Raw genomic sequence first — 53,120 nt, 5'->3', positions numbered from 1 at the left:
TGAAAAAAGTCTGAATTTTAAAAACTTCAAGAATTTGTGTTAAATAGGAAAATAATAAAAATGTAACTCTGTAATGATGAGTAGGTGGGTAATTTAGCTAGCTTTAATATAAAATATTAATAGATTTGATATCACATTCTAGCGGTATAATCACTTGAATCCATAAAAACGTCGACGTGAACAGTCCCAAAATGTGTATTTTTTAACTTTTCTCCTAAACTATGATAGCTAGAAATTTGGTTGATAACTCATTAAAAATAGATTATCAAGTAGATACTAAATGTGGAATTTAAATTTAAAAAAAAATTATTTGATTTTCATAGATAAAAAGAAGTTATTTTTCACTAGATTTTCATTTAGTGAGGTAGATTTCCGAAACTGGAGAACGGATTTTGTTGTTTGGAATTTTGTTAGATTCAAATTGACTAGGAGAAGTGCAGTGAAGATTTTCAGAACTTTATCTCCAATCGTTAATTCACTACAAATCTGTAAAGCTGAAAAACATCAAAAAACGCCCAATAAAATTTGTTTTAATTTTTTTTTATGTTCTGTAATGAATAAAATATTAAAGATAAAGTTCTAAAAATCTTCAATGCACTTTTCCTAACCAATGTGAATCTAACAAGACCCCAAACAACGAAATCCGCTCTCCGGTTTCGGAGATCTATCTCACTAAATGAAAATGAAAATGATTTTTTGTGGGGCTGTTCACACCGACATTTTTCAGGTTTTAAATTGATGTACCGCTTGGGTGTGGTTATCAGTTAATAATTTTCTAAAAATCAAAAATCAAGAAAGTTTACATGCCGATCTCTGACTTGGCAATCGTTTTTTTTATTATATTACTTATATTTTAAGGAAATATTACATAAAAACCCGACTCCTTATGCTATAGCAGTACACAACTAAGATAATATTAGGTACTTCGAATAAACAATAATCACTATTGATAAATATATTAATTAAATATGGCATAACAATGCAGTTTAGCTCCCAAGCGATGTCACTTAACATTTTTTTTTCGGTAACCTATGTTTTCACCGAGTTAAGAAGGACGATGCAACTAGAATTTGTCGGCCAAACTTAGTTTCAAAGTTATAACCTTTTGATAAGTTATTTCGAGTATTTTACGTCTATATATGAAGATTATTCCACAATACATTTATTAAAAGTATGTAATTATATTTTATAATGCATTTATATTTTATACGTGTACTTACGTTAGGTATACAGATCACAACGGTAAGAGGTGTTTATGATATAATCCAACATGTTAATTGTTTTACCCCCCCCCCTCCACCACACATACACACACACACACACACACATGGACAAATTACGTCACTGTATGTTTTATATTATATTATCATTTATCAACATGTAGAATAATATGCATGTGTAATAATATTACATTTCCCTAAATAAAAAATATATATATTATGAATAATATTGCACGAGGAGTACCGAACAATTTTTTTATCGTTGCCGGTAATACTTAAATAATCCACCAAAAATAATTTTTAATATTTATTATACTGGCTATTATCGTAGGTAAATAAATATTATAAACTAAAAACGAATTAAACATATTTATCTATAGAATACTGTTGAAATAGTGGGTATGTATACCTATATAGTCTGGAATGTTATATCCTTCAACACAACTCATCGTTATCCCTATATCAATTGGTTTTATGTTTTCAATATTTGTAAAAAAAAAATATATTTGTTTTGTGAAAACATGTTATGAGTAGGCACCCTTGTTTTATATAATATTAACTATCTACTTCAAATGATATAAAAACATTTATTTTAAAAATCACAAAGTCAACTGGAAGGATGGACAATGTGTATTTTGTTTTAAAATAATCAGTCAGTATGTCAGTTGGACTAGAAAATCATAGCATAAATAAATAGGTATTCTAGTTTCATTTGACTTTCTTTACGTTGTTATCCAGTTATCCTCACATAAATCGAACAACGTACTCATACATAATTATATGACAATATGCGATGATGTTTTATTTGTCTTCTATTTAAATATATACAATATACATATACCGTTTATTTTATCTATGCAATTATTATGTTCTCTATAAAGTATAAGCTATAATTACTGTTGAGCTTTATTTTGTTAATTAGCTCTTAAGTTTTAATAACTTTTCGTTTTTTAAATTAAACTATTTTTCTAATTTAAAAGTTTAAACGTATCAATTTGTTAATATTTAAAATTGCAATTTTGTGGAAGGTAATGGTTTTTACCAAGTTTACTTAAACAGTAATAATAAAATGTTATGATGACCAAACATCTCAATATTTCAGCGATTTCTATAAAATATACAGAATATTATAAATGACATCAATATTGTATATTATGTTCACAACAAAATAATATAATATTTGTGTGTTATCAAATAATAGCTTACCTATCAACACTGCATATAGTGAGAATATGTGGTACTATATAGCATATTTGATGATAGTAGTTTAAATATTATTAGGCAATTATTATATTATGCGACTGCCGACTGGCACACATCATTCATTGGTCAAAATCGGATGGGCTGTATCTGTCGATCCGGGACAACGGTGGCACGTAGTAGATTACCCGAGTGGTGCTGACAGGCTGCGGCACATCCGGCGATAAGTTGCTGCAAGGCGACAAATCGAACGGCACTATCGTGGGGCTGCAACCCTTAATCGAGTACGTGACGATTGTTTCCGGTAGCTGGGACGCGTCGCTTCGAAGCGCGGTCGTCGCCGCCGCCGATGTTTTTTTCCCGAGATTCCGCCTGAGTTCTCCGACGAAGCGCCACCACCAGCCTAAGGGACGACTACCACTCTCCGTAGCAGACTTCCGGTCCCAATCTCTGTCGGACCAGTAGTTGTCCTTCAGGTACGGCGTACGCGTCGCTGACCTAAAAACAAGACTTCCGGAAAAAATATGATTTTAGTTTACACATTATTAACATATTTTTTGAACTTGTCGTAATTGATATTTTGATTTTATTCTATTACAGTTTTGTTTAGGAAATTTAATATGCTTTAATTTTGTACCAAAACCTCGAGATATTTTCGTAAGACATCAGCAGAGCTGCATTATCAACTGTCAAAAGTTTATAAATTTAATTTTGTTGTTAAAGTATAAGATAAATGTAAATTACTATAATAATCTTATTATTATTTATAATAACAAGAGTTGTGGCTCGGTGTGGCACAGTATTTGCATTCAGTCACAAATGTGCTTCGAGTATACGCACCGGCCGATGTCACTAGTTCCTGGATGGGTGACCACTCGGGATTTTTATTGCCACACATACACACGTGTTCAAACCAACAGTACGCCCTCCCCAAAGTAGCAGGCTAATGACCTCATGACCTAATGATAACTGCAGGTGTTGAAGCCTTAATTTCAAAAAAAAAAAATAACAAGAGCAAACGAACGTATGGCAACGTCGCATACAAAAAATCATGCGGAATCGTGTTTATATCTATCTATAAAATAATATATTTATACATATACCGATATTTTTGGAATCGTTCAATCATGTACTCATCTATATGTTTAAAAAGAGTTGTTAAGATAATCTTCACGATTCCGAAAATTTGAGGAATTGTTTTTTACCGGTATCGACTACTCAGGGATCGTCTTAACAAACAAACGTGACGTTCGACAGGATGTACATTTTTTTTTGGCACTTGAATCGTTTTAAAATTTTAAAACAAAAAAGTTTTTTGGTTATCACATTATGTTCCTATTTAAAAAAGTTTGAAGCATAATATATATATATATAGCCAACTAAAAGTTATTCCGGCTCCCAGCTACACGTATGTGTGTTTTCTTAATACAATTTTTATCTCGTACCTAAAAGTCGAACGATGTCTGTATACTTAAACTTGAAAGTTTTCACATCAAAATATATAATATAATATGTGTATACACGGAGTATCAATATATCATACTAATATATAAGTACCTACTTCAAATAGCCATATTATGTATAGGTTGAGGTAGTATCTATCATAATATAATTATTTTAACATAATATTAATATATTATACAACTATACATTATAATATCAATTATATATATATATATATACGTAACATTAACAATATTGACTCAGTGCGATGTAACCATGTTGGTACACTACTACACTCCGGTACTACATAACATAAGTTTACGATGATATTATACAAACATAATATATTAATATGTCATGGTACACACGTATTAATAGTTATTATACACATATATATACTATTAGACATACACTATATATTATTATTATTATTATTATTTATGAGCACATATCGACCACGGACTATCTCGAGTTTCATCGTCGTGTCGTCTGACTATATAATCGTATTCAGATTGGTATATAGTTGTAGCCATGCGATGGTATAATTCACAAACCATGATCTACCAGGAAATATCCAGAGTTGGGCCGAGCTAAACTTTTAGACACGACACGACATACGACGTAGCTTTAAAAACTCTCAGACTCTCGTTAAAAACGCAAATGACGGACGATAATATTATTATCGTTTTATATAATAATCATGAATATACACAGCCACAATACAATTTTAACTGTAACTTTTCAGTATTGCATACCGCGTATCATCCTCATCCTCATCTTGGCACACAGGAACCCCTTCTTCGACCACGACGCAAGAACTGATCAAATCTTCTGCGGTTGATACCACGCGGCTGCTATGTATCGAGGGCGTCGCAGTTTTCGTTGTAGAATCGACTTTTGCCACTATTAATAGTATTATGCAAATCACCACGATCACAGACATCACGAGTCTAAAAACAAAGAAGATTTTTCGGATTTCAGTACATTTTAAAGCCAAATCGTATTACTAAATCAGAATAATTCAATAATATATTATTATATTTTACTTGTTAGATATAGCTGTGTTACCTAACTTTGCCCTAGTTAAAATGAATCGATCATCTTTCTATCATTTTTCGTTTTGCGCAGTTAAAATTTATTATTTAATACAAGGAATATTACAATGATTCATTTTATGATTTTTAATTCAATATTTTTAATGTAAACACAAAAAACTGGAGACAGATTCAATGACTGCTCAAAAGCCGGCGTAAATCTAATGTCGGAAAATCATAGAAGTAATCATTGTAATATGTATTGTGTTCGTAAGTATATCGAAGGGGCCAAGTCTAATATTGTAACTATTCAGGAGAATCTAAAAACCGTTTTTCAACTATTTTTATTTTACTTAAATGGCTGGTGTAAATTCAATTTAATGATTATACCAACGAGGTTTGCCTTAAATTATAGGCTATACTATTCTCAATAAGATAAATATTTTAGATTCTGAGTGGAACGATGAATGTATTGATTTTACAATGATGTGTGTTCTTTTTTTTGTGTCGGTCATCACGGTTTGGGACAGTAAAACTGCTTCGATTTTCTTCAACAGTATCTTGTTTGATGGGAAAGCGAATCTTGTTCATGCATTTGGAAGGTCAAAATTTAAAATTCCCAACAGTTTTCAAAAGTGCAGGGAAAAACTATCTATCTATAAATATGATTAAAATTTTATTTATTGGGTAAAAAAGCGTGAAAATTGAATGCAAGGCTCCTGATATATTGCTACAATAGCAGTTAAAAAAAATTAAAAATACATAGGCACAATTTTTTTTATAAGTATTCAAAGTTCGAATTTTAACAAAATTTATCAAATTTATAAAATTTTCAACTTTTATAGTTAAGGATTGAAAATTTAAAACAAGGTTCCACGTAAATAAGTTATATATAAATCGCTTTATTCACAATAATATCATCAAATATACTTATTACTGAGTAGTATCATTATAGGCTGACTGACCGTTTTCGCTCAGATTCGTTTTTCTTATACAATGATACATTTATCATTGAATTCAAATTTAACACTATCCATTACAGTGATCCACTTGTAACCTTCTGTACAACAGAGCGACACCAACTTGTCCACCTTTTTTCTTTTAATCATAACTTACCTATAATAATTGTTTATTTTATGATTTAAATTAAATATTTTGGACTAGGATCCATTATTTTGCTCGATCACACAATGACTTTGACCCTATTGATCTCTATGTTAAGTATATAATTTTGCAATATAATTCATGGACTTAAATCATAATTCATAAAACAAAATTGATATTTGTTCTTTTTGTTATTTCCCAATATCTCGGTAAATACACGTCATTGTGTTAAAATGAAGATAGGTAAAATGACGCTCGTCAAAATTTCACATACGAAAAAAATAACCTCAATTTTGATAAAAATGGACTTGGTCCCTTCTGCCTCTCAGGTACAAATTTGATTTTTTTTAAAAAATATATTTGTAAACATTTTTATATACCATATTTTTACTAATAACTATAATAGTGATAAGTGATATAATCTGTACCTAACCAATGGCATCACTTAAAATAAACAAAACATATTTGATTTTGGTGAGCCGAAACATGACTCATGTATGACTGTGTGAGCCACCCTATATCGACCGATATATGGGTTGAAAAACGAAGCTAAAAACCCTCCCAGAGTCTCAAGGAATCTATTGATATAAGTTATATAACTTTTATTTAAAGTGGTCCAGTAGTTTTTGAGTATTCACATAGAGGACGACTGGACGAACAAACAAACAAACAAACATTCATTTTTATATATTAGATTATTAATAATTTATAACTCGTAGATAGGTACCTATTATGCAATAGTAATATTATAATTATTATAAAAATAAATATAATATATTACGCACAATGCACTATATACAGTTTACTCGTAGTTCGTACTCGATAGGTATTAAAGGTACATCGTACATGTGCATACACTTATTACCTATTGTTAATGCGAATAAAGTCATGCGTCATAAGTAGGTGTAGGTTGAAGGTAATTCAGTTATTGTTTTTAAGTATTGTACGCATGCGTATGGTCACAGTTTACCGAATTAGTTCATTCGGTAGACAGTTATCATAAATATGATTTTGCCTTCGGCCTTTCAACCAAAAAATACTTTTGCAAGCCTTTCAATCGTGTCAAATATACATTTTACCAAGCTAATAAGCTTGTAAATATATCTACAATAAAACCAGTAACCAGAAGCAGCAGAGCTGTGGAAGTTATTGATTACCTTTGAACGAAACAGGAGATCTACACGTTAGATTAGACAATTATGAGTTTTAAATTATAATGTTAGAAGTACACGACTAGCAGTCTTACATTTTAGAAATCTTTAATAATTACAAAAATACTTTGATAAATATATAGTGTAACTATTATATTGTGACTGTATATTAGGTTATACATATAGGTATACAATTATAATCTTCTCGTTATCATTACCTATATATTATTAAGTATTTTTTATCCATACAAATATTTTAACCAGGTTAAAATTATTGGGAGGGGTCCTTCATAAATTCTAATTTTAATCATAAAAATTAATAATTTGTATGGACACTTACAGTTATAAAATATTACAATATAAACAAATGTTAGTTTAAAGAAAGAATTTGTACATTTATAATTTATAGCTTAAACAAAAGTAAATACTTACTATAATAGGTCATACATTTTATCACACAAAAAACTACCTAAACTAATTGTTTTATGCGCTTATAATTAATTTATACTATATTAAAATAAAACAAATTGAAGTTCCAACTAATGTACTATCTACTTATTTTCATTGATCGACAGACAAAATACCAGATACCACGTTATCTCGTATTCTCGCTACGATTCAACTAGAATAATCATATTTGTTATTTTTTTTATAAAAAATGAAAATTCTAAAGAATAAAGTAATAAAGTATATTCAAAAGATATAAAACTATAACATTATGTGAAGTCAATTTTATGTGTCATTTATAATACTATAAACTTTAAAAGTTTTTACAAACAAAGAATTAAATATAATTTATGCGATTTTATGATAGTTGGAAAACTCTGTAAACCAAATCTAGTTGAATTCACAAGTTTTATAATTTTGTAAATTATACCCAAATCATACCAAAAATCTAAAAATGTTCTAAAGTTTTCATGGGATTTCACAAAATAATAGAAAATATTCAGTTCAAATTTATTTTAAAGTTTTAACGATCATTAATTACAAACTATGATCATAATACAAATATACATATACCAATAATTTCTAATAACTAACAGTATAATACCTATGCATTAGATAGAGGTGGTCATGGAGTATTATAGCGTTATTCACTTTTCAGTAAATTTATTATAAAATAAAATTGAAATATTTATAATTTTGTACGTAAGTAAGTACATAATATTGATAATTAAATAAAAAAATAATAAAAATTCCATATTGTTCGATAAAAACGTTTCGACAAGACGATGAGAAAAATGTACGATATATCTTTCTTTATTATTTCTTTATTCGTTATTAATTTTAATTATTATTATCACATTATGCTAATATGAATATAATCATTAAGTTCACGTATTAATCCTTTTAATTTATATTTTATAAATTCATACTTAATTTATTTTAAACATTTAATGAATTAAAGATATTAAACACCTATATCTATAATCATACCAAACTAATTTTATCGTGAGTATTGGAGCAAATTATTTTTGAAGTCTTACTAATCTACTAAAAAGGTTAGGTACATTCACTTACTTCATCATTTTGTAACTTAATCCAATCGAATTAAAACGAATATCGACACTGAGAATGTTTACCGAGGTATGTTATGATAGGTACGACACAAAAATTAAAACTGCAGAAAATAATTTAGGTAATAGTATAGGTAAACTGAAACAATAATGAATTAATGATAAAAAAAAAAACCAATTGTATTTTAAATAATCAAACCGGGATGTTAGATAATAATTACAAATTAAATTCCATTACTTCACATTGTTTCTCCGATTAAGAAGAAAATATTCTTTTACATTTCATATTTTTGTCACGAACTATTATGCTGTACGCATTATTAGGCACTGTTTTTATTATAGCTATATAGTAAAATGAACTACATTGAACAGGTTGTTAGGTTATATATACACGTAGTATTCAAATTCTATAATAATAATAATAATAATAATAACAATGGTATATTAATATTATTATTGACCACAAATCTCATTTATTAATATTAAAATAATATAGGGATTATATTCTTACAATAATTCAAAATTTAAAATTTGAATTATTATTGTTTTTATTTCTTTGAACTGTAACTAGACGTAAAAACTTCAACAGTGATTAAAATTGGCTTTTAACGTTATGTTTTATTGCTTTGAAAATAGTTGTTATTAATATTGTAATTTTATAAAGTAACAAAAGTTATATAATACGGGTTCTATCTATTTATGCTACCCTTCTGTATCGTTATTCGTTAAAAATAAATTATAAAGTGAACTATACTTACTGAAAAATTATTTAACTGCAGTTCGAACTAACTATCATGACGTTATAGTTGTATGCAATGATAATAAGTTTTAAGCGATATGAAATAATACTATAATATATGAGTGGCAGGTTAAGGAAATGATCAACACATTTAGATATAATAATTGTGTAGGTTTACTTATGTTTATTAAAAAAAAATTGCTCATACCTTATAACTGCACTATTTAACACCATACTATCTAACCTATAAGCATATTGTCGTGTGTTCGTGGTGTTAATAACAGGAAACATTCGGCTGATAGGTATTAGAAAATGAAAAAACTTTTAATGATTTACTGCTGCTCACAGAACAAATCTGAAAGTGGGAATCCTGCAGCAGGATTAATACCTCCGCCGCCTCCACCGCCACGACCACCAACGTCCGCGAACGACGACTGTAACAAGTCTACACAGCTGAGCGACGGAGGGGAAAGTTCAAACGTTTAATTTTTTTCTCCAAAGTTAATAAATTATTTACGCGCGACTGCTGCTGCAGCCGTACACGATCCGTTCGATAAAGCATTTCACAGGCCGTGAAAAAATTGCATTTTTCTACGATTGAATTTTCAGGTAGTTAAACGTGGTGAATCGCGCACGGCGATATCGAGGAAAGCATAGTCATATATAGGTGTGTAATGTAATATAATATTATTATAATAATTATTGTACAGCAAGGCTGCAGTCGTCGGTTCCGGACGACTCGGGACGCTTGTCCTGGCCCGAGGGGTGGCGGTCGCGGGACAAGAGGCGACAAGCTATATGTACGACCGGACGTCCCGTTCGGGCTGCGACAGCGGGGTGGTGAAGCTAGCGGGGGGGGGGGGGGGGCGTTCAATCTGTCGCTGTAAAACAAAACCATCCAGGCTAAATGTATATGTAAAGGCACCCACGCACACATAGTGTGGGTTTACGCAAAACTCGCGCGTGGGGTGTATCGTCCAGACCTGCAGGTGCAGCAGCAGCAGCAGTGAAGGTGACGGCACCGGACTGTCACGAGAACTTTGGGCGAGTATTATAGTAGGGTGAGGGGGTTGGACCGTATAGAGGGGGTGAAAAGCTCGTGGTATGTATATGCATGTATATACATATATATATATATATATATATGCATGTATATACATATATATATATATATATATATCATGCACATATATACACGCGGTGGTATATTAATAAACTCCGGACCACCGTCTATATCGTCATCCCTTCCGCGAGCCGAGCGTGTCCGACGTGTATATAAGAGCTTTTTAATTGATCGGACCGTCCACCGGCTCTGACCCTATCTCGTCGGCGTCACGACCGAATTCACCCCACCGTATTATTTCGTCGTGTACATCCAGGTTAGGTCTCTGTTTAGCGTCCGGCCCTCGTTTTCGGCCGCCCTACCCCGCGAAACCGAGGCTATGTCGTTATTGTCACTCCCTGTCACGTTTAATATAATACATATAGGTATACTTGTATAATCTGTTCGTCATTCTCCGAGACAACGATACGATACGACAGTAGGCCCGACGAGTATATAAAACGTACAATAAGACGTAGCCACGTAGGTATTATTATTAAGTAGTAGGTATATAATGATGATAGAAAATACACACAGTTGCAGTTAATAGCATAATTTGCTAACGTATATAGTCACTGGGAGTAAATAGTAGACAATAATATTCAGTACCTATATATACGACATACGTATTTAGAGTTGTTGCGGTTCACATTGGATTTATGCAAACACTAAAAACGTCGATATTACACTGTGTCTTGTTCATCTATTGTAAACAATTAAGGTAAGTAGGTGTTCAGAGATTCATCAAATTTTCCTATACATTTTTTCATCTTGTAAAGTTGTGCTCTGTGTGTCCGTAATAATAAAATTCTGTTGACGGAAAATTAAATCAAACTGGGTTAAAAAAAAAAAATTTAAAACTTACAGTAAAATAAAATAATAGTTCCGACCAAATAATGTAAAATATTACAACGCTTTTTTCTTTGCTCATTTAATAATAATTACAATTTATAATGATGACAGTGAATACTTTTTTTTTCCTAAGTCACCTTACCTTCCTATACAATTCAGCCGTCCTGACTTCAGTATTGACCTTGATACTTAATGAGTGACGAGTTAATAGTGACATCATTTAATTTATATTTTGTTAAAATTTCATTATTCAGATGTTCAGGTGCAGTTTTAACTCCCCCACTGGCTACGCCGCTGATTGCGCCTACAATCGCACACCTCACATCAGTACGGGATGCTGTATAGTCATAGAGGCCCGGAGGTCCACGACCGATGTCCTTCGGTTTGACTCGAAGTCCGACGTCTGAGGACCATGAGCACCGGTGTTCCGTTTTCGTTATCGAACCGTAGTCCGTACATAACTTGATTTGGGACGAGAACGCTCATCCTTTCGTCGTCTTGGTTAGACTCCAAGCCTATCCTCGTGTTTCTTCCGGTTTCTAGTTACGGACAACCTCTATATATAGTGCCTATTTATCACGCCCGTGGGCTATAATATGCGAGTTCATCACGACCTACGCGTTTACGCAGAAGAGTGAGCGCCGTCGACAAATCCTGCCGTCTTCGCACATGGATTCGAAACAGGAATAAGCTGCACAATAAACTGTCAATGCTGTTTTGGCGACAGTATTATTGATTATTATTATTGACGTGCAGTGAATAGGTACTGTGTCTCCGAAAAATCCGAAACGCAGACAAACGCGAGCAAAATAATAAAGTTAGACGTTCGCCATAATAACGTCGGCCTTTCATTGGACTGTGATCACAACCGAAGACGACTCGGAGAGAACGCGGAGCTCGTTTATGTGTATAATATAATATATATATATATATATTTATTCACGTTCACGGCTCACTGACCCTATCCCTACGGGCACGCCAGCGCGCGCGCGTGTGTGGTTTTTGCATCAAAACTCGTGTCCACGACAAGTGAGGTCGAAAAGGGTTGACTCTCGACCGGCCGACAAAACTTTTCCAATCCGCATTATTGTAAACTCCGTGACCAGTTAAATCGCATACAATTGCACCGAATTATCTTCGAGTGTACTCCACATTGTATTACAACAATAATGTCGATGATGTAGGTATATATATGTATATGCATATACGTATACATTGACCGATCGTTTGGTTATTAGTTTATAAATATTATCATGTAGATGTATAACATATTATGATGCGATAAATAATACGATTTTAGGCAGTGAGTATTGCATATTAATTTTTACCAACACGACTCAAAAGCAGAAGAAGATAGTAAAATTAAATCGTATTGCTGAGGTACGCTGCAGTTATACACGCCTGGAATGAATAATAATAACAGAGACAATACTGCATGTTGTTCGAATTAATAGTGTTTTCGAAACAACGAGTTCTACTACTTATTTCTTTCTAGAATGTAGCTATATATAGTAAGAGTTGCACTGTATTCAAACTTTAAACAAATAATATGTTAAGTAATAAAACGGTACAGATTCTATTTTTGCACCTATACCTATTATAATAATATTTACGTTTGATTATTTTTGTTTTAAACAGAGTGCACCCCAATATTCTTGAAAGGCCCGTGTACTTGCACAATATGTTGACATATACACTTTTAAAATTTAAATAAATTAAATGCCGAGGTAGATGTGTTTATAATTTTTATATAGGGAAAACATCATAGAAAAAACTCCATCTCATTTGATTTAAAATTATAATAATATAATATAATATACCGTTCCATTAGATGCAATTTATATTAAAAGTATAGATACGTACAAACTATTATAATTTCATTACAGAATAAATTTAATAAAATATCCATTATGTCTTTGCTCGGTAAAATAAATATTTATCGTCTTATGCAAATTATTAATAAAATTGTGTTTTGCGGCTTGCATGAATCTATCGTACCAATCCATATTATTTTAGAGAAACAATTTTAAATCAGTAGGTAATTTTTAGCATGTGCCGTATGACTACTAACAAATCATATTTTTTTAGTTTGTAATAACTCAATTTAGAAACTGCATTAGTTAAAAAAAAAATTAGAATGCCGAATCAGAAACCCGATGGTTATATAATGATTAAACGATAGGTAATTATTTGAAAAATAAAATAATATGCACTTACCTATAACTTTTTTATTATAGGTTGGCGATTTGTATTCAGAATTTTTTTTACGCGAATATCCGAGAAGAATATTGCAATAATAATCAATTGTTTGGGCTTTTCGAATAAACTGTTAAATCCAAAACCATTACCGTTATCTACTATTGAAATACCTAGTTAAATATTTCTCCTCGGACGGGCTTCGGATAAAACCAAACGCTGCAGCCATAATCCTAAACATTTTCAGCGATTCGTAATTTCGTTTCGAAGGGTATTCCCATGAGCAAGTTTTCATCCGAATCACGCGATGCGTCTACCACGACCGAGGTATACTATTGTTGAGCCCAGCGGATATTATTTACCTTTATCTATCCTGCCTAGAGGGCAATTCTGCGGAATGCAACGATATTTATGGGCTTTCCGGGCAAGAGTTTAATATAATACGCCCCTCCACCAAGTGTTCCGACACAAATGACCTACGAGTTTGGATATTTTTCTGGATAACATTATCTCATCTCCATTGTGTCGGTACCCGCGAGCCACCACTACTACACACTGTATAATAATATATATATTTCATTCGTTTTTATATCTTGTAAAACTGACAGAATTTAGACGGAATGACAGTGTCCATAGGCAGTTAATACTCTATAATTACAGGAGGAAGCTGGTTGCGTTGGACGTAACGGGTAATGAGTAATTAATAATTACATACATAGCCCTATATAGGTATATACAGTTTAAAGAGAGGCGCCGACAGAAACCTACGTCATAAATCTAGTTAATAGCAGCAATTAAAGTAAAGAAATAATCACCAATTTTGGAAGTTAATGAAAATAAAGAAAATCTATTGAGTATATTAGGTACCCATTATTATATTACTTACATCGTCGTATAATTGTCCTAAATTTTTCGAAACTTTTCAGGACTTTCCTGAGGTCAACTCTAATCACGAGCATCTGTCTACAAGATTGGGATGAATTACAATTTTAAACTGTCGTATAGAGCTAAAACATAACAATAATTATTGTCAGCTTTCTCTTCTATATAGTATAACTATAATAATATGTACCCTAAAATACTATTGTATATCTGTATAATTTATCTCTATGTCCGTTCAAATAAAATATTACATTCGTTTTAAAATAAACCGTTTAGTAAATTTCTAGTTGTATACAATAAAAATTACTATATAATATCTGTTTCTGTTTGAAATTAAATATCGATTAGTACGAACCAAATAATATGATGGTTCCGGCTTAACTTACACGCTGACACGCTGTGTTTATCAAATTACATGAACACGATTTTAATGAAAAAAAAAAAAAAAACGAAATCAATAATTTTGATCACACCGTAATTGAGTGTTTTTCTGTCGGATATTTATTATCTACATAAAATAATAAATAATAATAATTCAAATAATCAATAAGTCATTTCTACTGAACACTGTCGCGTATAGGTTAAAATGTTAAATAATATGTATTTACCTATATGTGTAAATAAACTATACTGTTATGTGAATGTTATACTATTGGGTAAATAATTTAATAATGCATACATTTTTTCATCAGAAATCAAATTTTAATCAACGATTAACTTATTCCATAACGTGGAGCTATTTTGGTGGAACAAATGAGTTATAAAGAGTTAACAAAATATATAAACAAGCATATTAGTTATATTAACTAAATTTAGTACCTACTATAATAGCTTGACCTTTGTAAGGTACACTATTACATTAGATATTAAATAAATATACCTAACTAAACTAACCATTAATTTAAAAATATATAATATATTTTTTCACCGCGTTTTCTGAATTATTAAATTATATTCACACGGATATTTGAAATTTTATTTGATATTTGTGTATGTATATTTGTTGCGTACACTCATTATTTTACACACCACGCTTGATTTAGTTCCATAGTATTATATTTTAAGCTTTCATTAATGTTGCACGTATATTAGATAATATTATTTTTAATATTTGCTATACCTATGTATCTTGTTATTAAATTGTTATTATCTTTTAAAAATATTAAATAAGCCAAAACTGAAAAGTCGCTCTGCTGTTTAGCAGGTGTTGAGTGTCATACTTCGTTATTGATAATGTCAGAGTAAGTTATGGGTTAAAGTTGAATTCAATGATAAATCATTGTGTACGAAGAAAAACGATTCGAAAGGACATTTATTATTGCGTATTTATATTACACTATATTATACCTATCTATTATGATTTATGAGTAATTCGTTTTTCTATTAGAAAAACACTAGGTTGAACTAATTTTCGTCAAAAACAAATCGCATAATAATATGTTGTATAGTAATTTATTATTATTATATTATTTCATATAATATAACTATAGCTATTATTAACTTATAAGTCAACACCGCAAGTCACTCTGCTCAGAATCTAAAATATATGGCGATGTTACAATAATGCGTATAAAACGTTAGTATACTATTATGTATTAAAAATAGGATAAAAGACAAAAAATCAAAAAACCATTACAAATAAAAGATATTTTCTGGAAATTTAAATAAAATATCTGACTAATAACAGTAATAAAAATTCTACGACCAATTTACATAATACATACATATCAAAAAACCTCTTCTGACAGATATAACTAATGGAGTGTAATCAGATTACACGACGTGAAAATTGAATATTTAAATAATAAAATAACTATGATTAATATAGACAGAAGGCAATTTGTTTACATTTATGTAAATTAAGTTCAAATGTTATAATATTATTATTATATATTTTAAGTTAAATTATTTTTTGGGAATAGTACGGCTGCGTAGTTTACACGCAAACTATATTTGTATACGTTGCCGTTAAATTTATGATACGACGTGAATTACTTTATTTAGTAATTAAAAAAAAAATTGCGAAATACAATTAAATTAAACATGTTTTATAGAAGGAAAGAAATGCGATAAATCAAACAATATTATTAGCAATAATATTAAGCAAGAATATTATTATTATTTTTTTTAATTCACTACAATAACAAAACAATAATACTATAATAATTTACATTATACATATTATAGTATTATTGTTTTGTTGGAGTATTAATATCGTTATTCTGAAAATTTAAATTTAAAAGTGTACAGATTCTACAGCAGCGGTGAAGTCTAGAAAGTTATGGAACACGTCCCAACGACAGCAGAGACGTTTTTCGAAAACAAAAGTATTTACAATGTCAATATTACGACGCTCGTCATTGTTATACTCTATCTGTATTTTGTAACGTTAAATCTATTTTTCTCGTGGTCAGTGTAAGAACGGGATTTCGCTCGTATATATGGTCAGCTATATATATTTGCGATTATAGCTGTCAATAACTCTTGGGGCATTAACACCAATATAATATACAATATAATACATTAATACGATTTCGAGCCCTGGACGTGCGTGTAAGGGTGACTTTGTCAATCTTGCAGTGATAAGTAGGTATATAGGGTTTCGACAGGAACTTGTCAAACGTCGTTTCATCAAGTGCGCCCAATTATAGTCGACAGCTACAAGGAGTTGCAAAAATAAAAACTTTTTATTTATTTATTTATTTTTTTGAATTTATAGCAAAACTCTAAAACGTTGTCGACAGTGTAATAATGCCCTTTCGATACGATATCGCGATAATAAACTATATTATATACAATAAATTACCTATATTATAATATAGATAGTATAGGTACGTATTATTTTAAAGATGGCGTTAAAACGATTTGAATCCGTACGGTTAATATTGGTGCCTTGTCTTATACTGAAAGTTTGAGTTATTTCATTATTTACCGGTAAAATTACACGTATCTGTGGAAATAATGCCATTTCCTTGCAATCGTAATATAATTAAACGTATACTAATTCATATAACATAATAATAATAAATATACATATATGTATGTACTTATTATAGTATTAGTACTTACAATTACGGTACACTTATATCAAAGAAAATGTCACGTTGACGCTTCACGATATTATTATATTATTTGAAGTGGTGATTTATAGTTGAAATTATATTGTTAAAACTATATACAGTCATACACGAAAAATTACTCGTGTTTGATGGAGAATCAGAAGTGTCTGTACTCTGTAGGTAGAACCAATATTTCTATCCCAAAAATATATATTTATCAAATTGTTCAGATGAGCAATTTTAAACTTCAAACTTATATATTTTTTTGCAATGAATAATTTTTAACGATTCTTAAAATATCAAAAAATCAACAAAGTTAAAAAGAAATATTATAATAAGTTCTAATTTGGGTTTGTAAAAAATAAAATTTGACGTAAAAAATTGTACTTAAGGACCAAAAAGTAGGTACTACATATTTTTCATTTAGAACTTTTTTGTTATAAATCAAATGTACATTTCCCTCGAAACACAATTCGGTTAGACAAGAGTAGATGTGGCGTGATGTTAAAACCAAAATAATATGATAGTACTATAACGTTTATAGAGTTTTTTATTTTGTTAATATCAATAATAATTATAATTACCTATAATACAGTACAATACTAGCTTACTAGCTACAGCTATCTCAATGCGTTATGCTATTGCTAGGTTTTTGTGATTTTGTAATCAGTATATTATCAGGTAGGCAATCTACCTGCGGTAGATCGTAGACCCCGCGCAAGTGTAAGTGTATAGTTTAACTCTAGAGTATCAAAAAATGCAAAAATTGGTCCATCGAAAGTCCGAAACCGTGGTTCGAACTCTATACATTCTGACATTCTGTACTAAAATACACACAGGATTATTGCATTAACTAGCTGCCCCGCCCAACGTTATCCAGGCCAAAGATTTGTATTATTAATAAATATATTTGTACAAAATGTATATACCATATTTCTTCTAATTATAATATTAATATAATATGTAACGAATTGCAACCATTTAGTTGCGTAGTTTTTAAGATCTAAGCATACGACAGACAGCGGGACTTTGTTTATTATTATTTTTTTTAATTTGAATATTTTCTATTTGTTTGTGTCCATAGCAACCATCAATAAACAAAAAATGTCCATCGTAAATCTCTAAACTCCTGTTCGAGCACCTCCCAGCGGAGTTCCTCTTCTATATTATGCATGTTATATACATATAAACCTTCCTCTGAAATCACTCTATCAATTAAAAAAAATCGCATCAAAATCCGTTGCGTAGTTTCAAAGATCTAGGCATACAGAGAACAAAATGGACTTTGTTTTATAATATGTTAAGATAATAATAATAATAATAATTATTATTAAAATCAATAGCAACAATTTATAAACAAATCTTATATATAAAAATCCCGTGTCACGTCTTTGTCCGGAATAAACTCCGAAACTACTGGACCGATCTTGATGAAATTTTTACAATGTGTGTAATTTGGCCGAACTTAAAAGATAGGCTAATTTTAAAAGAGAGAGGATCAACCAAAAATGGGTTTTAAAGCTATATAAATATAATAAAAAAATAAATATATATTTGCTTTACTTTTTAAATATAAATTATAATATAATATCTAACTATAAAAATGTGAAATGAAAATCTCTGTACAGGCTAAACTCTGGAACTACTTATCAGATCTTCTTGATTTTTTTTTTTAAACAAAAGAGCATTTCACGGAAAAGGTTTATATGAAAGAACATTTTAGGAAAATCTAGCGGCGTATAATAAATTGGTTGCTATTGGTTAATCATGTTTATTGTTTTGTATTATTATCTTTTGTCTATATATATTATATATACAAGAAAATCTGATAACTAGTTCCAGAGTTTAGTCTGTATAGTTATAGTCTGTGTATTTATATAGGTAGATATATATAAATTAATGTTTGTGGGTAGATTAGACCTCTGGGAAGAAGATATGTTAATTTACAAAGGGTTAAATTTGTTTTTTTTTGTTCATCGGATTTTAGTACGGTTAGGTTAGGATAGGATTTTGTATTAATTGATTATATTAATCCACCATAATATGTGGAATACGACAAACATGGTATAACTTTGATACTTTAGAGTTAAATCATACACTTATGTACAAACAGCACGGGGTCCGCGATCTACCGCAGGTAGATTGCCTACTTGATAATGTACTGCTGCGAATCAGAATTTTTATTCGGAGAGACGGAAAAGTTAAGATACATTTTGAACACCATACTCCGAATATTAAATAACGAATTGAACAAAGTTTGAGTCATATAGAGTTGATACATTTAACGGGAAACGAAGTGCACGGAATCAGCTAGTATTATATATATTACTATCATTATTTTATGTAGCGTTAAAATCGAGAGATGTCCACCGATTCCGGCAAACTATCGATCCGCGATCACAAACTGATATTTTATGTACAGGACACTCACGTCTTTGAACGCCGTACTCGCGTCGTTGGCCACAATCGCCATCTGATAGTTGTTGTTGTTAGTGTTTGAGTTGTTATTGTTGTTGTGTGCTGGCTGAGTGATGTTGAGATTGTTGAATCACTTGCCGTTGCTGCTTCTGCTGTACTTCTTGGACCGACCTGACGACATCGTGCTGCTGTTGTTGCTGGAATGGCGGAACCTGGTGCCGGTGGTGCTAATTGTTGTGCTGCTGGTGATGGTACCCGTTGTAAGTGCCCTGACGACCGCCCAAATGCTGTGGTTGCTGTTGACCAAAGAGGCGGACAGCGGTAACTTCATGTTGGGTGGGATCTGCGGTGGCGTGTCGGTCTGCACGTCGGGATATCCGGCCATTTGCTGGGCTGACGACGACGACGAATATTACTGTTGGTGCCATAGTAACTACTGCCGTACAACCCGTTGGCGCCTTACCTGTGCACAGAAATACAGTTAAAATGGTCAAAGGCTTAGAAATATATTAATTTCGATGAATTGTTATTTACACGTGGATTCGATTTAACTGACGATAAAACCTAATAATAGATAACCCACGAATGTAATACTATTATGTGAGTCAATCTTCTTTAATTGTGAAACACATCATCGGTAGCTTATTACCTAAAGTTGGTATTTATCAGACCTTGACATGTAATAAAATCCCTATACAAGACATTTATGCTATATAGGAGAGGGGAAAGTGTAAAACAATGGAAAAGCCATGGTGGGTGAGGTCTGCGCAGTCCCTCGTTATATTCACCACCGAGACTATTCTGCTATGCTGCGCGTTATTACATTTATTGGTACGTATACAGTAAAGTCCTGATAACTCGAACTTCAAGGGGTATAAAAACAAATTTGACTTATGAATTTTTCAAGATATATGAAATACAGTTGTTTACAGTACCTATCGAATGTATAGAAATTTTCAAGTGATGAAAGAAAAAAATCGAGGTTTAGATGTTTATGAGTTATTGATACCTGACAGCGAGTCATATTATTATAGACCTGTATACGTAGCTCAAACTTACCTAGAGTAAGATGACCTAGACGGCGACAACGACGAGGTGTTGGGTATGGTGAAACCGGGCTGATGACGTTCGGCCACTGGTGTCCGGGCGGCGGTGTTCTGGACGTGGCTATGTCGGCTAGTGACGATATTTTCGGCTTAGTGGGCGGCAATGGTATACTGCAGTCTTGATGATGATCGTCCTGCATGACGTGGTGGTGGTTCACCTTCATGGGGTGCATATGGTCGTGGTAGTACAACAGATGTTGGAGCATCGGCTTGCGATCGTCATCTTCATCGTCGTCTGACATGACGCCTTGGCCCATCATGTGATCACTGTGACTATCTGATATCGGCATACCACACATAAAATTATGTAATGTTTTACTCAATAAATTATGGCACATGGGGAGTGAAATGATCGAAAGGTCTGTACCACCCGATGTGGCGATACCATGTAAAAAAGGAGTAGCCCCACTGCATGCAGATACATCAGACATGTATACGTCTTGTTTGGAAATGTAATATATTCATAGCTACGCTCTAAAAAAGTATAATTAGGTTGCTATAATGCTATGGTAACCTAAATATATTAATAATTGGTTAGTGATGGTTAAACATCGCCTCTATAAGTCGTGAGTCCAATACAGGTAGGTACGTTTCACTGGTATACATATCAAACAATATTTAACTTCTTGAATGCTCATATCAAACCCATAAACATATCGATACACTCTAATTATTACTTCCTTCAAAATGTTGAATATGACTTTATGAGTTAATTTGGACCATTTTCGTCGTATATTCGTGGGATACGTTTTTAATATTGTTTTTCGATACATATTTTGCACTCATAGCTCTGAACCAAAACCTCTATCAGACAAGGCTTTGAATAAATCTGTTGACGAATGAAAAAATGACAAACATTACAAATTTTGAAACATAAAATATATTAATTAAGTACGATTGTATATAATCTAAATTGACTATATTATCATTATTATATATTGTAGGTTATATAGCGGTTGCTAGTTAGTCGAAATTCGATCCACAACGTTTCGTTCGACGTTGTTGTTATTTTCTCATATACAAATACGTACAATATTATTACGCTACTCGTAAAATATTTAAATTTTAGGAGTGTTATCGTTTTAAGTTATTGTAAAGGAACGCGTGGAAAAATTTACCCTGCACGTGTAAATAAATAGTCACGATAACGCAGTCTGTTTTGTGCTCACGCTGAAAAGCAGACGCCATTTTACACGCTCGTGAGAGTTGTCGACGGCATAAATATTATGCGTTGGGCGGGATTATGGTTAAACAGTACAGCTCGTTTCGGTTGGCCGACCACCGAGTGGTATATATGTTACGGTCTGACGGTGGCTAATATCATACCTATATGCGGTCTTAACATGTTTATGCATAATATAGTCTTATTTTATGTTGTACCTACGTGTAGTATTGCAGGGTGTAGCCTTTTTACTTTTTTTCCCCTCCGAGTAATCGAAATTCAAAAATATTGAACACTACGCGCACATAACAACACTAAAATATAATATACCTATAAATAGTTGTATATATCAGTGGCTTTTAAACATAACTTACAAAAACTTTCATATTATATAGGGGGGGGGGGGGGGGGTCAGTAGAAACATACCATGTACGTATGAACAAATCGTAATTTTAAAGTAGGTAGGTATATATGATTAAAAAAAGGCTCGCCTTAAAAAAGGTCATTATATACAGTGAATGAAAAAAATATTTTATGTATATGTGACTATCAAGTCTCTCAAATTCAAAGCCCTAGTTACGCCCATTAATCATAAATATATTGATGGTTATATAATAATATTGTCATGATAATAACAGTCACTTGATTGCAACTATCGTGGCTTACTATAATCGTGCGGCTCTGACTTAAAAGGCGATGGTGAGACCGACGCTTGGATCTAAATGTCTATATATTGTGTATAATATTAATATAGTAGGTATTACAATGATACTGCAATTGTAATATATTATACAGAGGCATAGTATGAGTACATAACAACAATTTAAATGAAATACATTACACACATTAAACGAAATAAATTAGAAGAAGAATTATGGATCTTCATTGACGATTCTCATTATCCTGCAGGAGAGATATATGCTATCGTTTCTCAATATTAGGTACGTTCCAAATATTAAATATATAGAGTAAATGAGAGGAAAAAGTAATATGAAGTGTGTATAAAGACAATCATCAAATCAACCATTTAGTTCATAGAAAAAAGATTAATCGTTGCTATGTTCATTCGTTTGTTGGTGTACCAATAAATTAGTGTCAACGGTGCCATAGGTGATAGATCTATGATAATATTAAAATGTAGTATTTACCACCTACCTACCTGCAATCATAATACTATTATAACTATAGCTATTAATTTTTTTTTCAAATAAAATATCGTTAATACTGTTGTAGAACATATTTTCTGATAAGTGATGGGTACTCATGTTTTATAACAAATTTGTATAATATACACATTACACACGCATACTATAATAGTCACATTCCACCATTGTATACGCCTCTGATATAAATATATGTATTGTTACTATCGTATATATACTACCCAGATTCGCTCGTGTAAAGAACATAATGCACATCATATTATTATTATATACGATCGGCGAGAAGCTTTATTATTATTATTGCTACCTATCATCATTTAAAGATTTTTTTGTTACGTTCAAAGAATAATGTATAGGTAGTCCCTACCGGTGTCTTTTAGCAGTTTGAAAACGTAATTTTACTGTTTCGCATCGTGCGGAAGGTGGTTCAAAGAGAATACATATACAAGACCGCGTCGCGTCCGGCAACGTATCATTATTTTAATATTATCATTATTATTACGAATTTACGACGCGAAAAGGTTAAACGCGTAGTTGTTTTTTCCAACCCGTCGTTAAAATATTATTTTTTTCAGTGATATCTGATAGGGGATGCGGGGACGAAATCCCGTGTGCATAAACGAAACGGAGATGGAAATAAAAACAAATAACACCACTGCGAATATATTGTACCAAACGGTTTACGCGGGGACAGAATTATTTAATATATATTAATATAATATAACCATCGATGTAACAATTTATTTATAGTATACATTTTAGACTTAGATACTGGGTGCCGAAAATATTGACAAACGTGTTCGATATTGATACTCTGTCCATTCGCGTAAACTGAATAATCAACAGATTTCGGTGTCACCCGATGAAATATTCACAAACCGGTTTTCTATTTCCAAATCTCGGTTATGCAAAGGTATTAATGATCATAAACCAACGAAATATAATATATCGATGTCCGATGGTGCTATTATAATGCACTATCATAATAAAAGTCATGAGGATATAACAAAGAAGTATATTTTATATTTATACATTTTGAGAAAACTTATGATTCTATCCATAGACCAAGCTTATCAACTTATTAAAAGAATTTAATTTCCCAATAAAGCTAGTTATTTGATCAAGGCTTGAGAAGAGCTCGATTAAGATTAAAATTATCACGAGTACAGCATCAGAAACACTAAGAGTATCTACGGGTTTAATACAAGGAAACGCTCTCTCCCAATTTTCTTTAATCTAGTGTTAGAAAAAATAGTTAGAGAATTAAACGTTATTGACGGAGTTACGATGGGTAACTCGACTTTAGGATTACTAGCATACGCCGATGACTTAGCCCTATTAGGAAATAACTTAGAAACTGTGGAAAAAAAAAGGCATTGTAGAAAATTAATAAATATAGCAGGCAAATGTGGTCTAAAGATCAATGAAAAAAAGCTCTGATATCCCTCTGCTGTACAGTAGGTTACAAATGGGTCAATGTATAATGAATTGTACTAAACTTAAACTCAATGATATAATATCATTGTAGGTATAAGAAAAATGATTCTGAGCAGAGACGATTTGTCAGTCTGGATATTTTATATTGGTTTCTATGGTGATAACAATGCGTTAGAAATTAAAATCCCATTTCTAGCGGTTTTTGTACTTTATCAGTGGTTTTTCCCATAGCATCAAATAATAATTATTGAGAAAATCGAAAAACGACCTCTCTAAAGTACCATTTTTGATTCAATTTTCTAAAAGAGTTATCGATATATATATACTATATGTTGAAATCAAAGCTCTCTTTCAGGTAGAAATTTTGTATACAGGATAAAAAAAAAATAAACACCATTGTAAAACCACTAGCTTCCACGCTCCGATCAGAATATAAAAAAATGGAATATGTTATAATTGGATGAAGACGTAGAGAATACCGACAAGGAGAATTTATAGAAGTGGAGCGCCATAATTTTGGGATAGCGTCACGTTTTAAATACCTAGGATCCATAATAACACAAAACCTTAAGATGGAGGGGGACACTAGGATACAAATGGGAAATAGGTGTTATTTTGGCCTAGAAAGCATGTTTGGCTCAAAAGTTTTATCAAACAAATTAAAAATATAATTGTTATGACCCTGATAAGACCAGTAGTATTATATGGCTCTGAGAAAGATCGAAGAAACTAAGACTTGCAGTGTTCGAATGAAACACTTTAAGAAGAATTTATGGATCATGTATCGACTCTGATACAGGGAAATGGAGGATACGCCACAATGAGAAATTGAAGAACTTGTTTCAAAAAGCAGATATTATTGCGAAAATTACGAGAAAAAGATTAATTTGGGACGGGCATGCTTGGAGAACAGAGGGGCTTAATTTATTAAAGCGGTTTTTAAAGAAAATCCGTTTGGAAAAAGACCATTTAGTTAGGTAGACCGCGTTTATGATGGGAGGATTGTATTAAAAATGATGTTAAGGTAGTAGAACCAAATAATATACAATGGAGAAAAGTTACAGAGGATAGAGAGAGATGGTAGAAAATTTGTTTGAAGGGATTGTCTTGAAGGCTGAAATACCCACATAAAAAAAATCATAAAAAAATAATTCAAAATTTGTTCAAAATTGATATTATGTGATTGTAAGTTGAGTACTTTTTATTCTTCTTATTCCTAATATATTTTATGCAACACAGATAATTATTTTTTTTTTTTTTTATGGTCTTTAAAGCCCGGCGGCTATGGCCATTAGCTGACTGTGAGGTTTTATGATTGTAGGGTTTGTAACGGTAGGTTTTTTACACGTGTGTGTTGTGTTTGGCAGAATTTTTGATTGGGAACCCGTAGGTATCTGCCAAGCCCGGGTGGAGGATGGCGGCACTTGTTCTCCGGACACCGTGACTTGTCCGAAGAAAAATGCCACCCACGGCCAAGGAATCGACCTCGGGTCGGCTGCGTCACAGCCGACGCCTTAGTCCGCTCGGCCACTCCGTCCCCCCGCAGATAATTAATATCAACTGGAATTCGGCAGTATAATACAATATTATACTGTATTAAATCGATAAACGACGAGGAGCTGCTTCAGTTAAACACGAGATGAGAATATTTAGTAATATGACGCCGGCTTTTCGAAATTGAAATTCCGGGAACCGAGAAGATAAAACATTAAAACAATATAAAATAAATCGACAGACAAAACCGCGTTGATTAGTTCACCGTCTCGTCAAGTGCTATAATTACAACAATATTACAATTATCTGTATTGCACATTCCTGATACCTACACGATGCATCCGGATAGAACAGACTACATATATAATAATCGTTCCGGTTCAGTTCATCTTAATTTCATGGAACACGTTTTAAATTGGATATTATAGAATATTCATATTATACACCACTGTAACGTCTCCTCTTCACGACAATCGTTACACCACTATTATAATAGGTAGGTGGTGACGCCGTGCCGGTTCAAAAACAATGCGATCTAAATAGTGTACCGATGTATAATTCGTCCGGCGTGTAATAATAAAAACAATACAAATAATGATAATAATAAGGTGCTCAGACGAATGGCTCATAATATATTAGGTACCTATATTAAGACACAACATAATAACGTCAAACGCATTGACGCTATAATGATTACAGGGTGATTCGCCAAACACGCTCACCACCGTTGTTTCCTTTAAATTTTAATAATGGATTTATTCGAATTCCGATTTTTGGAATTTTCAAGTTCAGGTACTTATTTAAGGACCATATCTTCGAATAGTTTGATTTTTATACTATTTTTACGAGTAGTGGTATAGTATTTTTTCTTAAAAGTTGTAATCCAATGACTATTTTGCAATTGATGTTGTATCTGAAATCGAAATTGGAAAGAGTTAGTGCTTGAATTATTTAATTTTGTGTATTATTGATAACATTTCCGCACTCCGTAACAATAGCTGGCTTGGATGATAAAACGGCTATGATCTGAATATTTTAGCAATTATCTAATATTAATCTATGAAGATTTTATAATCTGTACAATTTTTTTTTTACACTACTCTCATATAGTATTTATATTTATATATTTTTAAAACCATTTTTAAGGAGTACCTTATTATCCTTAGTATATTAAAATATTATAATAATATACATTTTAATAACTCAGACACTGAGACACTACTCGTTTGAATTTGAATTTGAATTTAAATACATCTACTTTTAAAAAAAAATCAACTAGGTACTTATAACAATTTGTAGTAAATTGGGTTGGTTCCAATTTGTAAAGATAATTGTGTGTATCACCAAAAGGCAAAAAGTACTCCTTGATCGATACAAAAATCTAAATAATTTAAAATGTAGTCCTTTAAGTACAATTAAAATTTTCAAAAATCAGAATTCGAACAAATTTATTATTAAAGGAAACAATTTGAGGTGAGTAATAAGTGGGCCATCATGCGTATGCGTAGGTTTAATAATACCTAATTAAAAACCACACGATGTGGTGGTGGGGCGCTTCAAAGTTGTAATGATTTGAATGTTAAATTGTTTTGTATTTTACCTACTCGTATAGTAATATGTCACGGCTCACGGTAGAAATAATCACCTCGGCTGGATCTGTTGTGAAAAGTCAGTGTACAAATTTAAAGTACATAAATTATTAATTTTAAATAATATATTATGCACTAGGTACAATAAAAGTATATACACACCAGTGGAGCAACCAGGATTTATTCAAAAAAAGGGGGGGGGGGTGTATTGAATTACTGTTGTTCTGTTCCTTTCTTGGATATATATATATATATATATATAGGTGTACATTATATTGCTTAATAAACTCTATTGTTGATGACAATGTCAGGGAATTTTTAAAAAAATTAAAATTAAATTTGAAATTGGCCATGGGTTTTGGGTGCGCCACTGTTACGTACTATTATTACGACATGGGTATTATTATAAAACCCGCACGTCTGCTCGTCATCCCTTGTCCGACGTTCGAACATCACAACAACAACAACAATGCGATAGTGATTGCAGGAAGCGCCTTTTAGTTTCGAGGCCCCAAAACAAACTGGCGATAAAAAAAAAATAAAAAATCATACCCATACATGTAAATGTCAAAAATAAATCCCGTGTTCGCGTCAAAGGCCGCGTGCATGCGGGTGCGGCGGTCGCGGAAAGTCTGTCAATTATTATTCTAGTATTATAATACGCGTGTCGCACCTCATGTTATATATTATTATAATATACACGCCGAGAAAAATAACGAGACGACAGTCACCCGCTTCCTCGTGGGTCGTCCCGCGAGTATATATACGGCCAACGGTTCTGCAGAGATCAAACGAGCAAGTCACACTACATTATTATAATATGATATAACATAATATAATGTTATGTGTAATAATAAAAAAAAAACCACCCACCTCCTCGCAACACCTGCAGCGGCCTCCTTTTATTTACCCTCAAAGGTTGTATTTTATAATATGTATACAATATAATATTATTATACTCGCGCGTCGGGAAACAAAAACTCCGGCGGCGCGGCCGTATATATACGACTACATCACGCGATATTATTGCAGCCAGTCGATTACCGAAGAAATTCATTCGTCGGGTTCGTCGTCTCGTCGTTTCCGATTCACGTCTCAAATTTCTACGATACAGTACAAGAAACGTGTGTGCATGTCATTAGAATATAATATATAATATTATATAGGAACCTCCGAGAAGACAATCGTACATATTATACGTTTTCAGGTAGTATTCCGGGATAAATTAGAACCGCACGAATGTACAAATAGTATATTATTTAAATGTGTTTGTAAAGTGAATTACTACCGGCACAAGTGCGATCTCACGTCGGCAAAACTATATTTTATTATTATACCTATGATCATCGATCTGAGTGGCGCAAACATGATTTCTGAAAGGGGGGAGGGGAAATCAAAAAAATAAAACTACTAGGCTAAATGCGAGGAGAAATTTTGAAAATCCCTCACCCTCTCAAAAAATTTTACCTAGGTAGTAAAAATTCCCACAATAAGGAACAATGAATATAATTTGACTTTATTCAAAATTCACATCCAACACAATATGGAAGATTATCCACTCCAAAGCCAATGGGAGGGGATATAACCCCCACGCCCCCCCTTGTATGCGCAACTGATCGATCTGTTGGAGCAGCATTACGAAACCATGGTTTACAAAAACTGAATTTCGCGAACCATAATTATATTATACCGGGACATGTATGATTATTATATGATAGGAAAATACAGAAGACCTTTATGACAGCAGCGATGTGGTGTTTTTTTTTTTTATCATTACGACAACGAATCACATTTTTTTCCCAAAATATTATATTATGTCACTCGATACCGCGGTTAACTTATCATCGGTAAGCAATCTAATGACTACAAACAAAAAAAATAATAACGCTTAAAAAAACAATTAATATTCATAGTTGTATATTATTGTATGCTAGTAAAATAAAATATTCGAAATCGGGAAAAATGAATTATTCAAAGACAATGCTCGACGACTCAATTATAATATTATATGTATACCGTTTTGTAAGAGTACATTTTGGAGTTTGCAAGGCTAATCCGCGGACGATGGGATTTCGAACTCGAACTGTTATGTATATTATAATATTTTATAATTTGCCTCCGGAAATGCCGTTTTAGCCGTTCGCATTGCAATCGCCTATACGCCATATATTGATTGCGAACGGTTTAATAATAACAATTGTTTTCGAACAAATTTTAATGCTCTATAAATTATTACAGGATATATTTTACATGATATTTTATAGACTGCCCAATAAATATAATATTATAATTTATAACAAATATGTGTGCGCGTAGGTACATCATATTATTACTATCAAACGTTTCGTACGTTTCTAGTTGATTTTTTGCATGAAATCATTCACCAATGCGTGCATTTAAGTGTATTATAATATTACTACTATATGTGGTTAATAATAATAATATTATTGTATGAAATCGAAACAGCGTATAACATCCGAGCGATTGCGGCGTCCGACATAATCGTACACCCAAAGACATATTATTTTCTTGTACAGCCGATGTGACCGAAACGTTCGGCAAAACGAAAATATAATATTATCATTTGAGTAAAACACAAAAATATTTGATTTTAATTCGTCGCATAGAATTCCACATCGATTTTTAAATGAATGGCGCCGATTTTCGTCCGGTTTGTAATTAAAGGAACGCGCGTGGCTTTGACGTTTGGACAACAATATAATTTAATTATTAATAATATTTTCATTGATTTAAAAATGTGCCGTATACTATACATCATTACTAACGGTGAATTTATTATTGCGGTCGCGTCGATTAGCATTTCAAAAGAAAGCAATTTAATTGATTTACGTGTACTTAGCAATAATTATAATAAGAATAATAATATGTAGTCGCGATGGCAGGCAATTTGCTCGTTGTAAATATTGTAATAGCAGAAATGCTTGAATTGGGAACAAATCAGAAAGGGGAGTGTAAAAGTGTACAAAAGTGTAAAAAATATGTGCGTAACTTAATATTGAAATATCTCATTGATTTGGATATAATTAGAAGGGGTACGCATAAATATTTTCTACAAAAAAAGGGACTGCGACCTAACCCTCAATTCAAGCACTGAATATCAGCACTATAGTATTACACATGTCTTATACCACACGTCTTATGCAATTGCAGGGTGTAATGATATTATATAATATATAACGTCGTCAAGCTCGTGAGTATAATGTATATTACGGCTATATTTTAAATTTTAATCATAATATGATAAAACTATATAGGTACCTTTACTACTATTATATGACGAGTAGATTAATATTGATTATCCTAAAAAGTTATAGGTTAGGACATATAGATAATAAAATCGTAGTAAAAATAGTAAAATATTATATGGTTTAATATACAAACAATAGTTTGAATACCTAATGCTAATATGATTTTATACTAAAGACGTTTGTTTCGGTGTATGCGGTTGTTTAATGTTTTTCAATTCGAAAAAATTAAATAATGTTTTGCGTAATCATTGATAAAATATAGAACTGGTCGAGTTTAAATTGAATACGATGGCGTTGATTTTTGATCTTTATAGGAAACCGTTCGAAATTCCCACGAACGCCTTAGCCGTGTAGTGGTTTGGAACGCTCAAAATTGCTTATTACATGTTATTATAGTCCCTCAGAGACGACTACTCCTCACCGTTAATATCGACACTATCGAATATATAGATTAAATTACACACGCAATACGACAATAGGTACTCCAACGGTTCTGAATGCCTTTGGATTTTGGAATATAACTAGAATACTTGTATACAGTATACTATTATCACTTGTACAAGATTTTTCAAAAGATTCATTATACAGGGTGATTATAACCAAAATGTTCGTCACCATTTTTTCTTCAATAATGCGGCTACTGAGAAACTACTCATTCGAATTTCGTATACTAGTAGGTACATTCAAATTGTCTGCAAGTATTCTGCATATTTGTCGAATAAGACGCGTTATATTATTGTAAACGCGTATAAGTATAGACAATGATTCAAAATGTTTGTTCTGAAAAGAAATCTTATACTATATAGCACTTGAACAATATTTTCTTAACAGTAAGTTTTTTTTCAACCAAATCGCAGTCTAATAGACCTAAATTCTACGTATAATAAAAAATTGTACGTCTACGATTTGTGTACATTATATATTAATAAAGATTAATATAATATGCATATACCACGGATAAACTAAAAATAAAAAAAAATGGTAATATTAAATATTTTTCAGTAGTTTTGAATAACAACGTAGCAGTTAATTTGTTTGTAGGTATAATTGGAACACAACTCAGATTAAAAATACTGTACCTACCTATATCGTAAACATATTTAATAATTTATACTTAACTGTTGTTGAGAGATTCTCAATAAATAAATCAACCGATTCTAATTAAATTACACATAAGTTAACGGACTTCCATATTATGACTATTTTAGGTATTTGATTTAACTAGAAAAAAATAATATCGGATAATTAATTATAATATTATACGTACTTACTCACCTACGTACCATATTATAATCATTTCAAAAATCAAAGATATTTTTACATCAATCTGATTTTAAAACAATAATCGTATTATGTGAACAAATTACCGACAAACATTCCGCCAATAACTGAAAAATAATGTTTTCCGCTCAAAATGTGTTTAGAAAGAAACAATATAGATTGGTAATTATCGTAATAATAGTATACATTATAAAATATTTACAATTATAAATCGTGGGCAAATAATATCATGCATATACCAAGTAGGTTCATATATTATAATGTATAAGTCTTAAACGTAAGTTGTCGAAATGGAACGTACCGTTATACCTTATGTAGGTTAATATCGATTTGAAAAGCCTATAATATAATATATTATATTGGAATGAAACTTTATAATAGTCATTACACAATTTTTACTTAACATCGACGGTCATCGTGTAAAAGACGTACCTAGTTATCACTTAGGTCGTAGATATTATAAACAGATATGTAATAGTATACTGCACTGGAGGCGATTATGGGATCTCAATAAACCACAAATGGTTTTCGATTATAATGCACTTAGTCAATATGATATCGTACGATTTACCTACTGCTAATTATTGTGATCGTCTTGTAGGCATATACTCGCAATGTCCTCGGCAGTCGGCTTCATATTACTATAGTCAGTCGGACGACGATTTCAATACCGTTTGCACACTGCTCTGCTAGCGAAAAACAATTATATCGTATGAATAATAATTATTAATATTAATATTATACCGAACATGACGTCACCTGCAGTTGTACAACCATGGCGATCCGCACTGTTCCTGTTCGCGGTCGTCTGCACGGCCTATGCCGGTCGGAGCCATCGTCGAGACGTCAGTACTTACGATTCACTCCACCTGTACCCGCGACCGGCGTACTTGCCGATTATGCCTTACTACGAGGTGGACATTCCAGAACAGGAAGGGAAATTTTTCGGCGTCATGGCGGCCACCCGATACGAAACCGTGAGTATACCGCTTTTGACGAGGTTACATACAGCTGCATACATCATGACCGCGGTTGCGGTCACGGCGGTGTTATCACGCGGATATAATATTTCTCGACGCCACGGCCTAAGATATAATGGACTGGGAACAAGCAGCTTATCACGGCCACGAATATATGTACAAGAGGTAAAGTGCGGGGGTCGCTATGTGTTCTTGGAGTTCACAGCGCCCTCTGCATTTAACACGGACTAAGATACAAATTGTGTAGCCAAATAAAACCACCGGTAGCGCTGAAAACTTCAAGAACAGAGTTCTTATCAGCTAAGTGATACCTTTTCGTGGCCGTCCCCCGATCCCCGCCGACCATGTCGTTTCCAGTCCATTATACCTTAGTCCGTGGTACAAATCGAGGCAAATGCGGGGGTCGTAATCATAATCGAGAGTTTACAGCGCCATCTGTATAAAACACGGACTGAGATACAAAATGTGACGCTAAATAAAACCACTAGTAGCGCTGAAAACATTCAATTATGACTGTTGATGATAGCAGAGGAGCCTTTTCGGGCTGTCCCCCGTCACCCGCCGACCATGTCGTTTCCAGTCCATTATAATATCTTAGGGCCGATTTCACCAACACAGTTAATCACAGTTAAAGCTAACCGGAGTTTTAATCGGCCGAATTTGGCTGGTTAAATATCTGTTATCAGCCGATTAAGCGTTAACCGTGATTAACTGTGTTGGTGAAATCGGGCCTTAGTCCGTGTTCGGCGCATATAAGGGTGTGGATCGCAAAATATCGCGGCAAAGTTCGAATAGTACCCGTTATCGTGGTATGCGTATAGGAAGGTACTTGCAGCCACGAAATATTATGCCTGCCATTCGACCCCGGGATAACTGAAACAAAATGAAAAATTTTCATTCGGTAATAACAATATGATGTGAAGTCGTTTGTGTACATAGATTTGATCGGATTTTTGGAGTCTGTACAAACAAATATAATTATACACGTAAACATTCCTATTGGACGCGCTGCACGTTTGTCATTTGTGAGCAGACATTATATCATAGATGTACAGTAGAAACCGTTTATAATGACAACGGTCGTAGGTGACAAATCGTATTGTATAATATTTGAAAAAATAATTTTACATGTATCGATTTCGACTTTTTTTCAACGATTTCATTTGCGTCTCTGAAATACGATACCAATATCGACGCCCGCGCCAGCCATATTATTATAATAATATTGTGTGTAGATAATAATATATAGTTTCGGCCGCGTTTTGGACACAAATTCGAAAACGACATGTCGTCCTTACATTATTATTACGATTATAGTATATTATAGGTACCGTACGCGGTTCCGTCCGATTAGTCGCGGAAGGGGGCGCGGGATGATTTCACTTTCGTGTCCGAGGTTCAAGGTCGATCCGGGTGACCCACCGAAAATCAATAATCAAAAACGTGATCCGATCCGGTCACGGATCCATAATAATATATTATAATATTATACATTATTTAATATACACACGCCGATCGTTGCATAACCGCTATTAATCCGTTTGTTGACACAACGATAATGACAACAATGATAATAATAACAATAACGATGATGATGATGATGGACATGTTTTCAGATTATCGTCAGAGAAACCGTACGTCCGGTGTGTCTGTACGTGGACGGGAACGTGCCGTCTTGCGATCACGTGATTCACAGCAATCACAACAGCCGCCCGCAGAAAGTCCCGGGACCGGTCATCTCTCGGCGTCCGCCGGCCGTCGATTACGAGACGTATTTCATCGAACCCAGCAAACCGGACGCGAAGATCGAGTGAGTGCAGTCCGACGGAATATATCGCGGCGTCGCGATAAATTAATAAATTACGAGGGGTGTTCCGTTCGAAGGAACCCACGTGGGTTTCAAAACAATATAATTATATATATTATATTTTAATTTTTAACAAGTCGACCGTCCTAAAAATTTCACCGGTATCGTCCCACAAACGCATTGAGTGTCATAGTATTGTATAACGAAAATTACGCACTAGGTCTTCTTCTTCTTCTTCTATACTAAAGGCCTTGCCTTGTCGTTGCAAATCTGGTTCGCAATTCATCTCTATTAAAAGCCAGTCTTTTCGTATCTATAATATATCGACTACAGTCAGCTTGTTTTATAACTTCATGCACTCGGTAGTCTTATGAATTCACCGAATGAATTTGTATGATACTCTGATTTTTTTTTATCACAGTTTCGTGGGACGTTCGCCCTATAGATGCAAATAAATAATTAATAATCTCAATACGAAATCGGCAAGTATAGGCGGGTGAAATATTAAAGGCAATAATTGAAAAATTCACGTGTACCACAACGTCATATTATTATGATACACAAGGCAGTCGACTTTTTGATAAAATAAATATCATTACACTTCCGAAATTGAAGAGGGTAGGTACCAATGAAAACCAACGGTTACAGTCGAGTTGTTTTTATATAATTTTTTTCCGCAAATGGTCAATACTTTCCGCCCTTCTAATAGCTACAAATTATAATCATTCGCAATATTATTCACAAATGCTATCCTATATAAGTATTTAAATATGGTGGAAAAGTGAATCGGCGGAAGAGAGATATTGAGTATACTTTTAGCGGAATCGAGTAACTCCCGATAGATCACGCCACGATCAACCCCCCGGGAAATTATGATTTTTTTGAAATTCTCATCGCTCTGTATAATATGCGTACAAGATATACGTACACGTTTCAGACTATAACGATTATTAATTTAAACATATATCGGGTCTTGTGTTCTTATACATACGACTTTTGTACACTTAATAATTACTGAAAATACACACTGTTATTTCATTTACTGGTTGAATCGACTTCAACTTTATTTCAAACCATTATCTTTTGGATCGCTGACGGACCGCATACAACAATATTTTAAAACTCATAAAAAAAATGTTTTTACTCTCAAAATAATGCTAGGAATATTTTTCAGTACTACATAATATAGAATATACAATTATGAAATAATAAATCAACAAAAATAATATTATGTTCCTCTTTATTTCTAAGTGTGTGATCAATATATTATTTCTAATCAATCTATTTCAAGAAAAGTGAAATTTTCAATTGAAAAATTTCAAGTGAAATATTTCAAATTCAGAACCTTACATATATAGGTATTATGATTTCGGGTGATATAGTCGAAACGAGAAATACTAAATCGTATAAATAATATAAAATAAAACAAGTCCCCTCGTTACTGCAGGACTACGGAGCGATTATATGGCTGGGGTAGACATATTATCGATTGCGCAGTATTATAATTATATGAATGATTCGACGAAAAGCTAAGACTATTAATGTAATCGCGACTTTAAGTGCTCTGTATATCCGATTTCTAAGTGGAATTCGGGACATCCGATCTCGTAGTTTACCGAAATAGCTGCTCGTATGATATAAAGAGGTTATATATATATATATAATCTACTCTGTCATATATGTACGCTTTCACTTATTATTACATTAAGAATACCGTACAAGGACACGTCCAAACGTGATTTAATCGGAACAGCGAGGAAGCGAATCGTCCTATAAGCTTACGAATAACAAAAGCTTATAAGTATACTTTCCTCATTATTTGCGGTTTGTAACGTCACTCTCTGTGTTCGGCCACCAAGTTTCCAGATTTAGACTGAGTTCACCAAATTCTAAAATGACTTTAGTGTAAACTCACTATATTACAATGCACAAAGAATAGCCACGAGGCGTTTTGAGTCATTGAATTTAACAAGGGACATTACTAATAACTATTAACTACCCCTGGAGGTCAACCCACTTATCGTGTTTCCTCTTTATCTGTGGCGGCTGTAGCTATTGGCTATACACACCAATCCTGATATCTTAATAAACTGTGTACGGTGATATAACAACAATAAATTACGATACTCTAATAATATTATGCGTACCGTGTACATTATACAATAATAATAATGCTATATTACAATGATGTATGTTTTTTTATTTTTTTTTTTTTTTTGGCAATCAAATTTCGAGCTAGAAATCCTATACAATATAAAATATATACTTTGCCGCCGCCTGTATTAAAATTGTTCGGTGTAGCCGTGTAGCAGTCCTTCTGCAGCCCCACGTCACGCAATAACAAAACTACACGTGCGTCTAAATTTACGCGAATAACTGCGTTTTCGCGATTATTGCGATCGGCGCGCGTTTACATAATATGTCTATATATACAACGTATGATATTATAATATGGTATCAAAACGTATTATTTACCGAAACATAATATATCGTCCGGTCCTCTGCCACGTGTAGATCGTATATACGTGACGTTAACTTTTAATCAAAAAGTTAAAAACGAATTAATGCGCGTAACGATAAAACTACATTATTACTTCACTCTCTCTCTCACACACACACACACACACACACACAAACACACACACACACACACACACACACACACACACAGACCGGGGGCACAGCTTGTGGGCGGACGTGATGTGCGCGAGTAAATTATTATCATTCGCCATTTGTGGAGTATGTGCGGCAGACATGGAGGGACGCAATGCCGCCCTTATTTCCAATATACGTACGCGAAGACCCGATAACGTCCATAGCTTAACTGCGCTATCGTTGTTTTAAAATAATAATAATACATATCGGAACGTTCTTCGACGTCGGCCTGCAGCGTTATAGCGGCTGACCGTCGTCGATGCGTTTGTCGAAGAAGATTTTTATTATATTTTGATCATGGGTATCACAAAATTATACAAGGTATTAAAGAAAATATTAAAAGTTACCTATATACTTATGTATACTTACCCACTGCCCATAAGTTAGTTAAGCTTGTGTTGGTGTAGGCTAGTCCCGTCGGTAGCGCGAATCGCAGTGGGCATTTTTCTTACCACCTGCAGATGAGCCCGACGATTTCACGAGAAAAATAGTGTATAAACCGATTCCTGCATTATTATAGTGTATATCGATGTGATTCAAAATATTATAATAGTGCTATAATATTATATTATTATGAACAAATACTAGATAGCCGTTGTATGCACTTTTTGCGATGTACATGCGCGTTTTATACAATTTTCCAAAGGTCAAACGAGGCCACAGTCGGGTCACCCACATATACCCTATTTGATCTAAATCGTGTATAATATCGTTATGATGTTTTATGTGTATAATATTCTCATTTTAATTTGTGGTACGATGACGAATCGTTTGAAACAAACAAATAAACGAGTTGTAGTGGACGTACTATAATTTAGTGTCTGTAGAGAAATAGTTTTGAATATCTGCCATTTATATTCCGTCAGACAAATTGAGTCGGAAATGGTTCTCGAATAAGTTATGTCATTGCGCACTAAAAGATTATTATACATTGATTTAGAGTTTAGATGCCGGTGCACGTCTTTTGATTAAACAATATTATATGTTTCTAACGAAATTCGAGTTATAATTAAAAAGATGTTTCACATAAAAACTGTAAAATTAACGTGTCGCATGAAAAATCTCACATATATATTTTTTATAAAATAGCGACTTGTAAGTATCAGTTTAAATGCTAATCCAATAACTTGTTAAGTTAGTACAGTGAGGAAACCACACAATTTTGCAATATTATGCTGTATTGTTGGAAGTAGAAGTTTCGTGCATACATTTAAAATTCAGCCGATTTCAAAATTATCTTTTCTTCATATTATAATAAAATTAAAGAACTCTACAGAATGGCTATTTTGAATTTTTAAAAAAGTTTTTTTATAGACCCACGGTAAAAAGGATACTACTGCCTATTAGTCATATTCATATTATATATTACGTTTAGAAAAACAGCATTAGAGTATAAAATATCTGAACTATATTTCGAATTAGAGCTAGGTACTGACTTTCCAACTAATTAACATGCTGCGTCATGTTATCATAAGACATAATATATACGCAGTGCCTCTTTATAATACCATTGAATCCCAGAGACCTCTAAATAGCGGACAACATTTCGGCAGCAAAAAGTGTCCGGTATCCAGAGGTTTCACTTTTATAAATTGTATAAAATAAACAAAAATAACGTTTACAGGATAACCGAAATCCCGTACAGGGGCGCGTTCCTGTTGACGGACGCGACGGTCGAGGCGGACGGCCAACTTCAAGCAGCCGAAGAAGATGCGGCGGCAGCGGCGGGCCACGAGACGCCGGCTCTACAGCAGGCCGTCCGGCCGGTCTCGGAGGACGTTCGGGAGCGGCGCGGCACGGGCCAACGTCAGTTCCTGCAGAACGCGTTCGGAGCGGCCACCGCGGCTGTAGCGGCGGGCGTGGCGGGCGTGGCCAACGTGGGTGGCATAGCCGGTGCGGTGGCCAACGCGGCCGTGGGCCGGCAGCAGGTCACGGTGTACGTGACGCGCGTGGACCGCGTGGTCGACGACCGGCTGACCGCCACGCTGGTGCCCAAGAACTGCATGCCAGCCCGGGTGGACGCGTTGAGGCGCTGCAACGGAGCGGCCAACCCGTACTCGGCCGCACTGCCCGAGACGCCGTACGCAACGCTGCCGCAGCCTGCGTACATGCAGAAGCGGCCGGCCGTGGCCGTGGACATCGTGTCAAAGGTCGGGGGCCTCGTCCGGGACTTTGTCGACGCCCAAGCTGCCGCCACCGCGGCCGACGGCGGACGTCTGCGCCGTTACCGACACGCTACAGCTGCAGCCGACCCGCTATAATACAGTGCTGTAAGTGACTACCGCGACTGTTATAATGTTAATATTTTTTACTATTATTTTTTATCTTTAAACTAATACTACATAGCGATACGATATTATTATTAAATGAAATATGTATCTCTTAAGACTTTTCAAACACTCATTGTCCGCGGTGTCAAGTCTCGTAGAACATACCTATAAACTGTTTTCGGTTTTAGGTTTTTACGTTTTTAATCTCGGAAGTAATTATTATAGCCACTATTACTGAATATCTCTATATTATGATGATGGTGTCGTATACGAATATTATTATGTCATACATAATATATTTTTGTAAATAAAAATACGAAATTACTACAAAGCGTTTTTGTTGTTTCAATTGTGCATAATATAACACTACAGGGCGGTGATTCACCAAGCGTGCCCAGTGTTTTCTTTAACAGCTGATGCAGTCGTGAAAAATCAAACATTTTTGGAATTTTTAAATATCTGCATAATATTCTCGAGTAGATTTACTTGAGATAATTGTGTACCATTTAATATGTGGGAATTCCAACTTGTGTTTTTCCAACGATAACCTTCACACCTTTTTACTTTAAATTATTCAGCGGACGATTTTAAAAAAATCTTGATTGTTCGAAAATATTATCGTCTTTTAGTAGGTACCATTTAAGGATTCTAAAAATCATGTTTGAATAACTATGCAGCACTATTAAAGAAAGAAAAAAAGGGGCGAGCATCGCGAGACACACTGTACATGACATAATATAATATTAATAAATGAAAACATGTTGCCTGCATTCGGACGATTTGTCCAAGTCCGTCTCCTCCCGCACCGGCAATAACTCCTGCATAACAATATATGGGACCATATCACATCCCTAACTTGGGCGCACCGCCGGAGCGGCGGCGGGCGGACTCGCTGCGTGTGTCGAAGTACAATAATAATATATTGTATTATTATATCCGGTTTCCGTTTCGACACCCCCCCCCCCCCCCCCCGCCGGCACCTGCACCGGCACCGTCGCCGTCGTACAGAGTGTGTACGAAAAAAACGAAACGAAAAAACCGCAAATAAAAACCCGAACTGTGCCGAGACTCGCGGAAAGGGTTTGGTGGAAACTGCATATTGTCCGTATAGTGCCGGTGACGTGGGACAGGCTGCTCCATAGCAATAATATACCGTAGGTAGTACATCTGTCGTATCCGATCGTTACACACATATATTATATTGTGTGCACGCACTGCACAGCCACAGAGGCTCATTACATATTCACCGGGGCGAATACGACCCCGGCGGCGAAAACTTTGCGAAATACCCTCCTCGCCGATATATATATATATATACATACGGTAGACGAAAAACAAATAATAATAATACCCGAAATTTCGATATACACGCGCGGGATAACCGAATTCGAAAACTCTCACGCGGACGCGGTTTCTGGAACCTCTATATGTTATATATTACTGTAGTGCCTATATTATATTATAATAATATTCTCGCGTGTATCTAAATATGCATTAATACGTTCTGGACCTCTAAATATCGTAACGAAAATATTTCGTCGTATTATATTGAATATTGCAGCGCGATCGCATCGGGGGGGGGGGGGGGGGGGGGGGGCGGGCAGACGGAAGACGATCGAGCGCGATCCGTCGCGGTCGACATGATAATATACAACTGACGTACGATATAATAATATTGTTGTGTCGAAGACCGAATTTGTCGAAAACCCAAAACAGATATTTGTACAAGCTTTTCATTTTTGTGCTTTTTACGGCGATACATAATTTTCCGACTACGAGCTGGAATGTAATAAATACAGAGAGTAAATATTGTTCGACATGGACGATGTTTTTGTTTTCCGAAATGTTATTTATATAATATTTTTCAAACACAATATTATTTTTATTTCAATAACAATATAACGTCCGATTTTAGAGCGCATTTTCGATGGAGAATACACGCGAAGGCCGGGCGAAAAAAAAATACGAAGGAGCCTCGCTATATTGTATAGACACACGAAAATGTTATTAACTTCTGTATAAGAAAACAAATTGAAACTTTAATATTCGTTTAATATTTTCCAGATTTATCAGAGATATTATAACATAAACCGCCGCTGGCCAGTCTTAGCGTAGCTGCAGACATTTACCAATTAATTAATATATTTTACGTAGGTACGCGATAGCCGTAGGCGCGTAATGGCTTCAAAAGTATTTACGTGCACATTTTACGGGTCTGTGTACATTTTTTTCTTTTTCTGTTATTATTGTTTTGTTTCTACATATAATATTATAATTATGGTTCGGTTTTGGCGCGGTGCTTGCGGTCGGTCGCGAAACGTGTTCTGAGTGTCACTAGTCGCCGGATGGGTGACCGCCCGGGTTTTTAGCGACAAGTCCTTGTCACACATACGCGTGTCCAAACCACCAACCGCACCCTAGCCCACAGTGACAGGCTAACGACATCGGTTGTCGAAGTCTTGATTCAAAAAAAAAAATATATATATACGTGTGTATAATTATTACCGATGAGTCTTTGTTTTTCATTTAAAAACGAATTCTTACGACTATTATAATAATTTACGGCGACAAACACCGCGCAATAGGCTCGCATAATAGCCTCCACTTCGACGTCATAGAAATTGGCAAGACGAACCCGGCAACGTGCAAAATAGTTTTCTATTTTCACGTCGTCTCATATCGCACCTACTATATAGTAACTAATACACATCGCATCGGTGCGACAATGACATATTCTTCCACATCGCTATAATAGACGGACAACTCGATTGCACGCGAGTAAATGATACGCGAGGTGGGTTTTTCCCAAGTATCTACAATATAATATAATAGACGATGTGATACCTACTGCTACAGTATAAAATATATAGTGGCGATACGCTGCTGTAATGACACACGATCGCGAACCAGAAATCACGGAGAATGGACGAGTGTCAACAATTATGACTGAGATTTGGTATCTGTGTGCCGTCTCAGCGTAGTCACAGACTCAAAATCAGCACCCCCAAAAACCCCGAGGCATGACTCTAAATGTTTACAATCATAGGTATTCTGCAATGGTTAGTGTTGTGTTTTCCGGTCGTTTCAATTCATTATTTTAGATTAATAATTATTGTAAAACGGTTCGATAATAATAAAAATTATCTTTTATCACAGTGAATAATATTATTGTTATCTGTGTTTTCCGATTGGGAAACACCATGAAAAAAGTCGGTTTTTCAAACATATGCGACGAATAAATTAATGGACGAGTATATTAGGTACGGAGTCACTGGTTATAATTTATTTTAAATATTTAACGGGACATAAAAATGTACGAAAACTTATAATCTGTTAGTTTTAGTTTAGTAGAGATTTTTAAATAACACATATTGCAACATACATTATTTGTTTGTAATTACTAACTGTGTTTGATTTTGTTATTTAATATTTTAATATATTGTACTTTGTGATAGTATCTATATATATTTATATATGTATTTTGTATGGGAAAAAATATATAATAAGTATATAATAGTTATATAAAAATAACTTAAAGTTACTAAATTTCTTATCAATTAATTAGAGATTTACATTGAGCCTAGGATAAGAATTAATATTCAATTATTATTTATTTGGTTGAATGGTTATTTGTTGGATGTTAACAATTTTAGAACTTGGGACATATTGGAATTTAAGAAGTTCTACAGTTGTGCTCATTGTGATGAATCAATCAACTAATTGAAATAAATTTGAAAATACTTGTGCTTATGTAATTTGTAATAATAAAACCCATAACATGCGTGGATATTATAATTTATCACAATAATACAGTTAAAATTTCAACTGTATATTATTATGTACGTCGTAAATTAATTTAATTTAAGTAATTTTACTGATTAACTTCTATTCCCATGACTACAATATTATATAGCCTCTAATATAATATATTACACTATAATAGCATAAAATATTATGATCTGTTTGATTTTCTCATTAAAAGTTATCTTATTAACATGCATTATAATTTTATCTCTTAGATTTTATTTATCGTAGGTATCTAGGTACTATATACATAAGTAGTATAATTCGAATGTAAATAATAATATGTAGTTATTTTAAGTATTGATTTTGCTATATTATAGTGAATCATAAAAATATATTATACAATATCGATAGAAATGAAAACTTTTTGTATCGTAACTTTTATCTGAAACAGTAAGAAAGAATTAAATAAATAAAATAAAACTTTACTTAATGTTTTTAGAAAAATAATTCAAAACAATAATAATTATATATTTTTACAAGCCATAAAATATATAATCTTATATTTTATGTGATGAACAATTTTAGAGAACATTCATTATTTTCTACTGACAAGCTACAAATACAGTTAAACTGTGCTTTTAAATGTACTTTCAAATAAATAATAATAAAAGTAATTTATGACTTTATTAGAAAATAATAAACGTTATTTTATAATATTTGTTTTAACATTTTACCGTATCATATTATTATGTTTATGAACAACTCTCGTTTTGCAGACGATCGGTTTTGTCATATTGATTTCGTGTGCCGTCACTACGCAAAAAATATTTTTATTTTTTTTCCAATACCAATTCAATGCTTGCGACTTCGTGCTGCTGCAGCAACTTGATTAAAAAAAAAAGTACGAAAAATATTTCCAGAATTAAAAAAATGCAGGCCCAGAGAACCGCATTAATTATTTGTAGTAGGTACCTATATAATATTATATTTTTTGTGTACAATTTCCAGTTAAGTTATTAATACGTTTTCCTGTGCGCTGCCGATCTGAAGACGGATTCAATACAGACCGGCCAGCGGCTATCTGAGGTATTATGAATTCTATAAGCGACCCTCAATGCGATCCACTCGAAATCGACCCACAACCTAAGTCCGCATAAGAATTTTTTTTTTTTGTTCACGCAATATCATGTTTTTATATGCATAGTGTATTAAAATAAAATAGTTTTAAAAAAAAAATCCAGCGATATGATTACAATATTATAATATTCAGCGAATTTTTAGCACAGACAGTAATGATTATTCCTCGTGCAAAAGATCGTCGTTCAAAACCCTCTTATTGTGTGTAGTGTAATGATTTTTTCACAATATTATTAATATTTATCACGATCTTAAGGATTTTCGTTAAAAGTATGTACTCGTAGAATATTTCCTGGACCTTATCAAATATCGCTAGAAAATACAGTTTTTTGATCAACGATCGTATTCATTAATACATATTATAATATGAGTGAATAACATAAATCTTTTAGAATATATTATCATAGGTTTGAAAGTTAGAAATTAAATTCTCAGGCTAATCAAACCGTAATAAAAATCTAATTATAACAACTATTGTACGTATTTAGGGTCAGCGCATCACCGTTATGAAAAGGTAACTCTAGTAAAAACGTTTACGATAGGTATAACGAATAACTAAATTTTAGGTATACAATAATACCGGCAAACTACGACTAAAAAAAAAAAAATACAATCAAAAATATGATAACTACACTCATTGCATCAATCCATGCCGTATAATAAACTCGTTACTTTCTAAAATTCGTCGCAAGAGTGTTTTATTCAAGTTTAGTTAGGCGCATTTGTCGTATAATACCTAATGATAATGCGACTGAGCAGTTATTGCGATATCGTATCCAAGGCTGGGCATTAACGAGGTAAAAAGTTAATTTAATTTTAGCTTTTTAACTTAACTAGTTACTTTTGGCTTTTCATTAACTTAACTGTTAACTTACTACATTTCTTTCTTAATTAACGTGAAATTAACGAGTTAATTTTTCATTTTAAGAAGTAAGTTAAGTTAATTTATTTTGTTTTTAATTTTATAATATTTCACTATTTCAGTCTATTTCGTTTTCATGTCAAAAAATATGTATCGTAAATTGTTTAAAGTTAAACATTTATATCATTCGAATCTAACTTATATGGAAATACTGTATGAAGTATTAACACTATATCCTATAATTTAGTGTTGGAAAAAAATTAAGTACGCAAGCGTTGTATAAACAAATTAACTTTTTTTTTAACTTAATAAAAAGTCAACAAAAGTATGTATCAACTTTTAACTTAACTCAGTTAACCTATAGTTAAATTAACTTTTAACTTTTGTTATTGGTGCATATTAACTCAACTTGACTGAGTTAAAAAAAAACCCTTAACTTGCACAGCCTTGATCGTATGCGTATGCGGAATATTAAATCGATTAATATTTTGCCCGTCGTAAGCCCACCGCGGTCGGACCTATGCCAGCTGTGTGACGATAGAGTCGCCAACATATTATATAGTCCTCGCGGTGGCCCGTCTTTGTTAATAAATTATAATCATTTCGTGGTTATGCATAAACGATTATATCACACATTCATACGTGTGTAAGTATACCTACAAATGTTAACCTCGATCGAATGACGAGCGGTAGAAATAATTACCGTGATCAATCAAATTGACAGACATATTAGCGCGCACCATATACGATATTATTATTATTATTATTATTATTATCATCATTATTGTGGTGCACGGGAAGTGGTCTGCGCATTTGCGCAATAATTTACTCGCCATAAAAATGACGGTCGTGTACACGATGCACTGCCGCTGCAGCTGTGCCGTAGTTGAACGCAACCCGAAGATATATAGGGTTAGGAACATTGATTATTTACAAGTCATATTCATATACCCACGCATCGACACGCCAAATATACTTAGGGGGCCAGCTGTCGTTAAGCATTAATATTAACGCGCGCCTAAAACAATAATCGTATAGTAGGCAACCCGCCTATAATAATATCAAAGGTACACCGAATTCGTTTGAACTGGATTTCCGTTCGCCCATAATATAATAGGTACTATGTCATATTTCGATACGTATGGGGGCCCGAATTACCGCTCCGAAATTATGATATAATAATTATCATGACGCGTCTCTCGTGCAGTGTGTGCGCGTTATACGCCGCAGACAATATATTTTTACGACACGATAACATTACATCGTAATGCGCATTGCATAAACCATTACGTTATACATGTACACGTCACCGTGGGTCATATTGCTGGGCGCATTAAACCGAATAAATATAAAATACCCAAGCCCCGAACGAATATACAATAATGTATAGGTTTAGGGCTTAAACGCTATTATATGCGTTGCAGCGGATGTACGGGGTGCACGTTCGCCGTGTCATCGCCCCTGTATTATAATATCCGTACAGTAATATTATGCGTCGTAAGCAAATAACATTTTTAGTACGTGTGCGCGGTGCCAGTCCAAAGGATTTCCGCTGAATTGCCGCGCATTATATCGTAGTTACACCGCGAAATCGACGTCGGTACGAAATCGCAATATTTGTATTGTTTTTATTTCGGTTTTCGAGATTGCCGACAAACAGCACTTACACTGCGCAGAGGGGCAATGCCGCACAGCACCACGCAATACCATATTTTCGCATCGACGCGGCGTTACAAAAATTATCCGCGGACGCCGAATAATAACACTTTGAACTTTCGTATTGTTATCATCATTATTATTTTGAAAAGTATCGATTTTTTCCCGAGTGTTTTTTAATTTTAGAAAATTTGACACGACGTACCGGAGCACCCATTGGTGTTGCCCTTATATTCTCACTCTTATGACTCTTATTCACCTTATATTTTCGTTACGACTCGGCGTTACAACAATTATCTTACAGACGCTGAATAATAACACTTTGAAACTTCATAATATTACCTATTATTGTTATTATTATTTTGAAAATTATCGAATTTTTTCCGAGTCTGTTGGTTTTGTTGTAGAACATTTCAGATATATCTAGAGTACTAAGATTTCATGTAATTTATTTTTTTAAATATTTCATTTTGACGAAAAATAAAAAAATAAATTTAAATTTAAAACTTAGTAAGGAGTGCAGTAAACACCTTTGCTTAGCTAAATATCAAGTTGAAAACGTTAAATATTGCTTACATCGTACATTGTATAAAATACATAATAATTAACTATCTTATATTAAATATCTTCTCTACACCGAGTTTGGCAATTAAATATTGATAACCACTATGATAATCTGGTATGAAATCAGTCTGACCATCAGCCAGTTGATGATCTTATGAAATAAATACGCTTTACCGAAAAACACAAAATTAAAAAACTATATTTTTCAATATTTCAAAGAGAAATTTTCACGTTAAATAATTCACGTTCATAACTGTCATAACCCTAGATATACCCAAGCACCTCAATATTGCCCTAATATTCTCACTCTTAGATGAATATTGTATAATTTTCGTGAGATTTGTAGGTAGTGTACATTGCAGGATCCCACTATCCCATTACCACTCTAATCCAATGAACTTATACGATCGTATAATATTATTATAATTACAATTAATAAACATTAATAAAATGTTTAATTATAACTTAACCGTTTACATAATATAAAATATTTACTCTGATAAAAACAAAAATTGTATTGAAAAACACTATTATATATTATGTGATAAAATAAATTGAAAAAAAGATTACAGATTTAAGTGTGATCGATGATAAATTCGAGAGTAAAATTGATATTTTTACACAAAGAAAAAATATAAAATATTTGTATTTCGCATATTATTAGCAATATTGATAAAATAAAGGTATACATAAGTCTTTCAGTATAGTTTTATAAAAATATGCAAATGTTAGTCCGTTGTTACTTATTTTCTCATCACGGTTATCTACTATAAATTATTATTATGACCTATATAATCGTCATAATAAGTATAAAGTTCAGTCCATTACATAAGTAGATACACGTCATCTTACAGAATTTAAGTACTGCACAATATAATGCTTTACACAACAATAAAAATGATTTATATTACGCAACTTGACAGTAGATACTATACCTGCAAATTTATATTTTATAATTAATACTAGATGAAAATAAAATATAATGTTCTATAAATCATTTTTTTAGTATATTACTTTGCTAACACATCAGAAACATATTATAAATCTACAAAATATATAATATTATAATTTTCTATAATTTTTGCACTATCATAATCATCAGTATACTGATAAGTTATATTCGATATTCAACGAAAACCGACAGTATTAAAATGTTATGAAAAAAAACGTGGTGTTCAAATGCACGGAATACACCAGAGCTACCCGAGGGTATTATACTAGGTAATATTATACGTATAATATTATAAAACTGTAAATTTTTTACGATAACGGACGTCGATCGTTCTCGTGAAACATCCCGTCCAGACGGGAAGTAAAAAAAAAATCACCGACACTCTTTATCGTCGACGGTCGGGCGTGTTCGGAACGACGTTTGCGCTAGGGTAACCGCGAGTCAAAGGTTAAACCGGAAATCATTGTTCGCGCGCGATTGTATATGGGTACATGTATACCAGTACCGCGGTGTTGTAACAGTACGGCACAGTCGTCGGTAACAGTACCTCTGACGATTATTTCCTTCCGGCCCATGGTCTCTCCACTCCGGTGAGGGATAGAAGGTCGGAATAAAAAAAAAAACCTCACAGAAAAAAATTCTAAAAACTTTAGACGCGCGTCTCCGACAACAACGTTTTATGACCGCGGAATACGTGTTTTTTTGCGTTCGTGTACGGGTGCGGGCGGGGTGCGGGGAGCGGCCAAAAGCCTAAGCGCATTAATATTCCGTCGGTGGAGGCAGCGGTGGGTAGCAAAAACTTTCCCCACACACACACACACACACACCCACACGCACATCGAGGAACGCTGCAGTGTGAGGCAGTGGTGGTGGTCCAGATGGCGATGATAATGCGAACCGATTTGCTCGACGAAATTGTTGTATGCAGTGCAGCAGCTATATCGAGTATATATACATACGGACGAAGAGAAGCGTGAACGGGGGGGGGGGGGGGACGAAAATGAAAATGAAAATGAAAAAATATAACAATAATAAAACCAACCAGATCCCGTACATAGAGACCTATATATATATATATATATTATAATATTAATAATAATATAGTATTGTGTATTATTTTTTTTTATGTCCGACGTCGGTGCGGCCCATGTACAATATTGTATTATTATCCGTCAGTCGTCACCCCCGTTCTGCGTTCATCGACGATTGAATAAAATAAGCTTCGTCATTATGCCGATATGATAATAATAATATTGTACTCGTACATTATAATATAATATCATTATAAAATATATCAACGGGATCGACGATGATAATAATAATAATAATAATATTATGTAATATCATCAAAACTTCTCCAGTATAATAATATAATATCACAGGTGTCGGTTTTTTCCTACCGAAAAATGTCATATATTATGTACTCAGTACTCATCACGTACGACAATTTCCCGCCACGACCGACCTACATCGCGTATCGAATTACCGATTAAAGTCCGAACAGACTACCATGGCACCGAAATGCAGGGTCGTTTTAGAGTTACACGTGTTTTCCGATACCTATACCTTAATTTATATTACGACGTCAAGTGTATTGTACGTAGGCAATAATCAACGTAATTGGTCGGTCTTGAATTATACCATTTCAGTAATATTAAGAATCTGTCCCGCCGTGGTCCGCCTCAGTGCCATAATTGTCAAGCCTACGGCCATACCGATAACTACTGTCAACATGAATCTAGGTGCGTCAAATGCGGTCGAGCTCCGCGAACTGCAAAAAGGACCGAGCTAGTCCAGCCAAATGCGCGCTCTGTTCTGAGGTACACACGGCCAACTACAAAGGATGCCGTTTTTATCAATCCGTTACAAAAAAAAAACGCAAAAATACAAATGTACCAACGCCTACAAAGTCTTCGTCAAACGATGTCCCAGGAGATCATGCTCGGCAGCTTCCAAGGAAATCCTATGCTGCAGCGACCAAAACGGTAACCTCTTCCATGGAATCCATCACAAATGTTTTATCAGAATTTATTTCTAATTTTAAATCTTTAATAATTACTCCACTAATTAATCTCCTTACCGAGATTGTCAATAAACGTTTCTGTCCATAGGGTACAGGTTTTTCCCTTTTTATCTATCTTTTCATCGTATATCAGACCATACCTACAATAATTACTTATCTTTATTTACTTTAGTTTATATAAACACGTTGCTATTTTATCTATTTGTATACATTTTGCTCATGCTAACAAATATCATTAATTTTATACGTCATACTATATTTTATACCAATTGTAATTATCCATAGTACTCAAAAATTTTAATTATCATGTTTATAACGTTAAAAATTATGTAAACTTTCAATATCCCTAGATTTAGATAGCCTTAGACTAGGAAAGTCTTATGTTTAATTAATAAAAAAAAAAAAAAATAATAATATTAAGTACGCATAATATATTGTATAATTTTCAAATCCATATTTCTTGTACGGCAGTGGTTCTCAACCGTTTTATATCCGCGTACCGCTTACGCACTTAGACGATTTTCATGTACCACTTGACAAAATAACGTTTTATTTTACTTATTAAAAATGAATACCTTGTTTTTCGTGCATGCATTATTCAGCGTACCTATGTGGATATGGTATTGTATGGTATTGTAAATATGGTATTGTAGTCATAAGGCCAATGGTAATGAGAGTGAATATAAGATGAATATAAGGGCAATGTCAAGGTGCTTGGATACATATGCGTGGAAATTAATTTTCATTACGAACTACAAATTAACGGTAGTATAAGCTTTTAATGCATACAAATAAAACGAAATATTCATGTACATTTGTTATTTACATTGTTTATGATATTTATTGTCAATAATGGTCCATTCCATTTCTTTTTTTTATAAAAGGAGTTTTTTTAGCTTACCACCTAAGAGATTTTCGCGTACCACAGGTTTCGAAACGCTGTTTTACGGTAATATAATATTCCAAGGGTGCCCATAAAAAATAAATAATACATTACATATTTTTTTGTACAGTGTTAATGCATACATTTAAAAGCTGGAGTTTCAACTGAAGATCGCCACATTACTGCAGTTTATGGCGTTCTCCCAAAAAAAAAAAAACGTTTTCGTCTTAAACTTTGAACAGCCATTATAATATGATTAGGTTATAATATATTATATAGAGTTGTGGCATTTTTACATGCAATATTTATGTAAAACCGTCACATAATAGGATCTAAAGCGACAATAATTATTCCATTTACATTTCGTACTATAATAATCGTTATAACCACCCGAATAGATATATTTTTCGGGAATTGAAGCATTATACGCAATGCGTAATAACGTAAAAGCAATACGTGGAGTCGAGGTGAGCGTTAAAATTCTTGAGGCATGTGTTGTTTAAGGTGAAGTTAGTGGCACTTTGTGCAAAACTAAAATTCCCAACGTTGTGAAAGTCTCTTACGATTAATATTGCAATTTTTTATCGTAACCTCACGTTGGATAATGGTCGTTCGAAGACTGAAAAATAATAATACGTGTATACTCTGTTCAAGTTAAGGTACGTAGTCGGCGGCGACCAGTTTTCGTCGAGCCGCAGTCGGGCAACACCCATAATCATCTGCAGACCTGCCGTGTTAGTACAGTGACCGTCCACGAGTCGGCCGCCGACCGCGTTTCTCAACTTGAACCGAGTGTAGTCATAGAAGTACCTTTTTTTTTTTTTTTTTATTCATTTACGTAATTTACAATCTATACAAAGTTATGTACAATGAGCAAATAGGATATTTATATAGTATAAGTAGCAGAATTTGACATTTTTGGGCAGGCACTCAGCAGCACCACCCGACCGAGTACATTTTAGATGTTGTAGTTTTTTTTTTTTTTATTATTTTAGTAGGTCTCTAGGCCACTGTCTTTTGAGTCTTCTAATTCTAGAAGTACCTACAACTATTATAATCGCATAACGTCAACGTCGTTAAAACGACATCGTCGTCGGTGATTTCGGTCGGTGGCGTCTTCTTCGCACACGCTCATTGTATTCGGCGCACGAACCGAGCCGTGTGCA

General features: G+C 33.4%; 3 protein-coding genes across 4 annotated transcripts; 1 reads left to right on the top strand and 2 right to left on the bottom strand.

Moving 5' to 3' along the window:
- Positions 1-2,345: 2,345 nt before the first annotated feature.
- LOC132944926 (uncharacterized) lies at positions 2,346-8,828 on the bottom strand. Of its 2 annotated transcripts, none has more exons than XM_061014482.1 (3): positions 8,674-8,828; positions 4,619-4,813; positions 2,346-2,930 (listed from the first exon to the last, which is right to left on the bottom strand). In XM_061014482.1, exons 1-3 carry the CDS (start codon positions 8,679-8,681, stop codon positions 2,543-2,545), a joined length of 591 nt encoding a protein of 196 aa, XP_060870465.1. In that variant the 5' UTR covers positions 8,682-8,828; the 3' UTR covers positions 2,346-2,542. The 2 variants fall into 2 exon arrangements, with proteins under 2 accessions (XP_060870465.1, XP_060870466.1); XM_061014483.1 differs by having other exon boundaries at positions 2,346-2,918.
- Positions 8,829-19,914: 11,086 nt separating this feature from the next.
- LOC132945766 (uncharacterized) lies at positions 19,915-33,272 on the bottom strand. Its single transcript, XM_061015526.1, has 4 exons — positions 33,178-33,272; positions 32,990-33,104; positions 20,977-21,300; positions 19,915-20,380 (listed from the first exon to the last, which is right to left on the bottom strand). Exons 3-4 carry the CDS (start codon positions 21,281-21,283, stop codon positions 20,145-20,147), a joined length of 543 nt encoding a protein of 180 aa, XP_060871509.1. The 5' UTR covers positions 21,284-21,300; positions 32,990-33,104; positions 33,178-33,272; the 3' UTR covers positions 19,915-20,144.
- Positions 33,168-35,212, top strand: LOC132945767 (uncharacterized). Its single transcript, XM_061015527.1, has 2 exons — positions 33,168-33,395; positions 35,015-35,212. The coding sequence occupies exons 1-2, from the start codon at positions 33,168-33,170 to the stop codon at positions 35,210-35,212; spliced, it is 426 nt and encodes a 141-aa protein (XP_060871510.1).
- The last annotated feature ends 17,908 nt before the right edge of the window (positions 35,213-53,120 follow it).

This window comes from Metopolophium dirhodum, chromosome 5 (genome assembly GCF_019925205.1).
Source record: "Metopolophium dirhodum isolate CAU chromosome 5, ASM1992520v1, whole genome shotgun sequence".
Taxonomy (NCBI): Eukaryota; Metazoa; Arthropoda; class Insecta; order Hemiptera; family Aphididae; genus Metopolophium; species Metopolophium dirhodum.
This window is presented reverse-complemented; position numbering and strand designations above follow the sequence as displayed.

What these genes read in the sequence shown, in the direction of transcription:
- LOC132944926 (XM_061014482.1), bottom strand. An exon ending in GAGGATGAGGATGATACGCG is followed by an intron (nt 2,931 to 4,618) that starts GTATGCAATACT and finishes TTTTTCCGGAAG; the next exon opens with TCTTGTTTTTAGGTCAGCGA.
- LOC132945767 (XM_061015527.1), top strand. Translation starts at nt 33,168, where the DNA reads ATGACGTCACCTGCAGTTGTACAACCATGGCGATCCGCACTGTTCCTG. An exon ending in CGGCCACCCGATACGAAACC is followed by an intron (nt 33,396 to 35,014) that starts GTGAGTATACCG and finishes ACATGTTTTCAG; the next exon opens with ATTATCGTCAGAGAAACCGT.
- LOC132945766 (XM_061015526.1), bottom strand. Translation starts at nt 21,283, where the DNA reads ATGATGGGCCAAGGCGTCATGTCAGACGACGATGAAGATGACGATCGC. An exon ending in TCTAGGTCATCTTACTCTAG is followed by an intron (nt 20,381 to 20,976) that starts GTAAGTTTGAGC and finishes TTCTGTGCACAG; the next exon opens with GTAAGGCGCCAACGGGTTGT.